The sequence below is a fragment of the Nelumbo lutea genome, chromosome 8, assembly GCF_056320005.1.
Source record: "Nelumbo lutea isolate HS-2025 chromosome 8, American lotus-T2T, whole genome shotgun sequence".
NCBI classification, from domain to species: domain Eukaryota; kingdom Viridiplantae; phylum Streptophyta; class Magnoliopsida; order Proteales; family Nelumbonaceae; genus Nelumbo; species Nelumbo lutea.
In genome coordinates, this window is record NC_142691.1 from 27481950 (window position 1) to 27540193 (window position 58244).

Consider the following 58244-nt stretch of genomic DNA (forward strand, 5'->3'; position numbering starts at 1 on the left):
CAAGATATGCATGTGTTTTTTCTCCACCCGACCGTTTTGTTGCGGTGTCCCAACACACGAAGTTTGATGCAGAATGCCATAAGTCTCAAAGTATGATCACACTGCTCATCCGCTCCAATCAGAATCCTCGAGGTTTGGTCTTGTATCACACACAGCTTATCAGTAAAAGTTACAGTACAATTTATCTCTTGCATTTTGCTACAGAAATTAGAGTGTAGTTCATTCTTGGTACAAAAAGCACATGATGTAAATAAATATTTCCACCCAAATGTAAAGTCTCTTCCTTCACTGCGGTGGTTTGCTTCCCATTGGGAAGTTCCATCGGACATGGTATAATATTCTGTACATCCATCAATAAATCAATTTCTCCGATCATACGGTGCGACGCCCCGGAATCAATTATCCAATCAGTAGAATTTGTCTTTTCAGAAAGTCTTTCCATTCCACCAGATTTGTGAGAGTTCAGAATATTAAGAAGTGTTGTCCATTGTTCTCCACTCAGCACAAGGAATCCGCTACGATCATGATCATTCATGGTTCTAGCCTTCTGTCCTCCGTCTCACTCGCCGCAACGTGGGCAGCGTTTGCTCTTGCATTGTTCCCTCATCCACGTCCGCCAGCACCCATGCTCCAACCACCTCGCCCACGACCTGCTCCCTTCCCAGACGACATACCGTGGGGTCTGTCTCCGCATCATTCCGACTTAATTGAAATCTCACCGTTCCAGTCGTTATTGGCAACCATGGTACCGATTAGTAAGAAATAGTAAGAAACACAGCAGTCTTTGATTGTCTCTGAATCGTCGAGTGGCAGGAATGAAATTGGAGCTTCGGCTCCTGATAGTGTTATGGGAATTCGGTAACGCCGTTGTTGGAAGAAGACTGTAGAAGAAGAAGAACCGAAGAACTCTGCTTGAGTGCAGAGTTCTTGCCTGAACTGCGAAAGTCGGAACTCGGAACCGCCGGTTGCAGCCTTGGGTAGGATTCTCGATCTCTGCCTCTCTGGAGTCTGGTCTGCTGAAGCTGGTTCCGCTCGAACAGGGAGAGAAGAGAACCGAACAGCTCTGGTTCGCTGCTGCTGGTTCCACTGAACAGGGATAGAAGAGAATGAACAGTTTCGCCGTCGCTGGTTCCGTTCGAACAGGGAGAGAAGAGGAACAGTAGCTTCGCTGCCGCTGGAACAAAGAGAGAAGAGGAACGGTAGCTTGGCCGCCGCTCTTCTGGGTTGGGTTCAAATGGAGGGGATGAGCTACAGTGCCATAGTGAGGAATGAGGAAGACGAAGAGTCTTTTCTTCTTTCTATTTTCGATTGAAGTCTCAAGTCTGGATTCTGGTTTCTGGAAGCACTGTAGTGAGGACTGAGGAAGACGAAGAATCTTCTCTTCTTTCTATTTTCGATGGAAGTCTCAAGTCTGGATTCTGATTTCTGGAAGCACTGTAGTGAGGACTGAGGAAGACGAAGAATCTTCTCTTCTTTCTATTTTTGATGGAACTCTTAACTCTCAAGCCTAAATTCTGTTTCTGGAAGCACTGTAGTGAGGACTGCGGAAGACGAAATGCCAAACTGGAAACTGGAGCGACAGCCCTTTTCAATTGATCAAAGGGCTTTGGAGCGATACATGGATGAAGATAAGGTAAGGATTTTCCAATACATCCAACCCCCAAAGCATCACATTAGTCACGAAGTCATTAATATCGGATAAGGCAAGCGTAAGTGAAGTTACAGCCCTTTTCAATTGATCAAAGGCTAACTAAGCTGAGTAGTCCTAGTGAAATGTGTCATTCTTAAGAAGGTAGGTTAGATGTTTAACCATTACCCCATAACCTTTTGATAAACCTCTAGTTGTACCCTATTAACTTGAGAAAATTTCTCTAGATTGGCCATAACTTTTCCGACCATAACAATGTGGCCAAGGTATTGGCCTTAATTTTTTCCAAAAGTACACTTAGAGGCCTTGGCATACACTACTAATGGGCTTGTAAGAGACCCAAGGCCTATTTGAGTGTTGTAAGTGAGTCTCCCAATTTGAACTATAGACCAAAATGTCATCAAAGAAAACCAATATGAACTTTCTTAAGTAGGGCCTAGAAGGGATGACAGGTCACTAATCGTGCCACATGGCATGACAAAGAACTCATAATGCTCATAATGCCCTTCATGAGTTCTAAAAGTTGTTTTAGGCATAACGCCCTTAGAGAACACTATAGTTGCCTTTACTTCATCTAATAACTCATCTATAATGGATATGAGAAAACTATCCTCGACATTGATGTGATTAAGGGCCTTATAATCCATACAAAATCTTCAACTTCCATTCTTTTTTTGATGAACAAGGCTGGTGAGGAGTACGAGTTAGTTTTAGGTTTAATGATTTTCTTTTCCAACACTTCCCTTGTTTCTAGTAATGGGAGTACCTATAAGGCCTAACATTGGCTGGTAAGGCCCTAGGAAGGATGGAAATGTAAAGGTCTTAGGCTCTTGAAGGAGCCCACTTGAGTCTTGGAAAATATCTTTATATTGTTATGACAACTTTTGGAGAGCTTCTTGGGCCTCGAGGTTCAGCTCACACTCGTCACTTTTGGTTACAATTGATCTGGTGTGGGTTTCTTCTCATGAGTACTGGCTAGTTGTATTATCAATAGAATTTTAATAAGGCATATAAGGAATCAGGCTGGTTGGGCCTGCCCTTAGCCCATGATACACTTCCATTGATTGCCTAGCTTAAAATCCATGGTCACCCTAGCCCAGTCACATAAAACTAGGCTCAATTGCCTTAGCTAGATAACCCCCAAAACAATGTTAGTTCTATTGAATTAAAGGGGATATAAGTTCACAGTGGTGTCTGCCTTACATGGTAGCTTATTTCTATTTGCCACATGGACCTTGATGTATAATCGGTCCCACCCATTTTTCTAAGTCATGGGCTATGAAGTTTAGTGAACTCCAACGATCAATCAAGATAGTTACATTCCAACTTTGTAAATCACCGTCAACTCTCATGGCTTGGGTGGTTTCGAGCCCAATAAGGATCTATAACAAGATTTTTGGAGCTTCAAGGCTTGTCAATTGGTTTAGTTCCTCTTCTTAGGTTATTTGGTCAATTACTACCAGGTTCTTCCTTTGGTTCTTTAGTATACAACAAGAAGGCTCGTCGGGCCTAAGAGTAGTGTCTAAACCTTAACTTCATTCTCATGATGGGCTTGCATCTCGATCCAGGTCAAACTCTTCATGGGTACCACATTTTGGGCCAGTTGAGTTGAGAGTCTTTATTATAGTGGTTTTACCTGCAAGGGAGGGTTCTTAAGGACAGGCCTATTGGGTCAGCCCATCTTCTTTAGTTTGTTTTGCTTTTCTTGAAAAATGGTGGGCCAACCCTACAACAACCATAGCTGTGGTGGGTTGCATGGCTTCACTTCAACCCTAATGTCATCCTTGAGACTACCTACAAAAGAACCCAAAAGTGTCTTCTCTTACTACCCTTAGACTCTAGTTGTTAACTTTCAACTTCTAAATAGTCCTTGATTGAGCCTATCTATTTAAACTTGGATAGGATCTTATCATTATTTTCAAACCCTATTGAGCCAAAATGAATGCACAACGCTTCTGTAAAGTCTTTGGAGGTCACCTAGGGATCAGACTGATGGAACCTTTTAAACCATCCATGCCTTACCCCAACTATATAAAGTCAGCTACATGAATCTTATTTCACCAATCCGTTCTATTTAAAGCCATATTGCTAACCCCCTTTTTTACTTTCTGTTGACCAAAAAACAAATGAATCAATATCTCTAAGAAATTTAAACTGAATGCCTTCATTGAGATTTGATTTCAAATAGCAATAGTAGGTTTGATATTGTGAATGCAGTTATTTAACACTGAGGGAAGCCTGTGTTTGACAGATTGTGCAGGTTGCTGTCTCAATTTACGAGGCCTACATATCTGACCCTAACCTGATTACTAATGGTCTAGGGAGGGATATACACGCTGACTATGTTCAAGTTAGAAGAGGTGTTCAAAGATTAGTTTTCGAAGGCCAGGCTTCCATCTGCATCAAAGAGGTGTTCAAAACCAAAATAGAAGCAATTGAAAGGGTGTCAGGGTGGTTATGGCGCTTCCAAGGGATTTTAGCTTCTCTGACTGCATCTTGACCATCTAAAGTGTTCAACAGCAAGGGCTTGATGTTGTGGGTTAGGGGTGTCAATGGACCGATTTTGGGTTGGACTCCATCTAAATCAAAATTCATTTGGACGGATTGGACGGACCAATAAGACATTAAATTTGGACAGACTGGATGGACCAATATAACATATTGGATTAGACCTGGTCCATCCATAATGAATTTATATTGGATTGAGCCAATATCTGATCCATTGATAGAAGATAAGAACGTAGGTGTCAATGGACCAGGTTTGAGTTGAAACCAATCTAAATTAACAGGAATTTGAACAGAATGAATAGTCTCTGGACCGATCCAGTATGGTCCAAAATATTCATTGGATTGGATTGGATCAGGTCCATTTGTAATGGACTCACACTGGACTGGACCGTATTGGACCAAATCCAGTCCAATTGACACAACTAGTTGTGGCATCTGGTTCCTGGGGTTGTGTGCTGAGCCATTTGGCAGGAGAATTATAATAGTCTTCAACTAATAAGGTTCAGAGATTGAAAGACTGATTGGGAACACCTGGGAGAAAGAGCAAGCAAATTTGTGGGGAAAAAAAATAAAGAAACATCATTTGAGTACTTAAGGGGCAGAGGTTAGTGTCCTAACCTGAACACCGTCAAATTCAATGGAGGGCACTTGGCCTAAAGTACAGAGTACCTATCGGAAATTTTCCTTTAAAATTAAATAAAATATAAGAAGTCATGTGTAAAATATAAATTGCACGAGACTTAACAAGAAGGGAATTGTGTGTCAATTGTCAGAAATAATAAAAATACTTTAAGATAATACTAAAACAATAGGGGTACGAATTCAAATATGAACAAAATAATACAAAATATAAGGTTTTGCACTCTACATATTTGTATTTGTACTCCTAAATGAAACCTTCAAGTTTCAATGCCAGCAAAAGCAAAAAGGTGATGGACCCAAAGTTGGGTTAACCCATAAACTGTTTATACTCTATAGTTGGGTTAACCCATATACCTCACACCGATATTACAAGCACATCCTACCATCATGGTTCAAAATATTGATACGATATGCCCCGTATCTGACGTATCGTATCATTTCTTTTGATCTCGATAAATCTATTTACAGGTGTTTCGAGACCCTCACTTATTTCAATAAAAAAAATTAGAAAACATCTTTAAAAATCAAATTACAAAAATACTAAAAGCAAATCCATTGAGCGAGTATATTCAGTACCAATGCACAAGGACATATGGATACTTTAAGCCATGCCTACCATATATCAAAAATATTTTTCATATTTATGAATTATTATTCATGATAGATGTTCCTTATGCACGGTAGATGTGAAGAGCGTTGTGTAAGGTAGGGGTGAGCATTCAGTTTATTTCGTTAAAAACTGAAGTTAATAAACCAAATTTTTTAAAACCAAAATCGAAACCGATTTTCAATAAAACCGAAATAACCGAACCAAAATTTTTTATTCAGTTTTCGGTTATTTCTGTTAAAAACTGAATTTAGTTATATTATATATAATATTTTATAATATAACCTATAATATATATAATTCTAATATATTATAAAATTTAATTTCATTGTAATAGATTATATATAATATATTAATTTATAGATATATAGCATATTATATATATATACAATATTATATATTATATAATGAAATTTATCTAATTTAGTTTGTTCAGTTAACCAAAATTTTCAATTTAAAAAATTAAAACCGAAAATGGAAATTATTAAAAACCAAATTAATCGAACCATATTTCTCAAAAACTAAAAAAATCAAAACGAATAACCAAAACCGAAATTTTCGGTTCGATAATTCGGTTTTAACCGAATAATGTTCACCCCTACTGTAAAGAGCATCTGGTTTCGTGAAAAGGGTGCTTAAATTAAAGGTGCCGTACGCCGTAGGACCATTTGGTTTATTGGGTCCGACGTTGAGGTACGTGATGCTTGTGTAGTGACCACTAACCAAAGTTGGTCAGTTTATATAAAATTTGGATTTTGAGAGGCCTCTCAACCACTCTCGCGTGGACAACGTAGTTTAATTGAATTCATAATCTATCTTAATTAAACTAATTTATCTTAGCTAATTAATTTAACTAAATTAATCGATAGACTAAATGAGAGGGGAGAAAGAATTAGTGTTAGTTTAATTATATTCATTTAGCTCAAGTAACTTAAATTAATTAATATATTAACTTAATCAGATTATTTAAAAAAAATTAATCAAGGATTAGCATATATAGATAAATAAGTAATGGGATTCATGCCCATGCAATCCATAAATAATAAATAATAATAATTACTAATTAAATATAACTTTGTAAATAAACATCATACATAACAAAAAGAATATGCTATTTTTCCATAGAGTAAATATTCTAATTTACATTAATTTGAAAATCGAAGTGCAGGTTTATATTTCCTTTCAACATCCCTTCCTTCATCGCATTCGATGTCATACAACATTGGCTTGTAGGAGATGGCAGCGACGATTAGGACAATGGCATGACCATTTTATGGAGATTTCTCGTGTATTTCCGTCATGATGTACAGTCAGCTGTGGTTGTCCATCGTGTTCATGATGTGCAATCTCCTGGGTTGTAGCCGATTGGGGTTGCCCATTTTGTCCATTACCCACCCATTTATGTCGGCATAAGCAAATAAAATAAACAAGGAGAGCAGAAGCAGAACCTATTCCAACAACAAAGTATATGCTACGAAGGCTGTACAGGCGTAATTTACTGGATGTCACGTTAACAGAAAGGTCCAAACATGTTTGATGTCCAAAATATTTATTTTCAATTCCATCCAACACTTGATTTTCAGAAATCGCCAAAATTTGTTCAGACACTTCAGATATCATAGTGGAGTACTTTTTCTGAAATGCCTTCAAAGAAGAAAGGGTGATGCGTTTTAGTAAGGAATTGCAGCAATACACAATCATTCTTCAATCTTACTGAAATATCGATCAATTCATAATATAAATACAACATCAAAGTCTCATGCTGAATATCCTTCTCTGTCGAGAAACAACAATGAAGAAAGGGTAACGCATTTACCTGGATTATTAAGAAATAAATATGTTTATTTATCAAGAGAGACACATTTTGTTCAATACAAAGTCTACACATTATCTCTCTTTCTCTAAACGTTTATATGATGTATCCAAACAAAGCCCAAATAATAAAATGCTGTGTTGATATACCTTGTTCAATTTATTTTTAAAACAACTCAACATAATGAAGCCAAGGTTCAATGTTTCACAATGTATGGTATCTTTGAGGGGTTGGCATGGGAAACACTACAAAATCTTTTGTATCCTATCTTTTTGTCATGTTGATACAATATTATAGCTGTATTAGGCTGTATAGGCCGATACCATTTGATTTCCTGTAGGAAAAAAATAATTAAAAATCTTTGAGAAAGAAGTCTTCTAACTCTCTCCAAAAGTATTCTCTCTTCCAAACTCACAAAGTTGTCCCCACATTCTTGGGATGCAAGATCTTAAAAAATATATATATATACCACCAAAACCATCTCCAAAACTCCTGATTTTTAAAGTTTTTGCAACTTTTTCAAATTTGCAAAAGTACATTTTTTTCAATTTATTTGATAATATGTTGAAATATTTTGTGTTTTTTTTTGTCTCTTTCTATTTTGATGCTTGGAGATACTTATATGTACATAGGTATACTTGTGTTGAAAATCCTATATTGTTTGGTAGTCTAAATTGATATACGTAATTTTTTAAAGAAAATTCAGACATATAAAATAACAAATAAAGATAATTTTAGATTGTTGATGTAATTTGCTCGTGAAGAATAATTATGCCATAAATTTATGCACGATCTACTATACCCATGGATCTATTGAAATTTCTTGTAAAATATTAATTGTTTTAATTTTTTGTTATTTTTGGAATAAAAATATTTAGTTTTTTCACTAGTAGTATGATCTAATGTAAAAATCTATTATATTGTGGATCTATGGATGACCTACCGTATCCATAGATTTATTGAAATTCAATATGAAATATTTATTTTTTAAATCTTTTATAATTTTTGGAATAAAAAATATTTATTTTTTTTTATTTTTATGTGATTAACCATAAATATTTATTATATTTCAAATCAATGGATGATTTACCATATCCATAGATCTGTTGAAATTTCTTGTGAAATATTTATTTTTCTTTTTTTTTGTAATTTTTAGAATAAAAAATAAATTTTCTAAGTTTTGGTGTGATATAACCATAATATTTACTATGTTGTAAATTAATGGATGACCTATTATATCTGTAGAGTTATTTTTTTACATATATATATATATATATATATATATATATATATATATATATATATATTGTTATAAATTTTGGAATAAAAAACAAAATAATTGTTTAAAAAATTACAGAAAGGTATTTCATTAAATAGTTTTTAGGATTATATTTTGTAGGTATAACCCTATTAGAGAATACTCTCATGTTTATGTATGTTGATTATCATATATTTTTTCATAATAATCACTAAAACATATGATTTTTATGTATATATATAGTTCATTTAAGCCATATATTTCATGTTATTGACATATTTTTTTGATTTGTTAGAGTATCTATAGTGCTTCCATGTGTATCTTAATTTTTTGTTTATATCCATGCATATCTTGATACATCTCTTAAATTTGTCTTTCTGATATACTTATCGTTTCCAATACTTTGAACCTTGAGTGAAACTTTGACCCAACCCAGGAATGATACCATCATCTCTATTTCTTGTAACAATTCAACTAATTGGACTGAACTACCTCTTTTGGAGATTTAGGTTAAGAATGCTCTACTCAGCCATGGAGTCATGGGCTATGTGGATGACTCTCATGTGTCTTACAACTCCTATGTATTGGGAGGTGAGTTGCTTGAATCAAGTAAGATCAATTTCCTTTGAGTTGGCTTCTTTCCATGTCATCTCAAAATAATAAATAGTCATATTTCCATCTTCTCCCAAGTATTATTATTGGCTACCCGATTCTAGGGTGACTAATCACCACACAAATGATCTCGATCAAATGCATTTTCCCTCAAGTATGATTATTAGGTCTAACTATTTCTCATGTTGGTTCTTCTCTCATCTCTCTTATTGGTCCTCTCTTGATGGCTCTTCTCACAATTGTTTTTGAGTTTCACTCAGATTTTTCCTTGTAAAGGATAGACAATCAGGACAAATACTACTTCACAGTATGGATGAGCAAGGCCTTTATAGATGGACTGATCCATTGACTCACTTTGCATTTGTTAGTGAAAGGACATCCATCAATGTGTGGTATAACCATTTAAGGCATTCTTAAAAGTTAATAATTTATCATGTTGTCAATAAAAATGGTCTTTTTATTACCTTTAAGGAGTTTCTCTTTCTATCAACCTTACTTGCTAGGGAAAAGTCACCATTTATCATTCTATGATTTTAAAAAGTAGGTTCCTCTCTTGGAGGTAAATATGCGCCTACCATGTATCAAGCTCGTGCAATTTATATGATCCAACCATTATGATCAAGTTGGGATCAAACTCTCTATATCGTTATCCGTTAGATAGTGTATGGCCTTATCTCCAATCAAACTGATGTACATAAACATTTATTTGTAAATAAATAAATTACATTGTTGTTTCATGTTCGTATTAGTATGTTTTTTTGTGTATTACCCCTTAAATTGGATGCTTAAGAGACTCATGTTAGTTTAGAATGTTCTCAACTATTGGATAAATTTGAAGAGTTTATTTTGACAATGCTGACATTAGTGTGTTGCCAAACAATTGGAGCAACTTGTCTCAACTGGTAGGATTAGACCCCAAGCCCGACCAATAGGTGTTGTTCAAAAGCATTGAACCTATACTTATTTTTAGTTATGCCCTACACCTTGGAGGTAGATGGGCAAGACTAGAAAGTTACACTTTACCCCAGACTTAATTATGGTACTACACTAGGTGTTGGACTAAGATGTCTTTGATGTACCAACTAAGTACATCTATCAAGAGTCAAATACTTAGGCATGTTGGGTAGTTTGGAAAATTACCAAAGTGAGTAATCATAGTGATAGGATTGGCCCCTTGGTCGAACAAAATGAATATCAATGTTTACACTCTCTAGTGGAAACCTAAACTACCGATAGTGAATTTCAACTATATTTGAAATTTGATTTTGCAAAATGTATTTATATATTATACTACTATTTTATGAAAAAGGTTTTAATCCCAAAATCCATTCGAATTGAGAGTGTGACAGTACATCTTGTAGCCAAGGGAGATGTCCTTCTTTGTCGCACAGTGTTGTCATCATTATGGTCTGAGAGGTTAAGTGTAAGAGACCATTATAGGGTTGGTTACCTGATGGGTTTTATTTTACATAAGTCCATTATCCTTGGGTCTTTATAGGGTGGCTGAATCTAAGGATCATTTAGATATACATGTTGGGCCCAAATTAAGTCAATGTTGATTGGATCAGGGGTTCACTACCCTAAGGAGTAAATATGGCTTAGCCTTTTTTAGGGGAACTAACGAACTCTCATGGACTTGAGTGAGACCTTTGTGAAGTTTCACGCCATACAATATCAAGCCTAAAGTGGCCATACAACACCTAAGGACATGAGCCTTTGAAGAAAATGGGACAAAGGCCCATAACTAATAAGATTAGTTAAGTTGTCCTGTGATTTGGGTCGAAATTGGGCATGGTTCTGGGTATGGAGCACCTATCATCTTAAGAGGATAATTCTTATCTCTTAAAATAGTGTAGATCTAAATCAGATTTGAATAATCACCTAATTAGATTAGGAGAGTACCCCATATAAGAGGGTTAAGAGGAAGAGGGCAAATAGAACTTGTTCTCTCCTCTTTTCTCTTCTCTCCTAGAAACCCTATCACGAACTACCCATTGAAAGAACTGATTTTTATCAGTTTTCCTTTGTTTTTGCAAGAAAAATGCTGGGGGAAATCAGGTTCAGAAATCTCAGTTGATCCAAGGCAGTTGTATAGCAGGTTTGTAAAAAACAGTGTTGCTGAATTGGCTTCTCTTTCACTACGTCGTCTTTGGTTGGAAGCCGGTTTTTGGGACTGATTTGGGGCATGAATTACTACTCTAGGACCTGCAATTTTTTGATTCCATATCAGGTACAATTAGTTTTAATTTCGATTTCAAATATAGTTCAATTTAGTGCAAGATCAACCTAAAAATTTCAGATTTCAAAATCTCTGGGAAACCGGTTCACAAGTGGAGTTAGAAAATTTTTGAAATTAGGCCAGCCATTAAACCTGGTTTGGCTATCCATAATTTGGATTCTAACCCTTCCAACATCATCCCCCTTTGTACACATCCCTTTGCTATGTATATCTTTATTCCTTGTACGTACAAGACATCCACTTGCTCTTGTACTTTATCTATTGTAATTGAAAACACATATAAATATACACCAACACAGGTTGTTAAGGGTGTGTTCAATTGCATCCAATTTCATGAGTGTTTCATGGTATTAGAGCCATAACTTTGACCACTACTAGAAGATCTTGAATCACATTTTCACATATCACCTATTAATTCACACAATAGTTCTACTACAACCTCTCAATCTTGATAAGCATCCAATTCAAGAGAAACCATTAGGCAAATCATGCTCTATTTATTAGCATCAAACTAGATGGGCACAATTACATGATATCGAAGTTATAGTTTCTTACTATATTGAAATCAAAATGGATCCTAGGGTTCATTGATGGCTTACATAAAGCTCTACCAAAGTTCCAAAGAATTTGATATCACCAAGAAACCTCTTTTTGTGAAATTAATCCATAACCGACTTATCATGATTTGGTTATTGTATCCCTCATTAAAGCTCTCATGGCTCAAATTTTTGGGTGTACCACCTTTCATAAAAGTCTGGAACACCCTTGAAACTCTCTATGCCTCCCGATCACATTTAAAGATTGTTCAACTTTGTTTTGAACTTCATTGGCTAAAGAGAGGAGCACTTTCTATGGGTGAGTATTTACTTCAAATCAAATCTATTGTAGGCAAGTTGGTTAACTTAAGAGCACCAATCTTTGCCACCAACTTACTCTATCAAACTATTAAGGTTGTCTTTGGTTGTAATGCATATAAATTTGCACTGACGCAAAACTATGTTAGTGCAAATGATTTGAGTATAAATTTTGATCTATTATTGTTTCAAATTTTAATTTATTTAGTTTGATTGCACTACAAATGAAGTAAATTAAGACATGAAGTAGAATGAAGAAAAACCCAAAACAAAATTAAATGAGAATTTGTTTTTTCTTTTCTTCATTTACACTCCCATGCATTTGTATAGTGCAAATAAAATTGCACTGCAACCAAACACACCTTAAGGGCCTTAAACCCGAATATGAAGCCATATCAGCCGCCATTCTTGCCCATATTGATTCCACCTCTTTTGGGGAACTACAAAACTTAATTCTTAGCTATTAAATGCGTCTTGAATGCAATAGGTTTTTTTTACATGAACTAACAACCTTGCAACCAATATGATTTAAAAGGGCAAAATTCCTTCTATTGGATCCTCATCGAAGTCCTTCAAGAAGAAGTCTCCTACCACTAACAACTCTAGGCCTAGCAAATACAAAGGAAACTATTAGATATGTCAAGCTCAAGGGCACTATTTTCTCTACTGTAAGAAGCGATTCAATGAACGTATAAAACCACCTTGAGCTTCAAATACCTACATTGCCTCCATTACCAATTGTTTCTTAGGTGGGCCTAGTACATAGACTTTTGTGCAACCAATCATATCACTTCATCTTTGAAAACTTAAAATTCCACAATGAATGTAAAGGTCCAAATCAATGTTGGTGATTTTGACAATTACACACATTGGTTCCTCTCTTATTATTTGATTATGAAGAATGTTTTATATGTTCCATAAATATTTAAAAATTCATTATCTTGCTAGATAGTGTATGCTCTTAACTCCAATCATATAGATGTACATTATTATTTAATATTCATATTAGTATATTTTTGTGATTACTCCTTAAATTAGAAATTCACGAAACTAGTGTTAATTTAGAAAGTTCTCAGCCATTGGATAAATTTAGATAGTTTATCCTACTAAGGTTGACATTGATGTAATGCTAAATTGAAGTTGCTTGTCTTAGTTATTAGGGTTATACCCTAAGTACAATTAGTGGGTTTTTGTGAGAAACACTGAACCTAGACCAATTTGTAGTTATGCCCTAAACCTTGGAGACAAATGAAAAAATGTGAAAGTTGCACTTTAACCCCAGACTTGATTATGATTCACTTAATTGTTAATACTTGGGTATGTTAAAACAGTTTTGTATATTACCTTAGTAGGTGATCATAGTATTAGGATCTTTCTCTTTGTCAGACAAATTGAATATCAAAGATTATACTTTCTTTGATAAAAACCTAAAACTCCTTATAGTGGATTTCAATTGTATTTGAAATTAGTTTTGCAAAGTATATTTATACTTATATTATATTATTTTATGAAAAAAGTTAGTGAATTCAGATTCTCTTTTTCTAGACAAAGGCTGAACTTATATGGACTTATGTAAAACCTCGGTTGGCTTCAAGCCAAACAATAATCAGGCCTAAGAAGCCTTGCAACGCCTATGTATGTGAATCACTAAAAGAAATGGGCCTAAGCCCATTACTAGTAAGACTAGTTCATGAAGTCACATAACAACTTAAGTTGCCATGTGATATGAATTGAATATGGGTATGAAAATGGGTGAATCTCCATTCTATTAGAGGGGTTGATTCCTAATCCAAATATAATTTCGATCAAGACCTAATGCCACTAGGAGAGAGCTCTATAAATAGGGTTAAGAGGGACATGCCAAACTATATATGCATTCTCTACACTCTCTTTTGCTCTCTTTCTCTTCTCCCTTCCTCCCAAAACTCTAGTTCAAACCAGCCTTAGAGTGGATTGACTCTCCACCATTATTCTATTAAGTTTTTGAAGAAAAATATAAGAGAAGTGGTTCACAAAAATTCATCGAATTCCACTGGTTAGAGTGCAAATCGACTAAAGTAGTGCTATAGGATTGACCTCCATTTTTTAGCTACATCATCTTCGATTGGAAGGAAGATCTATGTTTGATTTTGGGCATTAACTACCACTCTAGGAGCTACAATTTGTAAATTCTATATAAGTTATTTCCAAATTTAATTTTGGGTTTGAAATCTAGTTTAATTTTAGTGCAAGTTTGACAAAAAAAAATCAGATTTTAAAATAGTGAGAAATCATTTTTCGGATTGGACTGATTTCTTTTTATAAATTTAGCTAGAAATCCTTATAGGTTTAGCCATGGAATATTTAAATGTATGGAAACACCTGAGGTTAACTCTTCTTCTAGTTATCACTATTATATCATTTTTGAGAATTCACTCAACAGATTTACTTAGTTATTTGCACTACACCGAAAATCAATTGCCTTGAAAGTCCTTATTACTTTCAAAACTACAATTGAAAATTTACAATATGCTAGAATTAAGTGCTTTCAATCGTGTTGAGGGGGTGAATTTGAAGCCTTCAAAACCTTTTTCATTTTTTTCATTACAAATGGTATTTCTCATTGGCTCTCATGCCTACACATGCCCCAACCATATGGTATAACGGAACAAAAACATAAGCACATCGTTTAGATCGATTTAACATTCCTTACCAATGCCTCCATTCCTCCCAAGTACTAGTGTGAAGCTTTTTCAATAGTAGTATTTTTAATAAATAGATTACTACAAGTCATGTTATTGGCTTTAAGCCACCTTAGGAGTGTCTCATTGGAACTAGACCAAATTACTTTATAATTCGAGTGTTTAGCTCTTAGTGTTTTCCCCTCATGTGACCATACAATACCATTAAGTTGTAGTACCATTATCTGCCTTGTCTATTCTAGGGATACACTGTTACCATTGCCTTCATCCACTAGGCACACGTATTCTTGGTTGTTGATGCTAAACTGTTGGCCTTACCTCTGCCATATACACTAAGTTTTAAATGTATTTCATTACTTGATGGTATTCGCCAGATGGTTCTTTCTTTTTTCCTAGCTATTGTTGCTATAGATTCAACACCAAATTCTTTACAATATATCTCACTCTCTCCTATGGATCTTGTACACACCTCACCACCCACTCCATGTGTTCCACCATTCCCAGTCTCCACCCATCCTCTGTAGACACGTTCTTAAAGTGGTATCTTTAAACCCATGATTCTTCATGTCTCCAAATATGCTCTTGATGATATTGAACCCCTCATGTTTCTCCAAATACAATACTAATGTTTGGTGGTGTTTTACAATGCAAGATGAATTCAATGCCCTTCTTCGTAACAATACTTGGGTGCTCACTCCTCCTAAACCAGGCATCAATCTCATTGTCTACAAATGGGTTTGTCAAATTAAACACAAATCGAATGGTTTGATTGATTGGTTCAAGGCCCAATTAATCGCTAAAGAATTCAACTAATGGAAAGTAGTTATCTATAATACAATTTTAATCCCATGGTTAAACCTACAACCATATGGGTCATTCTCTCCATTACACACTCTTCCAATTGGGCGCTCATTAACTTGATGCTCAGAATGCCCTCCCACATGGCATGCTTACTAAGGATGTTTACATGATGCAATCCCTTGGGTTTATCAACCCAACTTGATGACCATTGCACATTTTCCATTTAAAAAAGCTTGTATGGACTTAAACAGACCCCTCACACTCGGTACAAGAAGTTGGGTCCTTTCTTCTTAAATATGGCTTTCTTAACTTGGTCATTGACTCATCTCTCTTCATCAAACATTTTGGCTCTTCTATCATTCTTCTTTTGGTTTATGTCACTAATCTCATAGTTACTGGATTGGATGTTATATCTTATGAGCAAAGCTTATCTCTCACCTAGGCCACACCTTTTCCATGTGAGACTTAGGCCCATTATCCTTTTTTCTTGGGTATTGAATCACTTCACTATTCCATGGGCCTTCGTCTCTCAAAGACAATACATATTTGATATTCTTTCTCGAACTAAGTTGGAGGATGCAAAACCTATTCACTCACCTATTGTTGTTGGTTCTCACTTCTCTAAGTGGGATGGTAAACCACTCTCTAATCCTTCTCTCTCTTTCTTTCTCTCTTTCTCTCTCTCTATCGATAAATTGTAGGCTCCCTACAATATGTAACCATTACAAGGCTTGAAATTGCTTTTCTTGTCAATAAGGCCCACCTATTCATGCAACAGTCCACTACAACCCATTGGTCTCTTATGAAACAGATCCTTCATTATCTCAAATACACTCTTTGTCTAGGATTACTAGTAAAAAAAGTCTACTTCATTGGATCTTCATGCTTATTCCAATGAAGTTTGGGATGGATATCCTAATGACACAAGGAGAGTTTTATATTTATTTTGGTGATAATCTTGTTTCATGGACCTTTAGAAAACAATCCATAGTATCTAGATTCAACATTGAATTTAAGTACTACTATACTGCCCTCATTGATTCTGAACTACTATAGATATGCTCTCTACACAACGAATTGCATATGGAACCTACCTCTCCTCTATGGTGCAACCACATTGGTCCTACATACTTGCTTGCAAATGCTATGTTTCATAGTCACAACAAGCATGCTAAACTTGGCATCCGCTTCATTAGAAGCCACATGGCCAAGAAGGTTCTAGTGTTCAGTTCATATCCACTCACGACCAGCTTGTAAATGTCCTTACTAAAGGATTCACTACTACCTGGTTTAAGCACTTATATTCCAAGCTGAATGAGCTTTCTCTCGTGCTCATCTTGTTAGTTAGTTTAGAAATCAAATTTAGCATGGCTGAAGCTACTCGAAATATTAAAAAAAAAATTATAATCCAACCCGAAAACTGAGTTTCCAATAATTTGAAATCTAAAATTTCTATTTCAATCTTACATTGAATTAGACCAAATTTGAAACCCAAACTAAATTTTACTTGTACTTGATATGAAGTCCACCAAAACAACTCCCAGAGTGGTAATTCATGCCTAATATCAAACCTAGATTAGCCTCCTATTGAAGATGATTCAATCGTGTGTCTAACACCAAGTCAGCAATGCAAGTTAAGCAAACCAAACTCTAACTTCCTTGTGCACAACAACTAAGAAGTGAAGAGAATCAACCCTTAGAATGGCAGGTTCGAATTAAGGTTTTGGGGTGCAAGGGAAGAGAGACAGAGTGCAAAAAAGTGGAGAGAATTGGATGATTCCCCCCCCCCCCTTTCTCTCATCCCTTATATAGAGCATTCTCCTAATCCTATTAAGAACTAATAGAAATCAAAATTGGATCAGGATTTATCATTAATTAGATAAGCATTATCTTATTAAGAGAACGACTACTTCATACCCAAATTAATACCCATTTTCAATCCAAATCACATGACAACTTAAATTATCAAGTGATTTCTTAACTAATCATATTAGTAATGTGTCGAAGGCTCATCTTTCTTAATGGTTCACATTCCAAAGCATTGCATAGACACTTCAGGCCCGGATATTGTGTAGCATGGAACTAGCAAATGTCTCACATAAGTGCATAAGGGTTCGACCCCACATTAGAAAGGGGTAGGCCGAACTCACTACCTAAGGGTAATGAACCATTAGCCTAATCGGCTTGGACTCGGTTTGTGTCCAACATTTAAATACAAATGGTCATTGGATTCATCTATCTTACCAAAATCCAAGGATAATGGACAAGTTGAAGCCCATTGGGTAGTCAACTCTGTAATGGTCTCTTGCACCTAAACTTTTGGCCATAATCAACAAAACATAACTCATAGGGGAGGACCTCTCCCCTGATTGCAAAATGCAATGCCACACTCTCTTCTAAGATGGATACCGCAATTAAAAACCTTTTGTAAGTATTTTTCATAAAATAATAATATAACATATAACATATAAATACATTTTGTCAGTTCAAGTTTCCATCAGAAATAGTGTAAATCCTGATATTCACTTTGACAAAGGGGCCAATCCTATCATTATAATCACTCATTTAAGTAAATTCCTAAACTATTCCAACATGCCTATTTACTTGATCCTTCATGAATCTCACTAGTTGTTATATCAAAATCAACTCAATCCAATATCTTGTATGGTATCATAGTCAAGTTTATGGTTAAGTGGAACTTCTCAGTTTTTTCCATAAGATTTCAAGGTCTAGGGCATAACTAGAAAATACTCAAAGTTTAACATTTCTTCTAAACACACATTAATTATCCTCATGGTCTAACCCAAGTAGGTGAAACAAGTTGCTCCACCAATTTTGTAGGACATTAATATCAACCTTGTTAGGATAAACTCCTCAAGTTTATCCAATGACTAAAAGCATTTAAACTAACACAAATCTTATAAGTGTTCAATTTAAGAAATAATTTACAAAAACACACCAATTGATCATAAAACAATAATATATTTATATTAATCATATTGAAATGTCTATGTACATCAATATGATTGGAACTAAGGGCAAACATTGTCTAACACATCTGTCGGGTGTTGTTGGAGATAAACATGCACATAAGGTTCAAAATTTCAATATGTATCAAAGCATAGGGGGCTTTCTGATATGCCCCTATAGGGGTATTTCGGTTCATACCATGGTTCAGAGGCTAGATTGGCCTTAAACAGACCCCTTTGAACCAGATTGGAAAAGAAACTATAAAAAAGGAACAAATGAGTCTTGATATAGGCTGATGTGTATCGGCCTATTACCTCATGTTTGGGATCCTCCCCTATTACCTCTATACATGGATATCACTATTATGTTGTGTTTATAGATGGTTTTTCTTGTTTCACATGGATTTATCCTATGATATCAAATATAATGTTTTTATTTTTCATAAATGTCTCTCTACTTCCACCCTTGGTGCATTTGCTCTATAGCTTTCTTGCTCTCTCAATCTCTTCTGCTCTACTCAGCTACACCCAGCTTGTTCTCCCTAGGGAACCACCTCGGGGCCTTTGAATTCGATTTTTTAGGTTGTTGGAACCACCTCATCTTATCTAGCTTAGTAAGACATTATGTATTGCTCATCCACCTTAGTTAAGATAGCATCGATAACCATATACTATTTTTTTGAAGATAAATATAAAAAATTTACAAAAGCAAAATGTATGATTTACAAAGGGTATAACCAAAATTACCCTGAACCAAAACAAAGACACCAAAAATGCCTACCCACCAAAACAAAGACACCAAAAATGCCTACCCACCGAGACTCTACCCAAAAAACTGCACCCTTACCATCAACCACCCAAAATAATAAAACAAGCAAAATAGACATTTTCAAAAACACTCCCTTACAAAGATCTTTAAAACTCCCTACAATCCTCTTCCTCTCTTTCCCCTTCCCCTAGAACTACAACTTCTCAGTTCTTTAACTACTTGCACTAAGCAGTCTAAATACAACTCCACGAGTCTTCATAATTTTCTACTTCTCGATAAACCTTCATAATTAAAACTTTCCATCACATATTTCAGAGAGTCATTATCTTCTTTGCCTTCCTCCCTCAAATCTCTTTCTTCCTCTTCCAAACTTTTGAAAATGTTCTTCGCATTTTCTTATCCCCTTAGGAAAAATAGTCCTAAATTCCTTGCTATTTCTGTGCCTTTTCCCACTCCTATGTGCATCCATATTGGACTCTCATCACCTTCCACATCAGAGCTTTCCTCCTCCAACCCTACTTCCTTAACAAACTCAGTAGCTTCCGTTAAAGGCATTGTCTGCTCTTCCAAAGGATTCTGAGGTTCCCCTTTTAGAATCACTTCCTTTCCTCTCACCAATCTTGTCGACCTTACCTTCTTCTCCACTCACCAGTCCCGTCGACCTTACACGTTCTAGCTCCTCTCTACTGATGTACCCTGAGTTATCTCCTCCATCCTTGCTCAAAATTTCTCCTTGAATTTGTAAAGCATAATTCAGATATTTGTTTGCCAACCCAACCAATTTTTGTCACGTGGCAGTCTTAAGAAAGATGATTTTCTCAAAAATGTTTTTCTAGATATAGGGGCCGACCTGACCCGATTCTTTCACATGACATCCTTGATAGAGATTATTCTCTCAAAATTTGTTATTTTCGGATATACAGGTTGTCTCAACCCATTTCTGCCATGTGGTAGTCTTGGGAGATGTCTTCTCAAAAATTTGTTATTTTCGCATGGCCCTTATGGGCTGGGCCACACACGTGCTACAATGGCAATTACAATGGGAAGCAAGGCTGTAAGGCGGAGCGAATCCGGAAAGATTGCCTCAGTTTGGATTGTTCTCTACAACTCGGGAACATGAAGTTGGAATCGCTAGTAATCGCGGATCAGCATGCCGCGGTGAATATGTACCTGGGCCTTGTACACAGTGCCCGTCACACCCTGGGAATTGGTTTTGCCCGAAGCATCGGACCAATGACCACCCATACCATGGTGGGGTCTTCGACTGGGGTGAATTTGTAACAAGGTAGTCGTAGGGGAACCTGTGGCTGGATTGAATCTTTCGTGATGGCTTCCGCAAGCTATGGCGAAAAGCCCTTTACTTTACTAGTACGGGCGGAGCAATAAAAGCGAAGTGAGCCGCGCGCATGATGAAAAACTACTATGCGCACTAGATCGAGCGGCTGCAGCAAACGGAGGTCAATATAGATGGGTCAAGTGGGTCAATATGGGTGGGTTATGACCCTTTAACAAGAACTGATGAAGAATCATGGTGGGTTGGTGGGTTGATGTTCCACCCTTACCCAACCCAATCCACCCATTTGCCACCCACACTCCCAAAGAGTGGCTATGGGAACCAAACTTTAGTTAGGTTCAAAAAATTAAAACCAAACTTTAGTTAGCTTTAGAAGTTTTAATTTGATCACTGGGCTCAGGCCCATACATCCTCGCCTCCCACCCACCAACAACCAAATAGGTCGGGCAGAAGAATTTAAACTATTCTCCTCACCCAAAACTACAATAGATCTGGATTCCACTTCCACCTTATGCGCATGAACCTCCTTGGTCTTAGAAATCATATCATTGGGCATGGGCCCCACTGTGAACCAGTTCCTATATGATGAAGGAAGATTTGGCCCGACCTCACAGTTATGCGACACGTGGCAAAGGCAACAGCTCGGCACAAAAGCAAGCCTAAGGCGCGAGCACCAAGGGGAGAAACCAGCGGTCAGAACTCCCTACTAGGGGCCCGAACTCAACCTTGGCCCCAAACCAGAAAAGTAATCCGAACTGGCCTGCATATAACAGTTCGGGACATACTTCGCCGAACTGGCCTGCCTTGTAACAGTTCGGAATACCCCTCGCCGAGCTTACCTGCCTTGTAACAGTTCGGGATACCACTCACCGAGCTGACCTGCCTTGTAACAGTTTGGGATACCCCTCGCCGAGATGACCTACCTTGTAACAGTTCGGGATACCCCTCGCCGAGCTGACCTGCCTTATACATACCTCCGAACTCAAGACTTCGCCTCGCTCACCACTCCACATCGCCCTCAGGGCACCAAAACCAAGTAAACCACACTATGCCTAATACCGAGGAAGTCCGTACCCGAGGGCGCCGCACCTGACTGACTTGGGATCTGATGCTTGACGGCCGCACTCTAAACGACCACCTGCCACCGCCTCCTGACACCGCCATCTCCAGTTAGAGAGACGGTTAGGCAGTGACGGTTCTGTCCCAGCAGAAAGGATGACGCCCAAGTTGACAGACGCAAGGGTAATCATACCTGACCTAACAAGGGCCTCGGAGCGAGTGCGCGAAGTGATTATAAAAGCCCCTACCCCCAACAAACAAGGTATGTGAACTTTGCGCTATCTGGTCTACACTTTGCCTTTGAGAGATTACTGACTTGAGCTTCGGAGTTATCACACTGGGTTCCCCCCGGAGTTCTCTCATCCTTCCCGTTTCAAGCTCCCCAACGCTCCAGCTCAGAGGTGAATCCGCTGACAGCTAAGACCGACCGGATTGTGCTCCATCAATTGGTGCCGTCTGTGGGAAAGCTTCTAAAAGCCTCCCTCTAAATCTCTTTTACCTACCCTTCTTTCAAAAACTCCAACACCAAAATGGCCTCCTCCAACAGTGCCGGACGTGGAACCGAAACAGCCACTACCGGAGAGCAACACCATGTTCCGGCGGTGTGCATTGGGCAGTTCACCATCCCCCTTTCAGTGGATGGGATCCCAAGTCTGAATGTGCCACAGGTGGTGGCACCTCTGAACACTCCCTCGTTGAACATTCCTCTTCCACTCCCCATCGAAACGAACTTCGCGGAACCCACTGCTGTCCCACTAGCAGCCCGCCAAAATCAGCTAGATGATCTCATGCAATGCATGCGGGAAATGCAGGCCCAAATGTAGCAATTCCAACAGCACCAACTCCAGCAACACCAGGTGTTGCACCACCTCTCCCAACACCATTATCAACAACAGTTCCCTCCGCTACCATTGAACCAACCACTGCTTCCCCCCCGGCACCCTGTTTCAAAGCCGGTCAAGGCCTCCCCTCAAGGTGGACGATCTCACCAAGGAGAGGCTTCCCGACCACAGAACCCCCCTAATAGTCAGGCCTCATCCCCGGGCCGTAAGCAAAGAAAGATCACCCCCGCCTCGCAGCTCGTGGGTGGGTCAGGAACCTCGCGCACGAAGTCACCTCGGCGCTCCAAGCCCAAGTTCCCACTCACAGAGAACCACTTCAGCGCCTTAGCAGTAGGCCAACATTCTGGGCCCATCGAGCTCGGCAACACGGAGGCCAGCAGCGCCAGCACTAGTTCCACTCGAAGAAAGCGCCGGCGAAGTCGCCAAACTATTACCCGTGTGCTACCCGAGCTCAGAGGCAAGGAAGAAATGAGCTCGGTCGAGGTAAAAACCGTCCCCATTCTCTCAGTTCCTTCCCCCCTTTCAGCAGAACTTTTGGTAGTCCCCTTGCCTAGAGATTTCAAACTCCCTTCTCTGGACAAGTATGATGGGTCATTTGACCCCAAAGACCACGTCGACGCGTTCCAGTCGCAAATGCACCTCGCTAGGGCAAGCGAGTCGTGCATGTGCGTAGCCTTCACCACCACCTTCAGAGGGGTAGTCCGCACCTGGTACCGGAACCTAGTTTTCGGGTCAATAAGAAGCTGGCCCCAATTCGTGCAGATCTTCACTACGCACTTTGTTACCAGCAAAAGGTGTCCCAGAACCGAGGAAAGTATCTTCGGGGTAATCCAAAGAGAGGGAGAACCCATCCGGAGCTACATCAAAAGGTTCAATGAAGCATGTTTGCATATCCCTCGGTTAGACCCCGCGGTACAGCTCGTCGCGGCCAAAAGAGGGGTGACGCATAAAGAGTTCAAATGGCACATGGTGGCCAGCCAGCCAACAACCGTGGCCGACTTCCTCAAGCTCGTGGACAAGTTTATGAGAACAGAGGAAGAGATCAACCAGAGAAACGAAGGCGGGGTTGAAAAAAGAAAAAGAGAAGGCGAGCCCTCCAACCCCAGCGACAGAAGAAGCCAGAACCGAGAGGTGAAGCCAAGCCAACCGTCCAGAGCTCCCGTAGCAGTTCGGATGGACTACACGCCATTGAACACAAGGCAGACCGAGATCTTGATGACGATTAAGGACGCCCTTACATAAAGTGGGCACCTCGCCTGAAAAGCAACCCAAACGAGAGGAACAAAAATTTATATTGTAGTTTTCATAAAGATCACGGTCATAGCACCGAGCAATGTAATAATCTTCGCGATGAGATAGAAGGACTCATCCGTCGCGGGTACTTAAGAAATTTTGTACATTATGACAATAGTAATAAAGCAGGTCGGCAAGGGGAACACGGGAAGGATGTCCCCGAGCCGAGCAACAGACCGGCCAAAGCCTTGCAGCGACCTCCCCCAGAAGAAAGGCCAGTCCGAGGAACCATCCACGTGATAGTGGGCGGTTCGGTGGTGGCAGGATGCACTTCGGCAGCGGCAAGGATGTCAGTTCGCGAAGCAGCCCAAGAGGAGCAGAACCCTCCCAAGAGGCCGAAGAAGGAAGAACCAATCTTTTATACAGAAGACGACGCGCGAGATGTTCACTACCCCCACGACGACGCACTCATCATAAAGCTAAGGATCGGCGACTTTGATGTCCAACGCGTACTGGTAGACTCAGGCAGTTCGGCGGACATCCTATTCAAATCGGCGTTCGACCAACTGCAATTGCAGAAAAGTGAATTGAAACCCGCGCACACTCCTCTGGTGGGCTTCAGTGGAGAGGAAGTCAGGCCCCTGGGGAAGATAACAGTACTTGTGGAAGTCGGCACATGGCCATGCGCGGTAAGACTCAACCACGATTTTCTGGTGGTCACGACCCCCTCCCCATACAACGCCATAATAGGGCAACCAATTATGCATATTCTGGCAATGAAGTTCCCAACGGACTTCGGTGTGGGGGTAGCGCGGGGTGACCAACTTGAGTCCCGCAAATGCTATGTCGCTGCCCTAAAGGGAAAAACCAAGGCAGCCGACGACCTTGAACTGGAGCGGCCTGCGGAGCAGGGCGAGGAACGAGCTTCGCCCACTGAGGAAACAGTCATAGTCCTGACCTCGGCTACAAATCCGATGCGAACACTCCAGATTGGTGCCTCTGTCAAGGAGCCTTTTCGAATTGAATTGGTAAGTTTCTTACTCCAAAATTTAGATATTTTTGCATGGTCCGCAGTAGATATGCCCGGTATTGACCCTAGCCTTATAACTCACAAGCTTAACACTAACCCTGTAGTCAAAACCATTAGATAGAAGAAATGCAACTTAGCCCCGGAGCGCTGGAGGGCGGTCGACGAAGAAGTTGAAAAGCTCCTCGCAGCGGACTTCATAAGGGAAGTTCATTACCCGAGCTGGGTTGCCAACCCAGTGCTAGTGAAAAAAGTCAACGGCAAGTGGCGCATGTGCGTCGACTACACTGACCTGAACCGAGCTTGCCCAAAAGACTGCTTCCCCCTACCCCGAATTGACTGCCTAGTGGACGTGACCTCGGGACATGAGCTGCTAAGCTTCTTGGACGCCTACTCAGGCTACAACCAGATCAAGATCGACCAGTTCGACCAAGAAAAAACCAACTTCATTACTGAGTTTGGCCTGTACTGTTACAAGGTCATGCCCTTCGGGCTAAAGAATGCTGGTGCGACCCTTCAAAGAATTGTAAATAAACTTTTTTGGCCTTTAATTGGCACAAAAATCGAATGTTATGTAGACGACATGGTCGTCAAAACACAGTTTTCGCGAGAATTAATAAAAGACTTGGATTCTGTCTTTCAAATTCTGCGTCAATATAACATGAGACTAAACCCAAACAAGTGTGTCTTCGATGTCACATTGGGTAAGTTTCTAGGGTACATTGTCAACCGGTGCGGTATTTAGGCCAACCCGGAAAAAATAAAGGCCATCCTTGATATGAGACCACCTCAGAAAGTAAAAGAAGTTCAAAGGCTAAATGGCCGCATAGCCGCTCTGAGCCGCTTCATGTCCAAGTCAGCAGACCGTTGCCTGCCTTTTTTTAAGGCAATCAAAGGCAAAGGGTTCGAATGGACCCAAGATTGACAGCTCGCGTTCGACGAGCTAAAGACTTACCTCGCCACCGTACCAACCTTAGCCAGACCCGAGGAGGGCGAGATCTTAGAACTGTACATCTCGGTGAGTGACGAGGTTGTCAGTTCGGTATTAGTAAAATAAGTAGACCGGGTCCAGCGGCCCGTCTATTATGTTAGTAAAATTCTACAGGGAGCAGAGACGAGGTACCCGTAGATAGAGAAAATAGCCTACGCACTGGTGATATCAGCTCGGAAACTCCGCCCATACTTCCAAGATCACACAGTCGTCATCTTAACTGACAAACCCCTAAGGCAAGTCTTGCTGAAGCCCGAGGTCTCCGGTAGGTTGACAAAGTGGGCCATCGAACTCAGTGACTACGATCTCCAGTACAAACCACGGACCGCAATTAAAGCCCAAGCTTTGGCAGATTATATCACCGAGTGCACTTTCAGCCACGAAGCCCAACAAGTTGAGTCTGAGGTCCCCAGTTTGGGCAAACCCGGAACTCCCGAGCCAATAGAGTCTGAACCCCGTGAAGTAGCCTTCAGTGTGGCATCTCTTCTGGTCAGGCAAAACACGAACTATGATGAGCAGCCCTGGATCCTTCACGTAGATGGTTCCTCAAACCAATAAGGCAGCAGGGCTGGAATAGTCTTATGCGGCCCGGACGGCACAAAATTGGAATACGCACTACGCTTTGAGTTCGCGGCATCTAACAACGAGGCAGAGTACGAAGCACTGATAACTGGGCTGAACTTAGCGCAAAAGGTAAGAGCAAAGCACTTGGTCATCTGCAGCGATTCCCAACTCATGGTCAACCAAGTCACGGGTGAGTATGAAGCATGCGAGCTCTCTATGATGGCAAACTTGGCGAAAGTAAAAGAGGCCCTGCTCAACTTCCAGTCACACTTCATCAGGCAAATCCCGAGGTTAGAGAACACTGAGGCCAACGCTCTATCCCGGCTAGCCAGTACAAGTCACAACAACATGAGAACCGTGTACATAGAGAATTTACCTCGGCCTACTATTCTCGGGGGGGAAGAGGAGGTCGCTCCCGTCCTTGAAGCAGAGCTGAGCTGGATCGACCCACTCACGAGCTTCTTGATAGACGGAACCCTCCCTGCAAAACGCAATGCGGCCAAGAGGATGCAGCGCCAGGCAGCCAAATATGTCATAATTGATGAACGGTTGTACCGACGGTCCTACACGCTCCCCTACTTGCGTTGCCTATGACCTGCCAAAGCCGAGTTCGTACTCCACGACACTCATGAAGGCTTATGCGGCGAACACCTGGGTGGCAGAGCACTCACCCAAAAAGCACTTCGACAAGGATATTACTGGCCAACGATGAAGGCAGAAGCAGTCGAGCTCATCAGAAAATGCGACAAATGCCAGAAGCATGCCAATATCCACCATCAGCCTGCTTCCGACCTCAAATACCTCGCCAGCCCGTGGCCCTTTGCACAAAGGGGCATCGACCTCCAGGGGCCATTCCCGCCAGCAACAGGAGGGAAAAAATTCCTAGTTGTGGCATTGGATTACTTCACAAAGTGGATAGAAGCCGAACCTCTAGCAATAGTTATGACTCGAAACATACAGAACTTCTTTTGGAAGAACATAGTATGTCGTTTCGGGTTACCTCGGGTACTAATTTCCGACAACGGCAAGCAGTTCGAGGATATCAAGTTCCAAGAGTGGTGCCAGAACATGGGGATTCGGCAGAACTTCACATCAGTCGCGCACCCGCAGGCGTCAGACATAAGTTATGAATAGAGCCATCCTGCGCGGACTGAAAGCACGTCTAGATCGAGCTAAGGGATTGTGGGCCGAAGAGCTACCAAGCGTTTTATGGGACCACCGAACTACAAAAAAAACCGCCATGGGAGAAACCCCCTTCAACCTCACCTACGGCACTGAAGCAGTGATCCCGGCGGAAATAGAAGTACCAACATTGTGACTACAAACATACGACTATCGGACACACGGAGATGAGTTACAGACCAACCTTGACTTACTGGACGAGGTAAGGGACCTCGCGCACATCCGGACAGCGGCCTATCAGTAGCAGGTATCTCGCTACTACAATGCCAGAGTAAAGCAACGAAGCTTCCGGGTCGACGACCTGGTCCTTCGTAAGATTATAGTGCCCGAACCCGGCATGGGTAAACTTGGACCAAATTGGGAAGGGCCCTATAAAGTAAAGAGAGCGCTCGGGGGGGGGGGGCATACGAGCTCGAAACCTTAGAAGGCAAACAAGTGCCTCGAGCATGGAACATTGTGAACTTAAGGCGATACTACCTATAAACCGCCAAGTGAAGTGGACGAAATCGCTTCAAGGGCCTAAGGGCCATGATGTAGAGACAAGAGGAACCTCGGCGTAAGCAAGAAAAGAAAAGTCGGGCATATTATCAGCTCGGCAAAAAATCAGTTCGCTACAAAATCCTTAGCGCCGAAACAGGTCGCGTAAGTACAAGAACCCGGACAAGAAACAGTGGCATATTATCAGTTCGACAAAGAATCAGTTCGGGAAAATGAACACTTAGGCAAAAAGATTGTCTATTCCGTTGCAAGAAACAAGAGTACATTGGCCATCAGAAGGCACTTCCAAAAAAAAAATCTTTACATGCCTGGAGCTACTTCTTCGCCATCAGAAGGCACTGCAACAACACCCGAAGGCCCTGCCTCTCCTTCAGAATCCAGCTCGCCATCGGCAGCATTGGCCATCTCCGGAGTTATACGCGAAGTGGAGATGGCACTAACATCGAGGTCGGGGTACGTGTTCCGGATCATCCACTGGCTCAGCTTGAACCCCCTTCTGTAAGAATCCACCATCGGATCGTCAAAACGCGGAGAGGCAATATAGTCTTCAACGGCCTTCTTCTTGGCGTCTTCAATGCCTTGGGAAAAAATCTGCGCTTTCACCCTGATGTCCTCCTGAAGATATTCTACTTAATGTTGCAAGTCCAACTTCAAGTCCGCCATGTGCTTGGCGACTACCCCCATGGCCTCGGCATCACGCTGAGACATCGCTTGCCTGGCCATGGTGACGCGAGCAGCTTCTTCGGCAGCATGAGCAACCGCCTCAGCAGCTCGGGTGTTCGCCTCGGTGGCACGGAAAGCCTCTTCAGTTGCATGGGCGGCAGCCTCAGCAGCTCGCGCCTGTCGCGAACTCCTCTCCACTTGGGCTGCTAAGGCGTGAATAGAAGAATTCACCTACCAAAAGAAACAAGTGAGCAACAACAGCAAAAGCGATAGAAAATGAAGGCAGACGAAATCCGACTTACCACCATAGCATGTGTTACGGCGCGGCAGGCGACCTGATTCAAAGGAAGATCGGTCCACGCCGCGATCTCCTTGGGGAAAGTAGTCTCCCTACTCTTTAGAAGAGCGTAGTTCGGCATCAACATGCTCCTGAACTCCCCTTGAGCTCCCGAGCCCAAGGGCCCAACTCGCGTATGAGCGGACCCAGAGTGAGCAGGAGCACTGGAGTAAGCAGGAGCACCCGTGTGAGTAGTCTCAGCGTAAGGCACCCTGGCCGCTTCATGCATCGGTGGAGTCACCTCGGGCTCCATGGGCAGATCCTCCGGTGTGTGGCCTGGAACTTGAGGCTCCACATCCGGGGACAGTTCGGTACGAGTTCTCTTGGCGACCCGCTTCCTCCTCTTCATGCCTTGGAACAGGCGCCCCCCACGAGTTCTCTCCGCATCCATCACACCTGCAGAAACGAGTTCGACATCAGAAAAAATGAAGGAACAGAGCAAACAAGAAACCACAGAACTAGAAACCTACCCGAACTCAGGCCGGCCGCAATAAGCTTGGCCTCCGCCAAGTAATGATGGCACTTTAAACCTTGTCGTGCCCATTGTCGGAGGCCCTTCACCATCTCTTTGTCGAGAGTGACACCAGAATCAGGAGTGGCCTCACCCCACCCGGTCTGAAAGGGCCATCCTTGTGCACTTCACACACCGAAGTAGTCCTGCTTCCACACCGGGACCTTATTAGGAAGATCGTGCAGAAGCTTAAAGCCCGGGCGAGGAGAAAGGTAGTACGCCCATCTTCCCCCAGGAAGAGAACCCACTTGTCTCTTGAGCCTCAAGATGGAGGAGAATATCTCCAAGTCTAAAGGGAAATTCTGCCCGCAAGAAAGGGAGACAATCCCCACTAGGTTCCGAATAGAGTTCGGATGAAGCTGGCCAATGGTAACACCGAAGTGGTTTATAACTTCGACGAGAAGAGGGTGGAAAGGCAGTCGCAACCCCGCAGCGAGCTGCTCTCGAAAAATCACGATCTCATCAGGACCGTGTTCCCAAGGTAAGCTACCCGAAGGAATGAAATATGTATAACCCCCAGGCAGATTGTAAGACATAAGTATAGATTGGAGCCCCTCGGGCGTCATGGTTGAGGGACCAAACCTGTCTAGTCTCCGACCTCGGCGAGAGGTAGACGCCATACTGCCCAAAGCAGGTCGACCTATGGGTTCATAGTCATCCAGTTCCACCTCATGATCACTAAGGCAGTCGGGAGATACGGCATAGTTTGTAGAACCTGCATCAGTCCTATCTGAAGAGTCGTCTGAGCTATCGAAGCTAGACATCGAGGAAAAGAGGTGGATTCAGGAAGGTACTCACCGGAAAGTTTTGAAGGCTCCGGAGACGGAAACAAGCCAAAAACCTTGAAGGCTAAGTAACCAGCCTAGACGCGAGCTGAAAAACCTGGACGCGAGCTGAAAAGTTGGACGCGAGCTCAAGATGCAAACCACAGAAGTGACAAAATCAACTCGCGTCCCCACTACAGTAACCAAGAACCGATAGTGCAGATCAAAGACAATCTGACAGCCCGCATTCGCGCTGGTCGCACGTCCCTTGAGATCGAGACGTGATTGGCGCACGTCTTTCCGAAAAGAGCGAAACGTCAGCACATGTCTTTTTGAAACCGATGTCACACCGGCGCACATCTTTCTGAAACTGACAACACGCCGCACGTCTCCCTGCAACTGACAACCGCCAGCGCACGTCCCTCCAGAACGGCAGTGGCGCGCTTTTTTCAAATTTAAATGACCCGCTGTCACGTCCCAGCGGCGTGAATTTTTGAAATTTAAAATAAACGCACGCTGCCACGTCCGTCAATATTTATGAGCAGTAGGCACGTCTCCCGCCTTCTCGGACACTCCAGAAAACCGAAGAACCCTGGCAAAAGCAACTCGCGTAGTAAAAGAACGGGACAAATCCACCTACCACCTCGCAAAACTCCCCGCACCAGGGCAAGACCCTTGGCACGAGGAATGGGGGGCAATTGATGAAGGAAGATTTGGCCCGACCTCACAGTTATGCGACATGTGGCAAAGGCAACAGCTCGGCACAAAAGCAAGCCTAAGGCGCGAGCACAAAGGGGAGAAACCAGCGGTCAGAACTCCCTACTGGGGGCCCGAACTCAACCTTGGCCCCAAACCAAAAAAGTAATCCGAACTGGCCTGCATATAATAGTTCGGGACATACTTCGCCGAACTGGCCTGCCTTGTAACAGTTTCGGATACCCCTCACCGAGCTGACCTGCCTTGTAACAATTCGGGATACCCCTCGCCGAGCTGACCTGCCTTGTAACAGTTCGGGATACCCCTCACCGAGCTGACCTGCCTTGTAACAATTCGGGATACCCCTCGCCGAGATGACCTGCCTTGTAACAGTTCGGGATACCCCTCGCCGAGCTGACCTGCCTTATACATACCTCCGAACTCAAGACTTCGCCTCGCTCACCACTCCACATCGCCCTCAGGGCACCAAAACCAAGTAAACCGCACTATGCCTGATACCGAGGAAGTCCGTACCCGAGGGCGCCGCACCTGACTGACTTGGGATCTGACGCTTGACGGCCGCACTCTAAACGGCCAACTGCCACCACCTCCTAACACCGCCATCTCTAGTTAGAGAGACGGTTAGGCAGTGACGGTTTTGTCCCAGCAGAAAGGACGACGCCCGAGTTGACAGACGCAAGGGTAATCATACCTGACCTGACAAGGGCCTCGGAGCGAGTGTGCGAAGTGATTATAAAAGCCCCCTGCCCCCAACAAACAAGGTATGTGAACTTTGCGCTATCTGGTCTACACTTTGCCTTTGAGAGATTATTGACTTGAGCTTCAGAGTTATCACACCGGGTTCCCCCAGAGTTCTCTCATCTTTCCCGTTTCAGGCTCCCCGATGCTCCAGCTCAGAGGCAAATCCACTGAGAGCTAAGACCGGCGGATTGCACTCCATCACTATCCATTCGTCTCCTTTAGTTCATCTCTCATTCTTCGATCAGGTTCACTCTCTCCGACCACTCTCCACTTTCCAAAATTTGTCTTTTGCTTGGTTTCTCGCTGTTTTTCCTTTTGACATTTAACCCTTTCACGTCAAGAAAGTAACACTCTAACACCTCCCTTCCCAATTTATCCCGTGTTTCCCCCCAAACTCAATGTTTTCCTACCTCTTTCCTCCACCATCTTGCTTGAAACCTGCGTCGTCTCCATCCACTTCGAATTGACAGCAACCATTTTAAACGTCCGGAGTCCCTTACCTTCGAGCATCTCGGACCGCTTGACCACTACCCTTACCAAAAACACCTTTCCTTGCACCTCCATCGATATTGCTTTCAGGATCTCCTTTGGAGCTCGCGCCCAAATAGTTAACCGCACTGCTTCCAAATCTCTCCATCTCAAGTTTAATGGGTCTACCTCTACGAATCTGCTCAATAGATTGCCCATATCTCCTTGAACACATTCCCGCTCCATGCATGCAGGGGAAGCCCGAAGCAGGAGACCTTACACTTTTGATATCCATCAGATATTCTTCCCTTTTCAAGATCGGGGTTCTATCTTTAAAGAGAAATTTTGGCATCCAAAGCATCTCGAAGGTTTTGAGTTTACCAATTTCACCGCCCCTTCTTCTGAATCTAAGAAGAAACAAAACATTCCCCCTACTAGTCTTCTCACCTCTCTTCTAACGTTTCCTCCTCCTATATTCCTCATCCACCTCTATATTTTTTCGACAGATATTATTCCATTTGCCTTTCACAAACCACCACCCTTCTCAACTCTAATTCTCTCTCCCTTACACCTTTCAAACCGATATAGAGCCGCAGCCCTACCTTCGTTAGCCTTCACTTGAGCAGATAAGGGCAACTTTTTGCCTGAATATCGATGAGAGATAATATTTTATAAAATAACAAAAATAAAGTTTTTTTTTTTGAAAAACATCAAAGAAGGGCATTGACATTGTTTATTGTCTTCTTCTGCCTTATCTGCTAGAAATCCAAATAATAAAGAGAACGGAAAACCGAAAATCAGTAACGATAGACCAGAAACGAACGAAACCAACACGAGCAATGTTGAGATACCTGTGTTTTCTTGCATGGACAAAAGTAGGTAACGGGCGAACCTGATTTCGTTGGTAAATCAGGTATCCATAACGGTAACGGAAAACCAGGTTCTCTATTTCCTCGTAACGGATGCACCTTAAGGATTCCTTCAGAACAAAGCAGGTATCTCTACTAGTACGGGGAACCTGGTTTACCATTACGGATTCTCTATCTCTTACCACCAAGAACAAGTAGCCGGCCATGTCCCTACCTCCACGATCTCTACCTCTACGTTTTTTGCATCCGGTGCAGAAAATAGGATTCTCGACACAAAAGCCGCTTTATCTACCATACCAGACTCGAGACCCGCCATTAATTCAATAAGCGGTTTTTTGAAGCTGAGCATCGGAAGAGGAGATCACAGAGGCAGAGGAAGAGGAAGACGACGAACAGTGTCATTGCCCTTCTTTAATATTTAAAAAAAATTACCTATTTTGGGTTATTTTATAAAAATATTATCCTTTATTTGACATTCAGGGCAAAAAGTTGCCCTTATCTACTATAAACCTTTTCTTTTCAAAATATATATACAATTCTATTAATTTCCTTTTAACTACCTAATGAGGAAACACATTCAAAATTATAACTAATTTCTAATAGTCATTGCCGAAACAATTATTTTCAGTAATTTATGTTGGTTAGATTAATTTCTATTTACCATTATATCAGTTCACAAAATGAAAATAAACATATAAGTTAATTAAAATATTAGCTTAAAAGGGAGAAAAGAAACTTACAAAGCCAAACCCTCCGGTTTGAATAGTCGGTCCAGCTATAGTGAACTGGTTGCAGTACATCTTTAGAAATACATTAATAACTGGGACTTCTTCAACAATTGCAGCAACACTTTTGTTTGATAAAGCTTGTGCAAATTCGGTAGGTGTAGAAAGGTTTATAAGCTTTTCTTTAGGGAATCTCTCCTTCAACAGATCATACACAAAAGACCCCTTTTGATACCCAACATAACTTCCATCGTTGACCAATTGATCAAGACTTGTAACGGACGGTCGTAGGTTGTCCACCGTTAAGATGGAAGTTAGGTTTGCATTATAACTTGCCACAATAACGAACAATGTGAACATCCACAAGTATATTACGAATCTAGAGTAGTTGGTCTGAAGATTTTCTTCTGTAAATTAAGAAGCAAATATATCAGTATCATCTCCACAGGTTATAAGGATGTCAAAATAAGAATTAATAAAGGAAAATACACAAATTACATGCAAAGTATATTAAAGTGGATCTAGATGAACTAAATCAAAAGTTGACAAAATAGATGTGGTAAATGGATGGCTTGGGTTAGGTTTGTTGAGAGTAATGTTGCATCACCCTCTTGAGGCTCAAGCAAGAATTCAAATTCTTGTTGTAATCTTAAACTACACTTTTGTATACATATCATGAGTCCAACGATCACTTGACTCTTAAGCTGTTGTACTCTATACAAGTATAACAATACACTCAGATATCACTAATTTAATTGTGTGATCGGAATTCTTCTTGGTTAATATTCATTATACCAGAGCCTACAACACCGACAATATGTCAAACACTTGTAAAAATTCAAATGTGTTTCATTTTATGCTCTGTACAGTATTTATTCAGGTTGTATACGTACAGATAAGAACGGAGTAACAAGATAAATAGGATAAAATAGAGATAAAACGAACAAAAGCAAGGATAAATACATGAGATAGATGTATTCGATTTCAACAATATAGGAGTTTGTTCTCTCAAATACTGGGTAACAAATTACATTAACAGCCCCACTCAAGTTGACGGTGGAGAACCAATGTTCAATTTGGACCACACCAGTTGGAACCAAGGGGAAGGAAGAGCCTTTGTTAGAATGTCAGTTTCCATTATTCAATAAAATGGGTGATGCTTTGAATGTTTTTATCAATTTTCATTGTCATGTGTAAAATTTACTTGGCTTTCCTATTAAAATTCAGCAATATGTGGTGATGGAGAATTTTTTGGCTTCAAATCATATCTTTGTCTAAGAAGGTATCCCATATGAGTTCTTTTGTCCACGTGTGCAAGGTCAAAATGACAAAGTTGGGCCTTATGTTATTAAGCGTGCTTCCATGCCTAAAAAAGTATTGGTATGATACCTTTGAGACTGCATTTTTCTTATTAAGTCGACTTTCTACACATGTTTCACCATGATTAGTGGCTTTGACACGTAGATTGCACACTATTGAAAACAATTGGGTGTCTTTGCTTTCCCCACTTGTGTCCATATAACTTAGACAATCTAGAATATCACATAAAGCCGTGCATCTTCTTGGACTACAACCCATTTCACAAAGAAGTTAAATGCCTTGATTGACCAATTGGTGTTATTTTACTATTCATGTGTTCTTTTAATGAATCAAATTTCTCTTTTCGTGATGGGATTTCCACTGAGTGCATTGACTCCTCCTATATGATTCCCATACAATAATTGCCAACTATTTATAAACCTATTACAAGCATTTCTCTTGAGATGACTAATAAACCTACAAATGGGCTAGAACTACTCACATCTCCACTAGTCAATTGTCTTTAATTAGAAAAGTTTTGGATATTATATGAGCGGATGATTATAATGATAGGATCCATTTCTTTGTCAGATAAAGTAAATATCATGGATTACACTCTCTCTCTTTGATGAAAGCCCAAAAGTAGTTGCAATGGATTTCAATTATATTTAAAATTAGTTTTACAAAGTGTATTTATATTTATATTATACTATTTTCTAAAAAAGTTAGTGAATTCAAATTGTCCTTTTCTAGACATAGGGTGAACACATATGGGCTCATGTAAGACCTTTGTGAATTTCATGCTATACAATAATCAAGCCTAAGAAGCCTTACAATGCCATGTATGTGAATCACTAAAGGAAATTGGGTTAAGCCCATTACTAATAAAACTAGTTAATGAAGTTATATAACAACTTAAGCTGCCACGTGATATAGATCGAATATGGCTATGAAAATGGGTGGAGCTCCATTTTATTAGAGGGATTGATCCTAATCCAAATATGATTTATATCAAGACCTAGTGTCATTACGAGAGAGCTTTATAAATAAAGGTTAAGAGGGAGAGGTCAAACTATGCATTCTCTACACTCTCTCTTTCTCTCTTTCTTTTCTCCCTTGCTCCAAAAGCCCTAGTTTGAACCAGCCTTGGAGAGGACTGATTCTCCACTATTATTATTTTTTTTTTTTTTGAAGAAAAACATTAGAGAAGAAGTGGTTAACACAATTGCATCGAATTCCACTACTTGGAGAGCAAACCGGTTGAGGTAGTGTTGTAGGATTGACCTCAGCTTTTCAACTGTCCTCTTTGGTTGGGAGGCCAATCTAGGTCTGATTTTGGGCATGAACTACCATTTTAGGAGTTACAATTTGTAGATTCTATATCATGTATACCCACATTTAATTTTGGGTTTCAAATCTAGTCCAATTCAGTGCAAATTTGACCCAAAAAAATCAAATATTAAAATACTGAGAAATCAATATCTGATTTAGACTGATTTTATCTTTTATAAATTCACTAGCAATGCTAATAGGTTTAGCCATGAAATATCAAAATTTCGAGCTTCACCCCTCTACTTTTTACATGAAGGACAAGAAGTCAGGACTGGTTCTCCTAAAGGGGCAATTAAAATGGGTTGTACCATCTTTCAGAGCTAAAGGTAGAGTTGAATAAGGATTATCATCCATAACATGTGGCTTTTTTTGGTGAGTGATGTATAGTGAATATATGGCACCAGAGGCTTGGACATCCAACTTCTTCCATTCTTCATCATATATGAGCTTCAACAAATTACCAATTGTTGGCAATAAAAAGCTCTCCTGCTTTCCTTGTCAAATAGCCAAGCACTAGACTTCTGTATTTTCCTAGTTCATTTAAAGCTTCTAAACCATGGGAGTTAATCTACTCAAACTATGGGGACCACCTGAGGTTAACTCTTATATTTTGTGGTTATCACTATTATATCTTTTTTTTTCTTTTTTCGGATTCACTCAACAGATTTACTTGGTTATTTCCACTATACCGAAGTCAATTGCCTTGCAAGTCCTTGAAAATTTTACATTATGCTAAAATTAAGTACTTTCAGTCAGATTGGGGTGGGTGGGTGAAAATTTACATTATGCTAAAATTAAGTATTTTCAATCGATTGGCGGGTTCAATGCCTGATTAATCACCAAAGGATTCAGCCAATGGGAGGTGCTTAACTATAATAACAAATTTAGTCCCATGGTTAAACCTACAACAATGTGGGTCATTCTCTACTTTGCACACTTTCAATTGGGTGTTTCATTAGCTTGATGTTCACAATGCCCTCCCATAAGTTGTGCTTAATAAGGACATTTACATGATGCAACCCCTTGGGTTTATCAACCTAACTTTACCATTGCACATTTGTCATATAAAAAATTCCTTATATGGACTTGAATAGACCCCTCACACTTGATACAAGAAGTTGGGGTCCTTCCTTCTTGAACATGGCTTTTTCAACTTGTAATTGGCTCATCTATCTTCATCAAATATTTTGGCTCTTCTGTCATTCTTCTTCTAGTTTATGTTGCTGATCTCATAGTTACTAGTTTGGATGTTATGGCTTATGGGCAAAGCTTATCTGTCACCTGGGCCACACCTTTCCTATGTGAGACTTGGGCCCATTATCATTTTTCTTAGGTATTGAAGCACTTCACCCTTCCATGTTAGACTTGGGCCCATTATCATTTTTCTTAGGTATTGAAGCACTTCACCTTTCCATGTTAGACTTGGGCCCATCTCTCTTCTATTTTTTGTGAAAAATATATTTTCAATAATTATGTGTGGATCTATTTTTTATTTGTTATTTTATAGAAACTTTTGCTATAAGTTCTCAATAATTATTGAAGATTAAACTATCATTAAAGCTATCATTATTTATTAGAATTTGGATTATTAATTTAGTTAAAATTAGAAGTGTTCATGTGTTAGTTCGGTTCAATTGAAAGTTGTTTGGCTAGCCAAACTAACCTGGTTAGGTTGGGGAGTTGGTCACCTAAAACCGACTAACCATTAGTGAAAATCAACCAACTGGAATGGTATTGATTTGGTTGGTTTTCGGTTTGGTCAACCAATTGAAAGGATTTAAACTTAAAATATTAAATTTAAATTTAAAAAGTTATAGAGGTATTATTAAAAATAAATAAAAATTTTAAATTTACAATATAAAATATTTTAGACTAAGAAATGTGGGAATTTTCTCACTTTCCCATATTAAAAAGTAATATTTAAAATATAAAATATTGATATATCTATGGCCAAGTTGGTTCACAAATGTAAACCGAAATTGGCTCGACCTAGTCAAGTTGGGAAATTGTTGAACCGAAGCCAATAAGAAATTCTATAAAACTAACCAACTCGAGTCAAGTTGGTTGGTTTAGTCAATTTCTTTAGTTTGATGAACAACCCTAAATAAAATTAATTATTGTTATTTTTGTATTACAAAAAATGTTATTAAAATTAGTATATAAGTATAAATAATTATTAATTATTTAAAAGTTAAAATATAAAACAATTGTATACTCTTATATAAAGATAGAGAGGGGAGAGAGTGTAGTGATCACAATGGAGCAGATTGGGGGTTCAAGTGACAAGCACCCTTTCCCGTCCCTAGCCAGTAAGAAAAAACGCCAATGCCGGCCTCATCCCATTCTTGGTGATAGGGAAAAGATTCATCCCCCAACTTTTCCCCACTCAACAACCTAAAAATGCAATGAACTTATAAAAATGAGATTAGGAGATCCTAGGGTTTTGTATATTTGGGAGAAATGGAATTTTAGGAATCTTAATTAACCTTATATACTTAACTATCAGAAAAAGTCACCTTTTATAGGCATGGGTATATTTTAGTAACTAACATTAAGTCTATGAATATTTTAATAATTTACCATTAATTAGGTTAGAGGTATGTAGATAATATCCCCTCCCAGTCATTCAGGACAGAAAAACTTCCCCCCCTGGGAAAGGTGGCCCCATTCTAATTGTGCCCTAATTTCGTGGGGAAAATCACAAACACTAAGCTTTTCTCTTGTATTTTCTTCCATTTTTCTTACGCCCCATTCATTTTTTGGTAAGTTACTTATTTGGATAAATGCACTTACACCTGAGTAAGTGTTTTACTAGGAAACATTTATTCAGTTGGAGATGGAAATCACTTATTTGGGTAAATGCACTTACGCCTAGGCACGGGTTTCTTGGTCAATAGTAATCAATACCTCCCTCCCCCCACCCCCTAAAAGAAAAAGAGAAACCGTTTACCTTTTAGGCTGTATTTGGTTCGAAGGCAAAGGTAGGGAATTGTATAGGCGTTTCCCAACCGTTCCCTTACCATTTGCTTCCGTCCAAACCAAGCGTTTATAAAAGCATTTTATGTATTATATCTAAAGAAGAATCATCCACAATTTAAAAAAGCATCATCATAGTCCATTGAGAGACTCGTACTTACTTTGTGCAAAAACAAATAGCGAGAAGGAAAAGTAAAGAACCTTCCCCAACTGATTTTCGCCCCGGAACTCAGGATTATTTTCATGCTCAAAGAGCCATACCAATACTCCTTTCAAGATGAAGACAACAAAGGTAGTTAACCACAGTTGCAGTGTAAATGGCTTCAAAAACCACCATAAACCATCTGTATCTCTCTCGTGCTGTACTGGTACAATCATGCGAACTCCAGAACCAGTGTATGGTTGAGTGAAGTCCACAATGTTCAATCTATGCGCTGTAATTGTTATGTCTCCTACTGCTCCATCGAACTTCTGCTCTCTCGTTTCCACAAAAGAACGAGAAGAAACAAATTAAACAATTTTGTGTTGTAAACACATTAATAAATCGACGGAAGCAGCATAATGGAAGTGGGGAGAGAGAGAGAGGTGAGATGAGTTTATATGATATGATATTTGCTGTTCAATCAACTGGACCAGTTGATATACAGTTCACTAAGATACCAGATGGGAGACCCTAATATGGGAAAAGATGGAGTGAAGAAACGTTTCAGCATCGACCTAAGAGGAGGAGCTAGGGCTTTTCTATATAAACTCTTGCATCTAGTAATCATCATGTTGGAGGATTAATTCTAATTTAAATCAGTGCATCAAGATAGTAGTACATAATTTATATCAATGGTTAAGAGTATGTAATTACCTGATGGTATACCTCATCCGTCATACTGTTGTAAGAGTCTCCAAAATTAAATGCCACATACTTGTAACAATAGCGTAGCTTACTCATAGCAGCGTCAAAAACTTCTATTGAGAAACCATTGAACGTATTGTTTCTCACACTAACAAAGCTATCAAACGTGGTTTTATAAGGGACCGCAATCTTCAAAATTTCAACATCACTAGCATTTTTACATGTAACTTCAGGTTGTACAGTAGAGTTGGGCAAAATATTCTCTGTTGCATTTCCTGAGCTGATCGATAAACGCCGTGAAATGACAGACCCCTGGGTTGGATTTCCAGATTTGTCTTGATTTTGTCTTTCTGTCGCATTAACCATCTCAAATTTGGGGGCAAGCATTTTGGATAAATCATCTGCAGTAGACCAAAAGTTCTTGGTTGAACCGAAATCAGCTTTTTCTACTGCATTTGTCATGACCCATAGTGCGTTATATGCCCAGAGAGCTGCATATACGTTCAGTTTAATTTTCTCCATGTCTCTGTCTTCCTTTTGAACTTGTCTCCTCCGGTGATCTTCAAACATATGAGCGACCTGAGATGGTGGCAACTGAGGCTTCACTCCTATTATAACTCCTTCACCGGAACGGAAGAAAGAAGAGTGCTTATGGACGGTAGGATCAGTAAGTCCAGCACTAGTAGCAATCCACAAGTACCCAGGTTTCATCATTCCCGCCTCCTTGACTTGCAAGAAAAAAGAGGAGTCAAGAGAATGACAGAGATGAATGATGAAGACTCTTGTTTTGGTTCCTTCTAGCATGAACAGGGTATCCATGATCACTTCGGTTTCTGCGGTATAGGGCAAGATAATTCTTTGGCGTACTTGAGCACCTATCTCTCGGAGGGCATCAATATGGTACGGTATTACTACTTCACTTTCATCAGTGTCATCATGAATGACAGATACTTCTCTCCGCTGATATGCTTGCACAATGCCGGCAATTTCTTTGATGTGGGATGAGTCGTTATTTTGTGCAATTCGCACAAAGTAAGGAAATTGGGAAGGTGAGAGCCTAAAATTGTATGAAGAGAAGGAAAATATTGGTATGTCAACTTTGTTTCCCAAGGCGACCAAGAAATCATCTGGCCCAATAATGGCCTGCGCTCCGACATCTTCTATTAAATCCATGGCTGCATTGAGGTTGGAAATTAGGTTCCTTCATTTGATCTGTAAATATTTTTCACCATGCCTAACTAGCTAGTAGTAGTGTTCGGTGCAATACCATAGTTATAGATATGCAGCATTTATATATCGTAACGTGAAATGTGTTTCTATAGGGCCGAGTTGCACCTTAGGCTCTTTGGAAAGAGTATAAATACAAATATGTATAGTATAAATATATAAAAAATAATACAAAATATAAGGTTTTTTATTCTACATATTTGTATAATTAATTTGTACTCTTTTCAAATTAGCCTTAATCTCAAAATAAGTTTTTGGATAAATTACAAAAGTCCTCCATAATATAGGGTTAGTGACAAAGACCCCTGAACCTTTATATTGTAACAAATATCCCTCCATTGTTAAGTCAGATAATGGAAGGCGTTAAATTACCAAAATATCCTACTAAACTTTTTCTATTTTTTTTTTTTTGTCATTTTCTCTTAAAACCTAACTGATTCAAAAACACTTTTCATCGTCACTGTTAATCTTTTTTTGGTGAAAAATCTCCAGTAGTAAGAAATCTGACTGTCAAGTGATCATCCCTGAAATCCCTCTCTCTCTCTCTCTCTCTCTCTCTCTCTCTCTCTCTCTCTCTCTCTCTCTCTCTCTCTCTCCACCACTGCTAGTAGTTGCAACTGGAACATCCCCTACTCCTTTTGTCACCAGTATTCATCACCTACGGGAATCAATTGTCATTGTAGTCACCCGTATCCATGGTAATTTGGTTGGAGATTTCTTCTCACCGTTCAAATAAATAAGGAAAGGGTAATTTGGATTTAAAAAAAAAATTACAATATCTGATAATTTGGGGATTTAAAAAAATAAATAAAATAGTTGGTAACTTGGAGATTTAAAAAAAAAATTAAAATAGCTGAATGAAAATCATTTTCAAATATAACTGATAGAGAATTAATGGAGGGTCTTTGTCTAACCGCTATGTTCAGGGCGATCTTTGTCACTGACCCGTGACCCGATTGTACTAGGAGTCCTTGTAATTTACCCTAAGTTCTTTGCAAAATACAGTGAAATCGAAAAAAAAAAGTAATATATTTAGTGGTCTAGAAATCTTAACAAAGAACGAGTTTATGCAGCTACTGGGTTACTCGCACAATGTGTAATTCCGTTTTGTTTATTCTTCAATAGGCCTCACCATGACTGTATACAAGGTGGCCAAACACTTGCAGTTTTTATTTATGCATTAATTTTGTTTCCTTCTTTGTTTTTTGTCGAGAAAGTATCTGTCCCTTAAATTTTAGGTAATATATGATGGTGCCATACGAATTAACCGAATATGATGAGTATGGTGATAGATGGGATTAAAAGAGTTAATTGATTACTTTGCTAATGGAATCTATATATTAATTAATAATTAATTTATGATAATATATTTACAAACAAAATAGGACAAGTCTTTATTAACATGAAGGATTTTTTTGGGGATGCTTGAAACCGTGGCCATTTTTCAAAAAAATGGTGCCACGTCGGACCCACATAGGCGTTTCAACAAATGTCCATGTGTTTCATTGTTTGGTTTAGTTGATTATTAAAAAATTAGGCATATCATCGGTGAACCGTTTTCCCCAATGGTTGACTGATGTGTATCCTATCTGGTGCTTACCTATCAGTACATATATGAAAAACGGTGAAGAAAATCACCTTACCAAACAGCATAGTGTTGCTCACTGCCTACATGGTAGAAGTGCTTTTTTGTAAAAAATGAGTCTTGAAAGCATGGATGTTTTTTCTTGAAAATTAGTCTCAAAAAGTGCCCATGCATTCAAACACCATGTTTATCTCCGATCACTAATAATCTAAACTAAATCAATATATCGATTAACTTAACCACGTATAGGTATAATTAATCTAAATGTTCTTTATTTTAATATAAAATACATTGGCATAACTAATTAAATTGACCTATCTAATTCAGCAAGGATTTGTTAAACAAAATTCATGTTAAAGGACCCTTATGACATTTTCAATTGAACAAAGCCAAATTGATTCCAACTAAAGCATTATTTTTGGGTTATGTATTGTAATCAACTTGTGTTAATTTTTCTATAAATATGTTATTAATTTTTATTATGGGTAGATAAGCTTTTGTATACCTTTTATTATTCTAAATTAAATTAAATGAATTTTAAATTTTGCTAAAATTTTTATATGAATTTGGTTTGACTCTTATTAATTTTAGTAGATTTCATTCAATTTTATTTGTTTTAAATGGAATTTAAATATAGATGTAGTATAAGAATAATAATTTCAGATTAAATGGCTAATTTAAACATCTAATGAAATTTAGCAATTTTATGCGTTGGTATTATATACTATTAATTATTAATGTTTTACTACTATTACATATCTAAACTTTTATTAATTGACTATATTGACATGACGAAATTTAGCAATGTAGATGGATCTGGCTCGAGGTAGGGAGACCAAATCAACCCCCAACAATGTTCTACAGCACATCCCCATGTATTAGGAACATCTTCCAATGATGATCCCAGAAATGGGAAGTTGTGGGGGGCAATTTTGTGGTGGGCTGATTCCTTTTCTAAGTTAGGGATCATAGTCTCCACCCTCATCTCCAATTTCAAAGTAACTACCCATCCTTGTCCCTGTACCCGATCCCTATTGGGGAGCAAAATGAATCTCCATCCTGAATGGAGATAGGTTTCCCATTGAGGATTCAAATTGTTGAATTCTGTTTGTTGATCCCCACCGGGTACGGATGACAAATGGGTGGATTGGATTGGCTTTGGTGTGGGTTGAGTATCAATCCTAACCCACCCTTGATTCCTATTAAACCTTTTTTTATTATAATTAAATAAAAACCTAAAACTATATATTTCGATTTTCAACTAAAAAACATAAAAAGGTAAAAAACTCCAATTTTTTCAAAATTACAGAAAACCGTATATATATATAGATATAGATATATATTTCACCTAAATACATGAAAAAAAGATAAAAAATCCAAACAATATTTTCAAATATAAAATACATAAATACACAAAAGATGATAAAATAATAAATATTTCATGTAAAATATTAAAAATTACAAAAAAATGTAAAAATAATAATAGATAAATAAAATATACTATTCAAATAAAGAACATAAATTTAAAAAATATAGAAACATGCATAAATTACAAAAAATGTAAAAAATTTCAGCAAACAAAATTTGTAGAAAAACAACAAAATTATGAAAAGCACAGAAATTTATAGAGAAACATGGATATTTGAAATAAATAACAAAAAACACAAGAAAATATATGGATTGTAGAAAATAGAATATTGAAGAAAAACAGAAATTAAAAAAAAAACACAGGAAATTATAGCAAAACACTAAAAATACAAAATACCAAGAAATTGAAAATGGAAAAAAAAACACTTGGGAATTATAAAAAATGTATAAAAACAAAGAATTGCAAAAGAAACACCATAAATTATAGAAAAGCAGGAAGTTGCAAAATAAATAACAAAAATATAAAAAGGACAGAGTAAAATATAAAATTTAAAGAAAAATAAACAAATTTTGCAGAAAAATAACATAGGTTTCGAAATCTCGGTTGCATTTTAAACAGATTTTTGAATGTTAGCATAACCATGATTTCAGAGCAAAGAACACGATTTTAGTCTGTTTAAGCCACCAAAGAGAGAAGAAAAATAGAAGAGCTTCGCCGTTGTTGCTCCATTCAGTGTTCGGTAGTCCTTGGCCAGAGATGAATGTCAAGGTGGAGAGAATGAGGGGAAAAAGAAGAGAGAGAGGGAGAGAGCTTGTTTCGTTTGCTGGTAAATGAACTTTGTGCCCTAATTGTCGGTGTTCTCTACGCTTTGGTCGCCACAGAATTTCGTTCACTGGAAGATGAGCATGCTTCGAACCCTTTTCCCAAATCTCAGAGCATTGGCCCTTGACCCAATCCGCCCTGGCCCTGTTCTCTTGACCCAATTTAGGAGTATAACACAGTTTAATTTAGTCATCTACGATTAGTGCTATGCAAGGAAGATGCCCATGTTACATTTAGTTTCTTAACTAAATTGGTTGTGGACAAGTTTTGGGAACTCCTTGCATGTCTATTTTCTAATTTTTAAAAATTTCAAAAGAAAAACACAAAATTCTGAACCAGTTGGGAAGCAATATGAGAAGTCTGGCGTGGGCAATGCATTTTAGAATATAGTAAAGATTACTAATTTGACATGACAGGTTCTCTGATGTGTTCATCCAAGACACGTACAATATTCGTCCTTCATTGAAGCAGTGAAGAATCCGCCTATTAGGTAAGAGGTGAGGATGGAAAAGGAACTTTGTAAACTCTACATGTATATATATATATATATATATATCTCTGTGGCGAACAATCAAAGTGAAAGGAGCAGAGACTGGGTTATATATATGTACCTAAAGATACTGCGCTGAAGTAGTCATCACCCTTCCAATCCCTTACACGGAGTATAATTCTAGAGCCATAGCTTGGATGAATGGCATAAAAGTCCAAGACTGCCCTTTCAATGCATCTCCAGACAGCACTTCCAACTACAGAATTCAAATCAAGAACGACGCCAACATGAAACAAGGAAGTGATGCTGACATGGCTGCCCTTGGTCATATTTGGATAGAAGCTTAAGGATGAGAATAAGAATAGAAGAAAAAAATGGTAAGATTGATACTTCATCGCTATATGAAGATTGTACTCGATCGGGAACACTTGTTAAGAAGGCTGTTTCATACACTGCGTGAATCTTTGAGAAAGTTGGATACTTTATATTGAGAATAAATACAAGGCAAACCACGCAATAACCAACTGGAGCAGGTCACCAACCATGTTTCCTCCTTGAGATAACGCCATGCCATTACGTAATTTAATCTGCCACTTGCTTATAATATGAGTGTTGACTTAATTTTTTAGGCTGCGTTTGTTTCTGCTCACTTTGCGTTTGAATAGAGCATGGTTAAACATCGCAAATCCATGTAAAATTTTATTTACGTTGACTTTTACATCCATAATAAATATAAATATAAATTCAATAAAATCAATATAAATATTTACATCAATAATCACACTTTTTGATTTACGACTCTCCACAACTATTTTTTTGAAGATTTTAAGTATGTTTCATTCATTCAAGAGATTGGTACAAAGAGATGGCAATCAAGATAAATACAAACCAGAGATACATTTTCAAAAAGAACAAAATTAAGAGAGTCAAAACTTTTACAATTGCAAACAAAGTGAGTTAACATTACAAACAGAAGTGGATAAAAACATCTCCAAACCACTATAACTGATAATAGGAATTACCGATCAATCCGAATTCAACTCCATCAATATATTTTTACTTTTATACCGCATTTACTTACATAAGATTGCAACAATCGTCTGAAATATTTTCCCTTCCCTGAATGTGAATTCATATATATATAACATCGCATCCATAGATACGTACAAGGCAACTTTGTCTTGATAAGGTCATTACGTAATCCTATCTGCCAATTGCTTAAAGTATTGATGAGTGATGACTGGTGACTACCAAGTGAGAGGTTTTGGCTCAGTTGGTGTGTTAGCCGGATCGACCTCAGTTGACTTTAATTTTTTAAATCAACATCACGTAAAATATTTTTCATCGCTGAATGTGAAATTTATATTCTTTGCCTTACTTTCCAAACATAAAATAAAAAGCTCTACTACTCTTGAATGTTGGAGTTGTAAAATGGTACCGACGTGAGCCGGAAAGGTAATCTGTGATTTCATTAGATATTTATTTATAGATGCGAGTACAAAATAATTTACACAAGTGGCCAACTTGCTCTGTCAAGTTGAGCACGCATGAAGACAGCCAGACAAGGCCCAACTACGAAACAAAATGGTGGACCCATTTCCACAAGAGGGGTGAAAGAGAGGAAAAGCAGTCTTCGCCGGTGTTTGATCGCAGAGTTTTAAGGGCCGAGACCGGCCCGTTTCAGAAGTCAAGACCTGGCTATCTAAAGGCCATAAGATACTTGTAAGACAACTGGCCGGTGAGCGATTCCTTTTAATCTTTGGATCTGAGATGAAGGCTCTGCGTTTAGTTTTGGAAAATGACCCGACACGAACGAACGGACTGAGGGTGCATTACTACTAGAAGAGTTCGACATTGGAAGCAGGGGCATCATTGAGAGAAGCGCTTAGATGGAGGGCGAGATGCTTTGGAGTCTCTCTTCATGCATGGTTGTGAGCGTCAGAAAATGATTTATTTAATAGTGATTCCAATAAGCCGAGGCATTGGCTAAATCAATCAAAGTATGTCTCGGATTAATGAGAGAAGGATCCAATAGGTGGGATCTACATGAAGTTCAATGCGATCATAGGCATAAAAAGAACAATTAATTATTCGAACCAATAGGATAATAATCATTAAAGACATCAAACTATAAAAGCAATGCACATAAGAGAAAATCTTAACTATTTCTACTTATTTATTTATTTTTTTGTTCATTATCTTTACTTTTTTAATTAATTAATTAATTAATTAATTAATTAATTAATTATTATTATTATTATTATTATTTGTTATTCTTATGGACCCTATTTGTTAATTTACTTATCAATTATTCATTTGATTTATCACTTATTTACTCTATTCTATCCTTTTTTTTATTTGTTTTTTTTTATTTTATATTTTAACTTTCTTCCTTTTTAATAAGAATTCTATTTAATATCGCATTTCCCCTTTTTATCATTCATTTGTTTTATGATTCCCTTCATAATTTCAATGCAAATCAAAAACCCACATCCTCTATCAACTCATAGGATGTTTGCTTCCATTCTTACAGACCAATCCCCTTTTAGATGTAGGAGCAAAAGGGTGAAAGATTACTCCCTCACATCTTTTCTATCAAAGCCCCCGACTTAGGACTCATTGGAATGGTCTTATACAAAGAGGAAGTCCAAACCTCTCGGCCTACTAGAGAATGCTTAGATAGATATTCAAATTGAAGGGCCAATTCTACTCTGTAACTTGTTGATAAATCAGGTCGTTCAATTCATGCGCATTTACTCAATCGGGTAAACCAGGTATCATGAACACAGTAAAAATTACTCAATATTTTGTGCAACACAACAAAAACTTGCACTACGAACTGATATGGGAAAACAATAGCCAAATAACTAAGCAAAAATAAACTTAAGGGATCTATAACCCACTAGCTTCTTCGTTCAAACAAGATTTAAAAATCAAAGAAGATAAAAAGTAACTGAATGAGATCAATAGCCATGTTATTCAGCAAGAAAATAGTAGCTAAAAAACAGAAACGATTTTGGCTTCCACCCTAAAACGCTACCGACACGTTCATTTCCCCAAATCCATATGCAGGGGACCTCATTTTCAATGCCACTGTCGTCTATAATTTAGAAAGAACAACTCAGCTGAGCTTCACTGTCGTCCCCAAAAATGAGTAGAGGAATGGGGAACCATCATATTGGTATCGGACATGATTAACATTGGATCTAAGGGCGCACAGGGTGAATTTTGGGTTTCTTGGGTTTTTAGGTGTTTTGGAAGGATCAAAAGGGTCTAATCGGGAATTTGGTGTAAATTGAAGGTTCATGCATTGAACCGAGTAAAAATTGGGTGCTAACAATGGTCTTGGGAGATTTTTAAATAGATGAGAGATGTTTTGAGTAGCTTTATAGGAGTGGACAGGGAAAACGAGCTAGCTAAGCCTCAAGTCACTTCGTTTTGGTGATTTGAGCACCTATTTCCTCTAATATTCCTAAATCAATCTCAATGGAAGTCATAGGGGAGGTTTTTGTCATCAAAGTGGTGGTCGAAGCGCCCGAGTTGATCTTCAAGGATGGAAAACAAAATTTTAAGTTGGTCTCAATGGACAATGAGATGAGCAATTGGTGTTGCCCTACCTAGAAGAGAGTAACATAGAGATTTCCTCCACCTCCGATGTTGGTTGATCCCGGAGAAGACGAAACTATTTCATTGAAGGAAAGATTAAGGGGGCATTCTTTTTTCAGATTTTGAGAGGGGGAAAAGTTGGTCAATGGGATTTTGGTTTCCATTGACCAAGAATCTCATGTTCTTTTTTCAGATTTATGTGGGGATAAGGGAAAGTTTATTTTCCTGTGTGTCACTTACCTAGGTAAGTGATACACATCTCCTACTTGGATAAATAACTTTCCCACCTACGGGGAATGTTGTCAATACTTGAATGAGACAAAAAATACCCTTTTTAATAATGGACTTTTATGGCTAAAATGGTCATTGCCTTAAATATATGAAAAATAAAAGAACATGGGTAAATGCACTTACCCGGGTAAGTATTCCCTAGGAAAAACTTACCCAAGTAACTAACTGCATTTACCCGGCTAAGTAACTTACTAAAAAACGAATGGGGCCTAAAAGTCACTAGGCAGCTCCATAGGCGAGGTTGTGTGAGATAAGTTAAAAGCAGTTCAGCTTAGTCTAATAAAGTTACTTTTTCCCTTGAATAGGGGTTGTGTTTGGCAACAGAGGAGCGTAGAGCTCTACGGCCATCATCTCCGTAGAAGTTGTTGTTTGGGATTCTAGTAGAGGAGGGCAACTTTTGGGCCCTAATATCAATAAAAATAATCTTTTTAATGTAATTTTTAGAATATGTTATTTTTTTTGAAAAAAAATATTGAATAAGGGTAGAGATACTGTTCACCCCCTTCCTCCTCCTAAACTATGGAACAAATCTCCCCTACCTCTCTCTCTCTCTCTCTCTCTCTCCTTTCTTCTTCTTTTTCTTTGCACCTAAGTTGTTCCAAATTCAGAGCAGATTCTCACCATTCATAGCAAAGCAAAACAGAGAGGGAGAGGTATGGTGATTTCTCCTTCTCTATTCTACTCTACCGTGAATGGTGCTTAGGACCCAAATGGCCAAACCAATTAAGTGTCGTTAAGAGGAGAGTTTCGTTAATTTTCAAAGCTAAAGGCATTAAACGACATGGTGGTCTTTATTGTTAGTGGAGGGTCCATGTATGCAAGTTGGAGAACCACGTGGGAGTGTAGAACTCAAGAAAGCACATACCTCGTTTCTAGTCGCGAGAAAACCCCAACTCCTCTCTCATGCTCAATGCAACTAGAATCCCATAGAGGTCGTCGTGCAGCTTAGCAAGCACTCGATGCCCAGATTGGTTCTCACTTCTGATCATCATTTCGACATTAGCTCAGTTTGGCACTATAAGTTCCCACCAACACAGAGTTCAATTCAATCTCTTATTATTCTCAACGATCCAATTTTTTCTTTGGTTTTTCTTTTACCACTTTTTATAGCCCAACAAGGAAAATGTCTAACTTCTACCTATAATCCATCTTGGCTTTCAGCTAAGGGTATTCACGATTCAAGTTCCGATGCTAAAACAAGTCAAGATTGTTTACCATGATTCAATCTATATCTTTGCATCTATTTACTTTTAGGCCATGTTTGGTTTGAAGGAAAGAGTAGGGAAAGGAAGGGAAATGCAACAACACCTATACAAGATTTGTAAAGGTTTCCCTTCATTTCTTTTCCTTTCCCTATTTTTTCCTTCAAACCAAACATAACCTAAGTTCTCGACCATTTAAAATTTAAATTCCTTGATTTGCATCTATTCAAGATTCAGCAGGTCTAACTTATGTGGTGTCTCAGTCTCTATTTTCGAGGTTCGATGGTTTCAGAGGAGGAAGGAGGTGACTTCCCTTATTTGATATTTTTTCAAAAAAGTTAGCTCATGCTTGGAATTATATATTAAAGATGTTATTTTTATTCATATCAAGGTTCAAAAGTTTCCCTTATTAGCTAGAACACCTTGTTTAGGCATGGCAATTTTGCGGGTATTTTCAGGTTTTCAACCCATCCCGACCCTAATAGGACCCGTTTATCAAAATCTTATAGGGTTTGGAATGGGTTCGGGATTTTAGATAAAAACCCTATAGGGTTTGGGTTTTGACTTTAGGGTATCTAATACTTGATACCCAAGATGCATAAATATGAACCTATTATATTCTATATTATGCACAAATTTATAAATTTTAATTACTAAGATAATTATTCTATTATTAATATTTTATTTGTATAAATTTCTTGAGACTAAAATCACCATTTGATGTAAATTTGGATTTGATAGATTATTTATTTCATTTATTTATAAAATGATACTTTAAAATATTATTTCTTTTAATTTTTAGTTGGAATTGTTAACCATATACATGTATTGATTGTTTTGATGAACACAGAAGTTAATAAAATCTATTTTATTTCACTAAATAACAAAAATAGTGAGATGGCTTAGTGGCTTAAAGTAGTGTTAAGAGATTTGGCTTTATTATTAATTGATTCAGGTTCAAGTCATACTATAAGCATTAAGAATTTTTTTAGTAGAAAACGTTTGGTCAAGGGGTTTAATAGGTAGGACGGGTTTAACGGGTTTGGGATGGCACGAGTTTGGTAAATTGAGAGGAAAAGTTAGATGTATTTGGAACTGGTCTAGAATCATAAATAGATAGGCGGGTTCGGAAATGGGTAGGGCAATTTGCACCCATGAAACTCAACTTTCCACCAAAAGCGTCCGACCTGGATGGTCAAACCATTGACCTAGTTACCAGGTCATGGGTTGCATACTAAGTTACTAACTATGTATGCAAACTTCGGGAGGCCATAACCTTACACTCAAATTGTAATTTGAGTGTTATGCCTTGCTATTTTCATGAAAAAACACATTTTGGGCCTCAAATCGTAATTTTTTATATTTTTATATATAAAAAATTAAAAAAAAAGAATTAAAAAACATAGAGTAAATATAAAAGTGTGTTTTTTGGCCAAAAATGTATAAAAATATTAATTTATATATAGGTGCAAAAAGATCGGGTTTGAATCAAATCAAGCAATATCCAAATTCAAATCCGATTAGAAAATTTGATATTCAAATTTGATTCAATATCCAACAGGTGTTGAAAATTAATATTTGAATTCAAATTCAATTAAATATTTGAACCTTCTATTCGATTCAAATTTGACCAATTAATTCTTTTAGGTAATTAATAAAAATATAAAATAAATATTTTATTTATATAAAGTATATAAATATATATATTATATAAACATTTAAATATTTTATATATTTTATATATTATATATAAGAATTATGTAATTGGTTGAGTTCGGATATTTATCGAATCAAATCAGGTCATATCTTAATTCGAATATGATTAACTATTCAATACAAATAGGATATCTGAATTCAACCAATTAAATATTCAAACTATCCAAATTCAATTCTATTTTGTTGAATCTCGAATACGAAATTGGATTTTCCAATACTATTGACACTATGATGTTGACATGGCACAGTTTGAAGTGTTCAACTTGGATGATCAAAATAGTGACCACGACTTGGAGGCAAAAACAGTTTACCCTTTGGGACAGTTTTTAAAACATTGCTATTGATAGGAATGGCAATGGGGCGGGTTTGGGGAGGGGCACCCCTTCCCCGTCCCTGCCCCAAAGTCAAAATACTTTGCCTCTTACCCGCCCAATCCTCGGTGGCAGGGCAGGTTTGGGGCGGGGCACCCCTTCCCCGTCCTTGCCCCGAAGTCAAAATACTTTGCCTCGTACCCGCCCAATCCTCGGTGGAAGGGCAGGTTTGGGGCAGGGCATCCATTCCCTATCGGTGATGGGGAATCCCCAAATTTCCCCCGTTCCAAGGCAACTATTTAAAAACTATCTATTTTATGAACAATTTATACATAGGATATAAGAACTTGGGAGCATTTTAGGAATTGAGTTATAATACTTTAGGGGTAAGTCAAAATAAAATTATGGGATGCTAGGATTTTAAGAATTTAGGACAAACTTTGAAATATTTTAAATATCAATATTAAACCTAGAGATATTTTACTAATTTACCTTCAGGTTCGGGGCAGTTTCAGGGAATTATATATAAAACCCATCCCCTCCCTGTCCCCGCCCATTCCCTGTTTAGTGTCGGGAAAAACTGCCCCATTCAGGTGGGGCAGGGCGGGGCCCCAAGTTTACGAGGGAAATTGTCATCCTAGCTATTGAGTCTTATGGCTATAAGATCTTGGGTCAAGAGTGGAGTGGACTTCGTGGTTCGTTTGAGAAAGGTAGGAGCATAGAGGGTGGTGTGTGGTTGATCCCATTTGTGAGCATCTAAAATCAGCAACTACTCATAGGAAAGCTAAGGTACATTTAAATTTGGTTAGGAATTTAAGGAGATTACATTTGTGCCCAAAACGCCCTACATGCACATCTCAGTGTGCATTGGGAACATCTCCCAAAGTTGTCATGGAAGATGTTCTCAATACACAATTGGGATATGTTGTGGGGCATTTATGGAGTGCCCTATGTGGGGCATAGATGTGAATTCAAATTTAAAGAGCTTGATCTTGACTAAGGGATTTGCAAAGGCAGTGAAGTTGGTTTTAACCAGATTTCAATCCCAATTCTAGAGAGAAGGTAGAAGCAATCGTTTTAGCCCTGCATCACTACATGGAAGAAAAGCATAGAAAAAAAGTCAACACTTTGCCGCTTTTGGATTTAAGTGGCCAAGTTTTGAAGCCCATTGAGGTAGTAGACCTAGAGGTGTCTAGCAGTGATGAATCTTGTAGAGCGAGACGTAGGTGGCAAAGAAGATAGGACTATTCATTTTGGGAGGAGAAAATTTCAAAAGAGAAGTGACGAGGATGTTTGAAGAAGACTAGCTAGACAGGCTAGAGAGCAAGAAAAGACAAATAGTGAGGAAGAATTGATTATATAGATTGGCTCAATGAAGCTGACAACATATTTAGATTTGGAGGTTTGCCTAGTAGTAAAAAGTTGACAAAGCTAGTCAATCTCTACGTCGACATTGAGGTTAGGGGGAAGAGGTAGGGTATCTGGTTAGAGACCCAACTCTCTTTCGGGTACCCTTAGATTTTGTGCTTCTTGTTGTTTTAGGCCATGTAAATCATCCCCTCTCATTTAAAATTGGACTAAGACCTCCCTTCTCAGATGATGTCAGTAGACAAAAACCTCCCCTAACAATCTAATCCATCAAGATCCATTTATTTGTGACATTAAATCAGGTTAAAATCTTTCAAACACCCAGTTTTGCCCACCTAGATGAATTTGGGACTTGCTCACCTCTACTACATTATTCCAAAAACAATTGTAAAGAAAATTGTGAGAGTTCTTGGAAAAATGAAATAAGATATGGATGATAGATGATAGAAAATTTGTGACTCTCCATTTATTTACAAGAATCATAATGAGTAAAAGAAAGCTCGCACACTTGCTCACTAAAACCAAGGTCTTTTTTTCTCTTTCCTTACCTTTTATTATTGGGAAAGAGATCACCAGATCATGTTGGATTTAAAATGTAATCAATGGGTCAAAACAGATTTGTTCCGTTAATCCTTCTGGCTCCTATGTTTCTTGTTTGCTGCATCTCTATCCTTTATTCATTTTCGATGGACACCGAAGGTCAAGTTGAACCTGGTGGAGATTAATAAGAGGAAGTGTTAGCGATATCATCGCTCCCTGCCATCCCACCAACCCAAATAAGGTAGGTCATGATAAGGACTAATCCCTATTCTTGGTATTTATCTGTAATGCCACATATATACTATTGTAGCTTATGTAAGCGGACCAGTAGTGCAGTCACACGTGGTAGAGGGTGGCATACAGCTTGGACTCAATAGGGGCGTTGTGTGGAGCAGAAGCCCGCGTGCAACCTCAAATGGTCGGGCACACAAGGCCGGACTACATCCTCTTCATCCATACACACCTAACTTCAAGTGGTCTCAAATATAAATAGGGGATGACCCCCCCCCCCCATCCAAGGTGAGGGATCTAGACTCTCGGCTATTTGGAGTTTAATCACTTCCCTTGTGACCTCGTCTAAGCTATCCTAACTCAGGCTTCGTCCACCTCCCATCACACCTTCACAAACTTGACCATCAGAGCCTCGGCCTCAGGTTAGCACCCAATGCCTCTAACGTGTTCTCTTCTTTTGTAGGACTGACCTGCAGGCCCTCGGCCACAGCAAACCTTGGACTCATCAACCGGCTCTCATCCGGAAGCGTAATTACCTTGTTTCTCTCATCCCATCCAAGGTAGCAACATGTACATATATAAATACTAATGATATACAACTCCATAAATGTATTGATACAGTGGAGTTTCTCTCAAATCTATTTTAGTTCTCTAAATTTAAGTTATTCCTCAAGTTTTTTCATGGTATCAAAGCTCATGGCTTTTGATCATTTTGCAACTACCTCTGCATTCAATATTAATCAATTTGTCTCAATTAAGTTAGACCACCACAATTTGTACTGTGGTGATACCAAATGACAGTAGCACTACTAGGTGTGAAACTCTTCGGTTATGCCACCAGTTCCTTTCCCTGTCCACCCAGATTTGCATCCGATTATGATAAGGAAAAGAATATCATCAACTCAACATATTTAGAGGAGTAATAGGACCAATTGATCCTTAGTTGGTTCCTAGATTTATTCATTGAAGGAATATTGGCATAGGTTGTACGAGCCACCACCTCTAAGGAATGTTGGGATTCTCAGACTCATATCCTTGTCTCTAAGTTAAGTGCTTGAATCCTACAACTTAGGCACGAGATACTTCACATCTAGAAAGGGGCAATGCCCATGAACCTACTGAAAGCCCGTAACCTAGTTATTAGCACCCAATTTTTTATCAATCCCTTCACCCTACCTCTTTGTACTCTCCTTTTAGACTCCAAAACTAGGAACCACAGATAGATCAAATTGATGCTTTACAAAGCCAAATTCCTATTTTGACACTATCCATAGGGAAAATGAAAACTATGAGATCAATATCGACATCCACTCAATTATGGCCTATATACATGGGAAACTATAAATTAGTCACACATCCACCAACTTCCTTTCTAATGGCCCTGATTCAATACATCCATCACCTCAAAATCACCATGATACAATCAACTAGAGAATCCCACCGCAAATCTACAACGATTAACCTTAAAAACACTAAAATTCTATTCTGATGGCCCTGGACATCTAGATTTGGAAAACTTAGATACACCATTTCTTTTTTAGACCAGAATTTTCCACTTGGTTCCTCACCTTAATTTGTGTCTATCCATTAATTTCATTACAAAATTCCCCTATTCGAGCCACCATCAAGCCTAAATCCTATTTCAACAAATCTTATCGAGTAGAGCGTATCACCTATTATACCAGCTTCATTTGACCGATCAGAACTCACCATTGTATTCAAAAAACCAAAAAAAAAAACCTAGCACATGAAATTTCTCGACCATACTCCTTTTAACAGTTAAAAAAGTGGGATTCCATTTCAAGCCTTCTTGTTATTTGATAAACAATTTGCTAAAACTTAGACCTAAACCAAATCAATCAATCTACACCTCTGATCAAAGATCCACCACTTCCATTTGATTTAAGACGTTCAAAAGTGTCATCCCACTAAACTTCATCCCAATCCCCCGTTTGACCCCTCATCTAATAGACACACAAGAGGATATACATAATGATAGATATGTGTAGCTGGAATAAGCATATGGGAGGGGGATATCCAAGCCATGGAAAATTTGCTAGGCTGGGAAGTGAAAATCTGGCCTCTAGAATACCTAGGTATGCCCTTGGGGCAAAACTCGAAAGCTACAAGCTTTTGGAATCCAATTTTAAAGAAATTCACAAAGAAGTTAGCAATATGGAAGAGAAATTATATTTCCTTGGAAGGAAGAATTACCTTGACAAAATCCACCCTAGCGAACATGCCCACCTATTTCCTCTCCACCTTTAAAATCTTAATGAAAATAGTAAGAAAGTTGGAAAAGATAATGAGGGATTTTTTGTGGAAACCTAATGATGAAAAGATAAATCTTTTAGTGATGTGGGAGCAAGTTTGTAACCTAAGGAGAAAGGTGGCCTAGGTATTGGGAACATCTTAAAAAAAAATAAGGCCCTCCTAGGGAAATGGCTGTGGGGGTTCCCTTTTTAAGAAAATAGGTTGTAGCACAAGGTCATTAAGAGCATTCATGGTGAAGTAGAAAATGATGGGATGCAAAACTAGCTTCCAATGTAGCTCTAAATTCCCCATGGAAGGCAATTTTTGAGGTACTACCAACCTTTCTTCAATTTATTCATTTTGATGTTGGGTGTGGCAATAAAATTTTATTCCGGGAAGACATTTGGGTTCAGGATTTACCTTTTAAGGTTAAATTCTTAGACCTCTACTATTTATCAACCATTAAAAACAAACCTACTGCTAGGGTTAGCATACGTTTAGACTTGAGTATCTCTTAGGACTTTGGCTTTGGAAGGGGATTTAGGAAAAATGAATGTGAGTCCCTATTGCTTTTGCTCTCAACCCTTGAGAATGTCTATTTAGGCCAAACTACTGCTAAGAGTAGAGTCTGGTCCCCAACTCTTGATGGTTTATTTTCTTGTGCCTCTTTCTTCGATTTGCTCACTCACTCTAATCCTTTGGAGGTGAACTTCCTAGTGAGAGAAATCTGATGTAAATCGATCCCTCCTAAAGCATCATTAGTGATTATTAATAAAAGTTGTCTATATCAACATGAATGCAATTTTTATGACAAAACTGCCCCTGAATGGTGAATTGTGTAGAGGTGGTGAGATATTTTGTTTGCAACAAAACAATGGAAGACTAGACTAGTC

The 58244-nt window shown here is 38.9% G+C and overlaps 1 protein-coding gene across 1 annotated transcript; it reads right to left on the reverse strand.

Annotated features, from left to right (window-relative positions):
- Positions 1–6445: 6445 nt before the first annotated feature.
- On the reverse strand, positions 6446–46273 carry LOC148843584 (glutamate receptor 2.8-like). Its single transcript, XM_088959803.1, has 5 exons — positions 45955–46273; positions 40350–41515; positions 39655–39964; positions 33902–34293; positions 6446–7049 (listed from the first exon to the last, which is right to left on the reverse strand). Exons 1-5 carry the CDS (start codon positions 46226–46228, stop codon positions 6618–6620), a joined length of 2574 nt encoding a protein of 857 aa, XP_088815929.1. The 5' UTR covers positions 46229–46273; the 3' UTR covers positions 6446–6617.
- Between the last annotated feature and the right edge of the window lie 11971 nt (positions 46274–58244).

Bases quoted from the DNA above. Each gene is read 5' to 3' on its own strand.
- LOC148843584 (XM_088959803.1), bottom strand. From the start codon at position 46,228: ATGAAGTATCAATCTTACCATTTTTTTCTTCTATTCTTATTCTCATCC. The intron at 34,294-39,654 runs GTAAGTACGAGT...CTTAATTTACAG, and splicing joins GCTATTTGTTTTTGCACAAA to AAGAAAATCTTCAGACCAAC. The intron at 7,050-33,901 runs GTAAGTTTCTTT...TCTTCTTTGAAG, and splicing joins AAACCGGAGGGTTTGGCTTT to GCATTTCAGAAAAAGTACTC.